Source organism: Python bivittatus, unplaced genomic scaffold (assembly GCF_059951505.1).
Source record: "Python bivittatus isolate LINGU-HERP-01145 unplaced genomic scaffold, Pbiv_v1 ctg000020_np1212, whole genome shotgun sequence".
Taxonomy (NCBI): Eukaryota; Metazoa; Chordata; class Lepidosauria; order Squamata; family Pythonidae; genus Python; species Python bivittatus.
The window spans coordinates 78,974,381-79,035,328 of NW_028277030.1; the positions used below are offsets into that span (position 1 = coordinate 78,974,381).

The following is a 60,948-nucleotide window of genomic DNA, read 5'->3' on the forward strand; positions in this document are numbered from 1 at the left end:
ATATATATCCTTGACATAGATATGCATTTATTAATATGTGTATCTAAATGTAGCCATATGTAAATGGTTGTTCACATAAATGAATTTTAAGCACGTTAGGGCTTTTTTAAAGCAAAAACTACAATGCAAAATTTGAAAAAGGCAATTACATTCCACCCCCAGCTAAGTGGTAACACCTAGCCAACTGAGTGATTTTAAAAAGCTAGCCATGGTTTGGCCTGGTTAACATTTGGATGGGAGACCCTCAGGAAATAACACAGCTGTGGGCTAGACTGGGAAGTAACATCAAGCAAAACATCATAGAAGAGGAGAATCCTCTTCTATACTGACACCAAGAAAATTAAATGGTTGTATCCATGAAGTCTCCAAGAAACCTGAAGAGGAGATTCTACTTTTAACTGCTTTTCTTTTAACCACATCATTTCAAACTGAGTTTACAAAAATCAGATTCTTCAAGCATCCTTACAAATGCTTGAAGTCTACAGTTCTCCCTCAAATTTATCTGTTTTCAGATGGCACAAACCATTCACATAATCTTTTCTCCACATGGTGATGGTAAAAGTCCGAACACTTTCCTAATGGGAATAGGTTTTCACAAAACAAATATAGCAAGAAGGCTTAATTTTAAGTTATGTAAAAGAAATTCCTTCTTTATAAAGAATTATGCAGTTGTGTTTGTGAGGGGGTGGAGGGACAATAACAGTGAAAGAAATTGCCATGAATCACTTAAATTCTTTTTTTTTTTTTAATTTCCATAGGATCTATTGATTGCACACTTAAGTTCTCTCATCCTGCATGGTACTGGGAGAACCTACTGAAAATCTGTGTTTTCATCTTTGCCTTCATCATGCCCATCTTAATCATAACCGTCTGCTATGGACTGATGATTTTACGTCTGAAGAGTGTCCGAATGCTCTCTGGCTCCAAGGAAAAGGACAGAAATCTTCGGAGGATCACCAGGATGGTCCTTGTGGTCGTGGCTGTCTTCATTGTCTGCTGGACTCCAATCCATATTTATGTTATCATTAAAGCCTTGATCCATATTCCAGAAACTACTTTCCAGACCATCTCCTGGCACTTCTGCATTGCCTTAGGATACACAAATAGTTGTCTCAATCCCATCCTTTATGCCTTTCTAGATGAGAACTTCAAAAGATGTTTCAGAGAGTTCTGTATCCCAACAGCTGCAACCATTGAACAGCAAAACTCCACCCGCATCCGTCAGCACACCCGTGAGCATCCCTCTAGCGCCCATACATTGGAAAGGACTAACCAGCAGGTATGACTAGAAGTGGAGATGTCATCCCTGGATGCAGGAATTCCTCCTGGAGATGACATGAATTCTGAAGTCACCGTCTTGACTGAAATATAGTTTCTGCAAGTTTTATAAAATTCTTCTGATTGATTTTCCCTGGCTGAGGTGATACACAAGGTGGAAAGACTGATCCATATACACTAGCAAGATTGTGTCAGTCCTAGTATGATTCTGGAGAGCTAGAGGACTCCCCAGGTTGCATCGTGCATGGCTAGGCTCAGTCTGGATATCATTGCATTATATATTCAATAAGCTGAAAACCGAAAGAGATGCTTTCATTATTTTTATTCACTGAATGTGTGCTACTTCAGGCATTCTAGAACTTTGTATATTTAGAACTTCTTACAGCAGATCAGAGCATTGGCCATGTGACCTAGAACAAATGTCCCTAACTGGCCGCTGGCCTCACAGCCACTTCTCCAACCTTTCATAATCCTGCAATCCCTAGAGACTTCCTGCCAACATATATAGACAAGTTAGCATCACCACAATTCATACACCAAGCATAGACTGATTATTCTTTTTCCCACCAACATTTTGTGACTGTTGCCTACAGGATTGCTAGCATGTAATTTAGCCCAGAACTAACTATACAATTAATTATTGTTGCTGTATATATCCCAGGGGTATGCTGATTATAAGAAATCCACCTTGAGGAGGTGTTTTGCCTCACCGGAGGTTTGTTGCGCCAATTCAGTCAAAAGATCTGCCTTGCAAATCAAGTGGGCATGGCTGGCTTGCTCTGTGAAGAAAAGTGGGGTTGCTTCAAAGGAATGCTTCAGTGGAGTGAGGTACTCTTCAGTGATACGCACAACCCTATTGCAATATATGCATACAGTGGAGAAGTATTTTTCTGAGGAGCCCTGAATTCACAACAAGCCCACTCTCTTTTGTCTTCTGTCCATATGAATAATACCCAAACTAATTCATTATTCCTCTGGAAGTTAAGAAAAGCTGTTGTACTTTCAAAATTGTTTTCATTTGGAAGAGTCACTCAATAGTATTACTTTATACACACACAATACACAGTAACACACACACACACACACATTGTTTAAGAATTGTTCCAATGAATCTGTTTCTAAATTCGTAATACAGTAACAGTCTGTTTCATTCCTTGATGGTGATTATCTTCCTCTTCTCCTTAGAATGATTTCTCATCTTTCTATTCCATCACAGGAAGCAGAAATGGAGCCATATCAAATATTCACTGTGTAGATATGCGGGAATGTAACCAAGGTGGAAATGATATGCTTTGATAACTACAGAGGTATGATAACTACAGTGATAGCTCAGCATGCATTTTGGGTGGGTAGAAGCAACTGAATCCAAAAAAATTGAAGGCATCTCTAAACTTTTGAGGGCAGATTTGAGATTTCAGAGTTGAGCGTCCAATCTTTCTGTCTGAGATCTGCTCTGAGTTATCATTTGGAGACAACAGTGATTTTTCTCCATATTACGTAGAAAACTTATAATGGAAAGAAAGGCAAAACTATGGTTCTCAACAATCTCCCCTCAATTCTTCTGTTTTGAATGCCTGAGAGAAAAAAACTATCCTGGGCATAATGAAGAGCAATATCTCAGTTCATGATCAAAAGAACTAACACAGGTAGCAAGCTTTAGAAAGATATAATTCAGAATATTGTTCTAATTGTCTCTCCCATTCCAAAAATGGAAATCCACAGGCTAATAAGGAGCTGGTAAATTCACCATCATTTTATTTATCAAATCTGATCTTAATAATTGTCAGATTTGATAATGAAAATTATGATATCATATATTATTCTTTAAGACCAGTACACACCTTGGATTTACCTACTTTGGGCCAACCAACATAATGAATGATTCAATTGTCTATAATTTGCTAAGCAAATTAAACCATGGCTACTGTTACAGTCTCTATAACCACTCCTGTATTTTTGTCTTTAAATTAGTAATTTTGTCATCCCACATTATATTTTGATGCAGTTCAAGAAATAAGCATAGTGTACCTAATCAAAGCAAATATCAATATATTAGATTGCTATCCTTGATTGCTATTGTGTAGTGTTCAACACACTCACACATACAGCAGTTGGACCTACATTTCAAATCATAATGTCTTCTGAATGCATTTAATAATAATATACCTATTAGTAGTATGTCTATTGTTAATGTGTTTTAATATTATTTTCTGACATTAATCATACATAGACTTCTCCCATAAGAAGAGATAACCATACATACATACACACACACACACACACACACACACACACACACATATATATATATATATATATATACACACACATATACATATATACACATAATCATACTTAAACATATATATAATATATATCTATAAATTAACATGCCATTTTACGGATTACTGTTATATTCTGTCCTCAAGCCGGGGGATTCAAGGCAGGATAGAATATAAAAGTAATCAGTAAACGGCACGTTAATTTATAGAAATATATTATGTTTCTCCCCACTCCCAATTTTATTCTCACAGATAAACTAAAAGGCATTAGAGTGACTTGCCGAAGCTCAAAGATGGCTTCTAACCTTTTTGTTTTCTTGGCATGTTTTATTTCTATACCCTAACACTCTCTAAACCTAATGAAAGGCTCAGGCCTAAGTTCTTTAACAATTCACAAAAAATGCTCCTTGTGAGTGTTCCTGCCATTAAGCTTCTAACAAAGACTGTTAAGAAGATTTTACTGGGAGGAGAAGGCACTTTGGGGTTGTTCATTGATTGCTAAATGGTGCTGATCCTTTCTCTTTGTCTTCCTAACAGAGAGTGGGAATAATCAATTAAAGTTGATCTCTTTATTATGCAAAAAAGATCCCCACAGAAAACAAAAATCGCAATATTTTGTTTCTTTATTTGAGAAATCGTGTTAGGAAAGTGGGAAACAATGAGTTTAAAGAAAAAAGTATGTGCATCTCTGAAACTGGTCATTAGTTCATCTGTGACAAAATAGAGTTTACAAAAAGGTACCTCTCCAGGGCACTGAAACAGGATGAACTAAATCTCCAGTGTTCTAACCTGTAGAAAAGGCTCCAATAATAAACTTTATCAGAATGCTCAAGAGTTTGGACTCTGGACACGCCAGCTGTCCTTAAGAAATTACATCCTTCAGATGTAATGTCATTATATTTGTGCCGACCTTCAGGAATAGACTGAATGAAAGCACAGCAAGGGCAGGTCCCAATTCACACCTTTCATGTCAGTTGAGGAATCTCTCCCCAGTCAGTCTAAAATCAAATCAAATCAGAAATTGAAAAAAAAAGTTGGGGCAAATTTCAGTGATGTATTTCTGCGAAGAGAGAAGAGGACGCCATTTACCCCTCCTTTCTGTAGTTTCCTATAAGCCCTCAAAATCTGTTTGGATAGAATGCCTAATTCTCTGGGGTGGATTTAGACAGGGTATGAGGTCAGAAGAAAGAAGGCATTCAAGGAAAAGTTTCACTGCATGAACAGACATCATGCAATTGTGTTCCATCCATTTGGAAATGTTCTGTAGTATCTCCAAAGTTTAGGCGATACGATGATTTTAAATGACATTACTGGAAATACTCAGTATACAAGGATTGTATGCAGGCAAGTGCAATAACTTTTCACCAATGGCCCAAAGCAGAAAGAAAATATAGAAGCAGGCTTCTACCGACGTGTTTATAGAAACCATTTGAAACTTGACGTATAGTATCATTTGTGTCTGTTAATATATGTTTCTTAAAGATTTCTCTCTAATCAATATAGCATGTTTTGATTGTATGGGACTAAGGTCAGATATAAACTAGTGACATTGTGCTCAAGTCAGTGTAGGACTGCCAGTACACAAGATGAGGATTTGTCTGACATCACGTTTTGGGTATACAGTCTCATTATTGCTGTTGATATTTATTGTGGAGAATCTTGAAAATGTTTGCAAGTACAGTGGAATCTTGGCGAGAGAACTCTCTAGGTCAGTGTTGTCCGAGGGCTGGCTGGGGAATTCTGCGAGCTGAAGTCCACTCATCTTAAAGTGGCCAAGTTTGGACAACACTGCTCTAGGTAAACGCTAACCAATTTCCAAAGATTCTTCTGTGTATCACCAGGCATACATGAAACTCCTGAACTTCAAAAGCTTTGCAAGAGAATTTGTCAGAAAAGAAATAAAAGTTTGAAACCATTGCTGGAGAGCTCTCAAAGGCTCTTGAACATGAGGGGAGCAGATGGGTGAGGGGTCAAGTGAGGTTGGTAAGCATGATTCTAAGAAGCAGAGCTGGTGTGATGGAGGTAATAAAGATTGGTGTTCTACTGATAACTCTTCGAAAGCTAAGAAGCAAATATTTTCATATCAGTTTATCTCTGGAGATGTCATAATTTAGTCTTGGAACTGGAATAATGGAATATTCTTTCTGGAATAATAATGGGTTCACTACAACACTATCTGCACCTCTGCTCCTCTTTTGAATTTTTTTTTTTTTAAGTTCCAAAACTGTATCCCTATGCTTTGTAATTCCATTCCAAAAAAACCTATGTGCTTTCCCTGTCCGGACTATTTTCTTAGTTGCACACTTCACAGAGAACATGATGATACTCCCAAATTTGGCCAAAGATTCAATAGTTGGCTGATCCAGTTCGATTGTGTTGAGATATAGGAGAGTAGGAAAACTAGGAAGTTATAGAAGAGTGTGAGAGTGAGGGAGTTGTATAAGGGTTTTGTGGAAAATATGATAAACAACAAAAACTTTTCTGAAAGACTGGAAACCCTATATGGACTTTTTGCTGAAAAAAGAAGGAAATGAAATGACGATTTATGGATCTGAAGATTAAGAAAGATGTAGATTAAATGAGGGGCTGAAGGGACTTGTATAATATCTAAGAGGAAGGAGGGGCAATAAGATCGTAATCATCTGTTGAAAAGAAAGTTGGAAGTCATTCATATATTTCTATTTAGTTTTTTTTCTTTTCCCTTTTTTCTTGCACTCTTTCTTCTCTCTTTCTTTTCTTTTTTCCTTTTGATTTGTCTTTTACTCTATGAGGAAAATTCTTAATAACTATAAATTTTAAAAAAAGTTTTGTGGAAATATGAGTTTTGGGGAATTAGAAGGAAGCAGAAGGAAATACACAGAAGTTTGGGAGGTGACCCTGAACATATGAGAACAGCAGAGACTTTTTTTAAAAAGCATGACTATTTGAGGGTAGTGGAGCTAGTGAAGCAATTATATCCCTTGCTGCTAATTCATACTGGGCAACCTAGAATACCCCATACATTTACACTACAATGCCTAACAGCTATAGTCAACATGGCCATTGATGAGAAATTTTGAAACTGTAATCCAAAAGTCTTTAAAAGCACCAGGCTGCCTACTCTTGTCTGAGTACATTTGATTTCACAAAGAATCTTGAAGCAAGAAGATAACTTTCCCATGGCTACCTAAAACTTAAGGTTAGGTTTCTTACCAAGCCATCCTTTATACCATGCACTATCAGCTTTTATTGGTGCTAACAAAGTTTACATTGGAATTGGCTCGGTATCATCAGCTTTTGAAGTTTTGAAGTTTTCAAGAAATATTTCTATCTTCTCAGAATAGTTTCACTCACTGAGAAAATAATAGCAAATAATGTTAAGCATCATTTGCAAGTGATCCAAATGGTGAAATCAGCTTATTTATCACTGTATTTGTTTCCTTTGAACTTCTGGAAACCTCACCATTGCCATGACAACCTCCTCCCCTGGCTGACTTGCGGCTGGGCTACTTGCAGGACCATGTGGGGTCCTTGGGGTTCTCTGAGCTTGGTTCACTGAAGATGTTACATGGCCGGGTAATGAAACGTTTGCAAGAAAACAACCAAGCTCAGAGAACCCCAAGGACTCCACAGTCCAACCCTGAGCTACACATATTCGTTTCTATCACAGGACCATCTCTCCACAGTTTTATCTACCTGTCTATTAGATCTGGCAGAAGAGGCATGCTTTGGGTTCCATCTATTATGGAGTATCATCTGGCAGGATCCAGGAAGAGGGTCTTTTCTGTCATGGCACCCACCCTCTGGAACATCATTCCCCCAGAGATTAGATTTGCCCTGACCCTGCTGGCCTTTTGTAAGGCCTTGAAGACCTGTTTTGTTACTAAGCCAGAGGTCCTGGGTCTATGGTTGAGGCTGTATCATGGTTGTGCTAATTGCTGTTGGCTGTTCTTGTTTTTAATCTCGGCTGCTATATGTTGTTTATTATTTTGTTTTAAAAAATTCATCTTGATTTTAATCATTATTACCCATCCAATAAACAAATAAAATCACCCAAAGCAGCACCACTTTAAGGCTATGTAAACACCAGAGGAATATGCAGGAAACTGTTCTTATTCTCTGTTGCCAATTTCACTCTAAATCAAAAGCTAGTCTTTGACATCCAGCAGGTTCATTTGCTTTCATGGCAAATTTCTATTGCATATTTTGCAAGAAAATATTTTATTTATATTTTTCTTTTATTTATTTATAAAATAGAGGCATATTTTATCAGGATTCTAAAATATAGTCACCAAAAATATATCTATAGGATGAATTTGGGATTAGAGAGTTGTATTTTAACCCAGACCCAAACCACATACAATAAAAACAAGCTAATTCTACTCCCACTTCACCCTTAAAATAATGTGTAGTATGGAAAATGAATATATGATATGGCCCTATCAGTATATTAAGCGCATTTGTATACAGGAGTTCGAAACAAATCCCTTTAGGTGTAGGCAATTGTAAAGAATGTTTTGCTAATGAAAATATTCTTAGCACCTAATTCTCTGTGGGGAAAAAAATACAAGCTAGCTGCAATAATAAGATAGGTCAATGCTATCTCTGAGATATTGAAAAAAGTCATTCATTCACTGATAATCCTCATCAACTGAAGATTACCCTTTCATAACTAATGAAGGTTCTATCTCCTTTTTCTGTGCCACCTTGAGCACCAAACAAAACTCTTTTGTTACACAAGGAAAAATAATGTGAACCATCTTCCCCAGCCAGGTACAATCCCAATACTTCTAGAGGTACCAGATTATGGAATATTCTTTTCAGATAGATGACATGTGAACAATAGTCTTGCATTTTGTATCAAAAAAGGCTAGCGATAGCCAGTTCTGTAAATACTATTGTCAATATCTGTACAATGCTAACGTTTGGGCAATGAAATATATGGCAATGCTTCATTTTTTAAAGAAACATATTCATCCAATCTGATTTTATCCCATGTATTCAAATAACATATTTTCTGTTTAAAAATCTGCATATGTTGAATAATAGAATAAGACTACATGTATATGTTATGACTCTTCTAAAATTGTGAGTGTAAATGTGTGTACATATGTGAGTGTAATTGTATCTGTAAAGTAGTGAAGTATTTCTATGTATACCTTAGGAAAAAATATTCAGGCAGCATGAAATTAAATGATTTGTTTCAAAAGTAAAATATAGCTCTATGAGTATGGTGTGTATATATATAATATATATCATACAAGGTGTAATACACAATTTCCTACTTCATTGCAAATGTTCTCATTTGTCTCTGCGTGATTGCCACTAGAAAGTATACTCAAGTCCAAATAACAATCATCTCTGGAATAAGCAAGAGTAATAATCATATAGATAATTTGTAGTTAAATAATATGTTATTCTTGTTTGGTATCTGCTGCAATTAAATGGTCAAAACATACATAGGAAGCCAAAAAAAAAAAGGTTTTTTTCTGCATTATAAAGAAAATCATACCCATTGCTTCCTTTTTAAAATTACTAGCACTGCATTTTCACTGCTGGTTTGTGAAAGAAAAAGTTTTCTTGAGTGAAAATGTGAGTCAAATAAATGAGATCAATTTATAAAAACTCATGTATTTATGCATGGAGAGCTGTGTAAACATTTACATGAAAAAGTGCCTTATTTTTGTCTTGCATCTCAAGTCTCTTTCTGAAATCATGTTTTTACCAGCTTCAACAATTAGCAAACTACTTTTCTGTTAATTTATCACTGATGTAATAGGTATCAGTCATATTCCCACCATCATTGGCCACCTGGCCAGCATCTGAAAGCAACTGACTCTACCCCAACCCTCATCTCAGGGGCATATTTGCTAGTCTCTGCATCAATTATATACTAAATTTTCATTTTTCAAGAGTCAGATGCAGATGGAATGGGAAAAATAGGCACTGAATTCCAACACATCTGGAGACACCAGGTTCAAGATGTTTAGGCGGTACAGTATTTCTATGCAAAGTCAGGCAATGCTACGTTTCTGTGGATTTCTCTGTATGGTGAACTCCTGAACCGAAGGAGACAGTTTTCTTAAAAAGTTCATTCAGGACTTGCATTGACCCTAATCACTTAGAATGGATTTTCCTGGACAGAAACATGTCAGAACAGGGTTTCCTGGGCACAACTACATTTTGTATCCTTTGATATTCTTTGGTGTATCGCACTGGATTTGTCCTTCTTGAGTCTTGACTCCTTGCTTTTCTCATGACTCCTAGTCCATGCCAAACTGTCCACCTTGACCTGGCCCTGACATTGTAACATAATGGATGGGCAACTTAAAATAGCAATAACAATAGTGATAAATCTCTGAGGGTGCATACGAAGCAATGTCACTGATTTCATGAGGTAGGTGTGGCCCTTTTTTTGCTCTTTGGGGGAGGATTAGGATTTTAAGGGGCAAAAAAGCAGAGGATTAAAGGTTTCCCCTTAAGCTCCTCAAAATAGGGGAAAAAATTCTCCAGTGGGAGGCTGCAGGAGTTGGGGGGGAGTTAATATCTGCATGGCTTAAGGCACTCATTTCGCCCCTTAAATTTCCAATCTTGAGAAAACCAAAAATTGTGTCTCTGTCCATTTTGGGGGTGCAGTGGAGCTCTGGAAAGCCCTTGAGAGTGCAAAAAGGGCTGCTGGTTCATATGGTCTCTGGGTCATCCCCTTCCATACAAACAAGCCATTCCAATGAAGTGCCTCTCTGTGGAGAACGGTGGGGTAAAGCGGAGGGCAAAATGCCCCATTCTCAGAACATAGCAAGACAGAGCATCAGCCTGCCAGCCTGCCAGCTCCTTTCCTAGTTTATAGTACTAGAGAAGAAAACAAATCCCTTAATGGATGTGAAATGTTAATGACGTTGCCTGAGTATGAAAAATTGTGGTCTGACTGTTGCATATACTTATGGACTTGAACTTATGGCTTTAAGCAAAGGGTAGAATGTTTTTGTACTGAGGCAAAATCCAGAATTTTTATTTTTCCTTTTCCCAGTTGTTTCCAGCCGATTTTCTTTTGTTTCTTGAATTCCTTTTTTCTTTTTCTTTTCCTTTTAGTGGATACAGTCTCATTTTCTTGGCACCTTTAAGCAGAGTGCCTTACAACTAAATAAAACTCTTTTTTTGATAAAATATTTTGTATTTTTTAATCTTTTATATTTTCACAAAGTATCTGTGTCCCTCTCCTTTGGTGTGTGATGATAGATGATGAGATAGATAGATGATAGATAAGTAGGTAGATAAGAGAGAGAGACCTCAAATTGTATGCAAATACAACTAAATTATGGTTTTGGCATCTTCAAGTGACCAAATAATATATCATTTTTTAAAAAATGAATGCTGTATGAAAAATACTGTAATCGGGCCTTGTAATACCCTGAAAAGTCACAAGGTTGCACTCATGTACCAGTTTCATCAGTTTCAGAACACTTACATGTGGCAGAACCTTATATGTGGGTTATATGTGGCTTAGTTTCAAATAAATAAATAAGATTCTTTCCTTGTGCAACCTGAGAAGTCGACAGATGAGGTGGTGATGGTAGGAAATACCATTTTTCCCTCTGCACAAAGAATTTGCCTGAGTATTTTTTTAAACATGGGAATTTATTTTTTCCACCATAGATATTATATTGTTCATCCAAAATAGTGATGAATCCAGGCTACATTGAGGCTATGATAAGAAATAAAAAGAGCTTCACCTTTATTAATTGTGTAATTTTGAGGCTGTAATCCCATAATCCCATATAGATACACATGATCAATCTTTTAGCAAACCCTAGTTTCAAAGAAAATATTATTATGTGACCTGGCTTTAGGAACTCCAAAAATTTTGGCTGCATTTGCACATAGGAAGTTAAACTAGCTGAGTCCATTCTTTTGAGGACTTGGATGCAGTGGCTTGAAGTTATCACCGTCATCAAGATCATGCCACATGTAAGTGTTCTGAACCTGTATCATCATGATTTGGTGCTCAATTTTAAAATGCCTCAACATTGCACTTTACCTCTGATATGCAGCACAGCAAAAGTAGAAGCCACGAGTAACTTTTCTTCCAGGATATTGTTGGGAGAATGTTGGGACCCAGGAGACAGGCCATCATTGGGTCCTGTTATATGCAGAGGGGATGGATAGATCCCACCCTACATGTTAAACAGCTGCATAAATTCTTTTCTGCATAAGTCTTGCAATTCTGACTGTTCAATCTGTGCATTGGTTTGGGGCAGACTTCAAGCATTCCCTTAATTTTCAACTTGGCCACAAGGCTTAACTTGGCAATTGTGTGCCAGTAACACACTTTCTGGGTTGCTGCTGCTGATGGGATTGAACACAATCCTGACAAATCAAATCAACTCACTCAACTCTCAGCATTCTGAATATGGGCATAAGGTTGGCCAATGCACAACAACTATTTATGTATGTATGAATGTATTTATGTAGTTTCCTTTCTCTCTCTCAGAGCAGGTTAATGCCACAAAAACAGAAACCACAGAATCTCTTTCCTTTTGTTAGAAAGTTCACCCCTCCTAGAAAGGAAGTTCACCCCTTCCTATGCTAAAAGGAAAATATAAGAGTTTAAAAAAAAAACATTCAAAACAATAGATTTCTCATGCTTTATGTAGGTAGGTAAGTAGGTATGTACATATTTCAATTTTTATGGCCACCCACTCACACATGACTCTAAGAGACTTACCAGGAATTTTGGCAGGCACCAGGTTAGAGAAGGCAACTGTCTATTTTCCTACTTGGTTGGTTTGTTTAAATTTATTAGCCACCCAACTCCCAGATTCCTCATCAATTATTTATATTACATCTTTTGTGGGCAATTCTTCTAAGAGTGCTGCCTTCTATCTTGAAAATAAACCATGCCACTGCCTGTCTCAGGATATGACTGGGCTGACCCACACTATTTATTTACAGATTTTGTATCAGGGTATTATTCTGCTCATGGCAAGACTGCAGTCTGGATGATATCATCTCACTCATTCAGGAAAGAGGAAGAAACATTCCACCATGGAACAGTGACAGTGAGTTCAAAACAGGCAAGTATTTGTGCAAATTAAATGTGGGGGCTTGGCGGGGGAGTGATGGTAGGATTTCCACTAAAATTACTTAGTTTCAAACCAAACACTGAAACTGGTAAATACATAGCTGCATGTTCTAATTTTCCAAAAGCAGTAGGAAACTTTCACCAGATGAAAATGCTACCTTCCCTTGATCAATGGCCAATTCATTAGTTAGCTACTTGTGAACATCTAAAATTAGGACTAATTTCAAACAAAGAACTAGGATCAGAAAGGGAATTGCAGAACGCAAGAACAGTGGTGTGTGCTCAATGCCCAATTCTGTGGACTTTTACAGGGACTTCTTGAAAGAAGAAAAAGCAATCCTGGAGTGCTAGGCTTGGTTTACATGAACTGTTGACTTGTTTCTATTTGATCCAGCTAATAAATGTACTACAGATGTATGTATGCATACAAATTGGAAAGGATTCAAAATTCAGAAGAATTGTCAGTGACCCGTGACCAAGACATGACTACCATATATTTTGGGATTTGCCTATATCTAAGCTGTTTTCCTGGCAACAATACAGAAAGTTCAGCACATATTTGTCATCTCACACAACATCATCCCAAAGTCATTTCACCAATAAATAGCAGCTGTAAAAATCTAAACTAGAAATGAAGAAAATTTGTCATTGCCTATCTGTGGGCTGTTCTTTTGACTTCCAAATCTGGTTTATAGCATTTGAATTTCCTCATGATCTCCCATCCAAGGACCAGCTAGGTCTGGTTTGGCTTCACTTTTTGAGATCAGCCAAGTGTGGCTAGATGAGATTGGAAAAAAATCTACATTTTTACCAAAAGCAGAGGAAAAACTTCTATCTGTGTTTTGTTTTGGTTTTCATTTATAATGAGGTTTATGCTCCATAAAACATTAAGGAAAGATGGGCCCATAGATTTTGCACAATGAATTTATTTGCTCATAAAAAACAATTCAAACACAACTTCTCGGATATGATAAATGGATTTTTTTTCATAAATCTGAAGATATTGTGACTGCAACTGTGTACTTTGAATAGATCATGAGAAGGCTATGTAGAGTAGAGACACCAACCTTCTTTTTATTTATTTCCTCTGTGTCTAAAAACAGTTCATCAGCAGAAACAATTAACACATTGACAAACTGACAAAATAGTGCATTTTGTATAATTCTTACCCTGGTAGTTTTTCTCCAGCCTAAAAATGTTCAGCTTCTCTCTCAACCAAATTTAAAATAGCCCAAGTCTTCTCATGTACATACCCTAATATTCAGAACACTGAGGAATATCTTTCCTAAAATATTATTCTTATTGCAAAGTAGGCTGACTTTACAAAACAGAATCCCAATTCTCATCCACCAGATAAACATTCTTCTGAGAACTGTACCAAGAGTTGCACCATGATGTGATCACTAGGTGATGTTTTTCCTGACTTCATGGAATAGGGAAAGGGGAAGTAATGCTCTGGAGAACAAACTCTGTGTTCCAGGGCCAGATTAAGGCCAACTGATGCTCTAAGAACAGCCCCACAATGCCCCTCAGCCCTTCCATTGTGTAACTGACAAGACATCAAGACTCAATAAGTGCTGAAAACTAAAGTGGAGTGTGGCAATGAAAGAGTTAAGGGCACGATAGCTAGGGGGGGAAACTGTGTTACCCCCTTCCCTTAGTGCTCTAAGCAGGTGCTTATTTTGCTTTCTGATTAATCCCGGGTTGCTGTGTTCCACTGAAGGAAGTATCAGTTATCAATGGAAGCAAAAACCTGAAGATGTGGTAGTTTAAACAGAATGAACTGAAGAAATCAGTGATGGAAAGTACTGTATAGTTCACTGTTTTCAAATAGTATTTCCAATGAAAGATGACTGTGTGGTCACTTCTGATTCTGTGCTGTCTCCATCGACCGTATTCACAGTGTCTGGCGGCTGATAGATATCTTGAATCAAAATGGAGTTTGTATGCTTCCACTCTCTATATTTCTTTGCTGTCAGCTCATGATCCTCCAGCAACTGGTTTATCATGGCCAAGTCATGTTCTTTGCACTAGTCAACACAAGAAGAAAAAGCAAGTTATTAGAACTTGACACTGGGATAGACAATTAACAATCTCGAGCCGCCTGGTCTTCTCATTAAGTATGAGAAATAGTTTTTCTTTTTTAAAAAATTACTAGTAAGTTCCCATTTCTAAAAAAGTAATCATTTCAATAGGAAAAATATTTTTCAACAGTTGCTAAACATCCCATTGATCATAATGGTTGCATTTGCACTATATGAATAATAGACTGCATTACAAATTAATGAAATGGGCTGGGTTTGTACAACAAGCTAAGCTACACAAACATACACACCCACACACACACGCACAAGTCCCTAACCAAGACTAACATTAATTACATGTAGCCCATCATGTGAATGCAGCCATTAGCTGTTTTCACTAGCCTGGTGAAGCTGTTTGTGTGAATACACCCAGAAGGCCTTTCTCCATATCCAAAATATCTAGAACATCTCTCCTCCATCAACCTTTACCTTTAAGGTACTATTCAGAGCTCGAATTTTGTGAAGTTTCTCATTTACAGAGGGGTTTTTGCTCCTTTTGATAAAGGATTTTCTCAACTCTTTCTTAGTAGAAGGTCGCCGGTCCCCAATGGGAGATAAACTTGCTTGCTCTAAGGACTTGTAGAGTTTCTCCATTTCATCTACAGAACATTTGGTACGGTCTACATGGAAGACAGAAGACATGATGTTGGTGATAGATTACAGGTGAGCTAGGTTTTGTAAGTAAAGCATGTTAGCTGAATGAGAGAATGCTACTTCTGGCGGTCTGGAGGAAATGAGAAAAAACAATATATGAACTATTTTGACATTCTCATCTATCGGTTGCTATGCTGACATATGAAGGATACAGAAAGCAGGGCCCTGGCTCCACATGTGATGGCCAAAATGTACACATAGAAGTTAACAGCTATGGTGCATTATTATAGAAATGACTGGAGCAGCTACTTTATAAGGAACATTTTCTCCATCTAGCAGTATAACTGAGCATATGAGTCTATCAGGTAAACTATTTTATTTTTAATAGCAATGTTATAATACTGTGGTGCACCTCAAACATTTGTCATTGAAAACTTCCTAATACGTGTACTTCATTTCATAGCGTTATTCAAGTATAACATCCCATCAACTGTACTTGGATGAAGGCTAAATTTAGGTTACGACTTTAGACCAATGCTGAAGAAAATACCTTGGACTGTAGCAGAAAAGTCTGTTACTAGAGCCAATATGTAATTTTGCCATTTCTTTCTGACTCACCACCTCATTAAATATGGCTCAGTTTGTTGTAGGAAAAATTGAATGTGCAAGCTATAGTCCATTAACCAAGAGCCAGTCTCTTTCTATGGCAAATTTTATCTCATCAGTTTGAATGATGATAGGTGGAAAAACATGTAGAATTTCTATCAATGACACTAATTTGAACTTTTGCTGAACATCTGTCCAAAACCAGCAGTTCCCACTGTCTTCACTGAAGTAAACTAAAGTTTTTTAGGTCTTACTCTCTCATATAATCACCTTAATTTCTTTCAAAGTTCTCTAGAGTCCTCCAAAAGGGAGTAGAAGACATTGATATATTAAAACCTCCTTTTAGACTGGAATTCTTATGAAGATTTCACCAAAAGAAGTGAATATGTGTAGCTCAGGGTTGACAAGAAGGAAAAACAGGAGTCATTTACAACATACAGTGTAAAGACAGTAACAACCACTATGTAGGACAGACAGGCAGAAGGCTAGCAGAGCACATCCGTGAACACCAACTAGCAGTCAGAAGACATGATGAAAACTCCTTAATCTCACAACACATGGACAGACTTAACCATAGTTTCAACTGGGAAACTGTCAGCATCTTAGACCAAGCTAAATCCAAAAATGCAAGGGAATTCCTGGAAGCTTGGAATTCAGACAAAATAGACATCAACAGGCACACAGAGATAAACAACACCTACACACTATTCAAAAGAGACAATAGACAGGAAAACAAAAGACCAGAACATCTCCTCACCAGCAATCATCACCCAGATAAGCAGAGATTAACACCAAGATTACCACCAGACATACAAGCAGTAAACAATACCTTAATCAAGGAACTACCAGAAGGAAAAAACAAAACAAAACAAAACCCCACCAACACTGGCAGGGCATGCCACAGTATATAAACAGAGAGCAAACCCCATCCCATTCTAGCACTGAAGATGTTACCTACCCGGGTAATGAAACGTTTGCAAGAAAACAACCAAGCTCAGAGAACCCCAAGGACGCCACGATTTCACCAAAATCTAGTGAAATCAAGGTGACTCTGATCTCTGTACTTTGGAATGCTTTTCTTCCTGAAATTCAAGCAGCCACTTCCCTCCTGGCACTGTGTAAACTATTAAAACAACATGACTCCAACAAGCTTTTAACCAGGACTAAGGGTTTCTAGTGACCCTTTGAGGATTTCTAGGCACCTGGTGACTTTGGACCAATTTCATTTATCCCCACTTTTTCCTTTTGGCCTTCAGTAAATGCTTTTGCCACTCCAGTGACACTCCAGTAGGAAAATGTTTTGTCCAGAATTACATTTATTTATTTATTTATTTAGTTTAACGAAAGGCCAGGATGATATCCCACTTGGCTAGAGGAACCTTCCTTCAAAGGACCACTCCCATCCTTCTGCATTTCAAGTGTGCCTAGAAGCTTTGGTCTCTCTTGTTTGAGTCCAGCGATTTCTGAAAACCAGGAGTCAGAACTGCCTAAAGTCGCTCCCTACCAAGCATAGCTATCTCCAAATGAGTCAGTAAAATAGAGAAATTATTTGTCACAGAATGCATTTAACCTGACTTGCCTATAGCCATTGCCTACAAAGGTCCATAAATATCTCAGGAAAGAGGATGTTATTGCTATCATAGACAAACTGTAACAATATAAATAAAGTCCCATTCTGTTGTAGCTGGGTTTCATTTTCTACAGTTTCCTCTTTATTATTATTAGCTTTTTAGCCTCCTGGTAAAATCAAACCTATGGGACCCCCATCAAATGAAAGAAAAATGGCAGCAACTAGTCTTTGGATTAGAAGGGAACCTCTGTTTATTGTTTCACACTGAAACAACATGCAACAGGGCATTGTGATTATTTTTACCTTGTGCTACTGCTTTGCTATTATTTTCTTCTTTTAATAAAGACAACTAGTCAATCTCGGCAGACTGATTTACCCTCTTTCTCTCTGGTCATTTTTCTAATAATTTTTTCCCCCACAGTGGGAATGATAGAGGCCCCATAAATGTTTGCATGGATTAAAAAGCAGTTTGCAGGGTGAATTTTAAGACAGAAAATGGCCATTCAATAGTGTGTGAAACTCCTATTTCAGACAATAGCATTTCATTCGATACTTCTTGAAAGGCTTCTAAAAATCATTTCACACCTTCTACTTTCAGAAGAAAAAATGCAAATGCCTCTATTCTGTAAGAAACTAGTTAAAGCTTCCCAACAGAATAAATACCTATCAGGATTTTGTTATCTCTTGTTTAGAAATACAGTAAACCCCCAGTTTAAACAGACTATTCAGAAGGAAGAAGTGTACATTAACATGAATGTCCATTAAATCCATGGTTGATGTAAATTGTCTGTACTGTTTTGGATACAATGCAATTATTCATTATTTTGACTTGATGTCTAGGGGAAAAGTCTTTCTATTATATTTGAAGTTTGCTAAGCCAAGTTATTTTTAAATCAAGGATGTGGTGTGTATAGAAAATATTATATTGTGGTAAGAATTGCAATGAATTTGGCATCTTAAAGACTTGTTAAACTGACCGTAGAAATGCAGCTGTGTGGCAGAAGCAGCATCTGGCCTGACTCAATCAAGTTTATTTACATAGACTGGAGATATAAGTAATATATGTATGTGATTAATCTAAATAAAAAAACACACACACCCCCGCAAAATTTCTAAAATTTACCATCACTCAGGAGATGTATTAATAAACAGAATCTAGGACTACACAGTAGCTTTCTTCCCATCTCTCCCCCAATTAAAATAATCAGTCTGGGCAACCGAAGTAGTTTTGGTGTTTTATCTTGGTCGGAAATGAAAGTGAAATGGACCATGATCATTGGCTTCTTCCAAACATATCTGTACATCCAACTACAGATGTGCTTGGAAAAAGTGAGCAATCAAGATCTATTTCAGTTTAGTTTCAGGTCTAAATAAAAGTTGAATCCTCGAAACTCAAGGAGAACACCTTCTTTCCAGATAATGGGCATAACTCTTTACTTAAATCAGAAGCCAAAGGATTCAAATCTTGGCTGGATTGCAATATATGTGAAGTCTATTTTTCAAAATGATCGGAAAAATCTATTCATATAAAATACAGTTACCTGGATTTTGAACATACAAGAGTACTAGACTCTATTTCATTAGAGTTCAGACAATTCTATTGGATGCCTGCCTGCTTCTAACCAGAGAAGAGTTTTTCAGCTGTGATGACTCAGATATTAAATCAACTCCTGGGAAGCTTTGCCCAACACTTTCCTTCAAGCAAAATAATGTGTATTCTTGGAAATGTTTATTTTTATTTCAGCATCTAACTCGTCTTCCTTCCTGCATGGAATGTTAAGCATTTCTAATTCTCACCAATACTTTCTCTTTTATCTGCCAACTGTTTTAGTGTGTTTTCACCCTATGATATTTTATTTTTGTAAACCAATTTTGATTTAACAAATGGATTAAAAGAGAAAGTGGGAGAGATACTAGAATAATGCATACAGTTGCTTTATGCTTTACTCACCTTTACTTAGAGTTGTTGATGCTATTGTTCCAGATACAGCTAAGTTATTATTGGCATTACCTACTGAAGATTTATCTTCATTCAGTGAAATCTGAACATTTTCCTTGGATTCGATGGTACCGCTTTCCACTGTTTCATTACAGTCTGTCAACAGGCAATCAGTATCTGCAGAGTCACCAGAGGCAGCTGGAGGTTGATAGTCCACGTCTCCTTGAGCAGAAGAGCTGTTAATGAAGTCAAGCCATGACTGTCTCTCTGAATGCAATAGGTTGCACAGTGAGGAAGAAGAAGACCCTTGGGATTTCATCGTACTGCTGTCTGGGGAAGACAAGGAATGTGGTACTTCACTTAATACATGTGGTGTTGAGGAAAGCTCTTGTTGGGCCTGTTTTCCAGAATAAATAAAAAGAAATAAAAGAGAAAAGATCATTATTGCCAAGAATCAACAAGTTCATTATCATACAGCTCCTTGTGGAGCTAGTTGGCTGGAACTTTGGACTATTCTCATTTCTGAGGGACTGGTTCTCATCTTTGAGGGCCTTGAGGGTCCTTCTGGAGATAGCTGTAGTCTGTTGTCTCAACTGGGCTACCCCCCTGCAGCAGTTTTGAGACAGAAAACACATGAAAACTACAATGTAAATCCTGGACTAGGCTTAACACATTTTAAAAACAAAGAAAAATAAAACCTCATCCCTAGAAAATGAACAAAAACATCCAGCCTCACTTACATGTCTGATATGGCTCCATGCACTTTGACCCAGAAAGACCTTCATTTTCCTGCTCCCTTGTTAAGAGTGAGCCCTATCCATGACTGCCATTGCTTTACACTTTGTTGACCTTCATTATTAGAGGGTATACTGAAGTTTGGGTCCAGAGTTTCCACAGGAAGTGCTCTGCTCATGGGAAACATGATTTTTATTGGTACATCTTTCCCATGCAAAATCTGTTCTGAAGGCTGGAGGATCTCTCAGAATGGTGTGGGAATGGTGGTTGGGTAAAAGGAGAACCAGGCAAGAATCACATCTTCCTCTGGTAGGAAGGTCTTCTGAAGTACAGACTTTTTCCATCATAAAATGGAAATATGTGTTTAATTAGATGTACTTTTCTCTATGACCACTTTGCATATACAAGCATACATGTGTGTATGTATGCACACATATATATGTGTGCATGTATGTGCATGTGAATATGCACATGCACCTGTGGTCTGCCAGAGAATTGAATTGGATGGGAGGCAGTTGGAAATGATTATCTTACTAAAACAGCAGAAAAACTTATCTTACTAAAACAGCAGAAAAATATTAGAAGAAAATACTGGTGATAGTGTGGCCCTCTCTTCTAATAACATAATACCTTATTTGATATTTGCAAACTTGACAGAACTGAAACCTGTACGAGCCAGGCGTCTCTTCACCCCCCAGCCAAAAGACATTAATTATATGTAAAATACCTCACTAGTGAATATTTAGAAGTCGTAGTTTGGGGATATCAGCTATAAACTGAGCTGTCGGACTAAGATGAAACCATTATTCAGGATAAACACTGAGGCTACTCAAATCATTTTAATCCTCAAAGCTTTCAGTAGAGTCTGTATGCCATAGGTCTGCAGTCTCAGATACATTAGGTTTATTTTTAAAAAGCCATTGAGATTTCAAACAACATTTCTCTCTCGCTGGAACTAGAATAATCATGTGCAGAGTCCAGAAGATGATCTTTTGAAAGGCTTGTTCTCTAACTCAGGAATAAGAACCCTAGCTGTCTGCAGTGCTTTGGGTAAGTTCTTTATACTAATGGTAGCTAAATTATTCTTTGCTCAGGGCCTCTTTCTTCTGTCACGTACCCCCATAAACTGGCTGGAGAATTCAGGGAGTTAAAGTCCACACATCTTAAATGAGGTTGAGTAACACTGCCATACCCAATACTGCAACAGGGTCTTAATGAAGAGATTCAGGCCCATTCCCCAAGTCTTTGCACGTTCATTTTGGATGCTAAAGGGCTGGATGTCTTCTCCAGAAGAAGCACAACCCAAACAGATTTATTGTATTTCCTTGGTAGCTGGCGAATGGTAGAAACTGCCTCCTCCAGCCTCCTGGTTCCCAGCATCTCTTGTCTCCTCTTCAAATGAAGATGCCATTTTTCTGTTACTTTCCTGCTACTCTGAGGGGTGGGCTGTATCATATCCCAGTCCCTAATGTGACCGTCTGTTTTTGTCTTTTTCTTCCCCAAGGAAAGAAAACATGATGAAGGAAGAGCAGGGAAAGAGAGCTGCCCTTGCTAATGGCTCTCTTAAATACTCCTCCATGGACCAGCTGAAAAGAAGATCAGCAGGAGCGGGGACACTCAAGCACAACAGAAAAACATCAACGCTCCATGTTACTGGAGTGGGGGAAGCAAAGCAAAATCAGAAGCTTTGTGAAAGAGAATTCAGTGTGGTGTGAGGCTTACATTCTGGAGCGGACATGGGAGAGTGAAGGCCTTAGGACATGGGCATTGCAGTCCAGGAAATCCATTATGTGCACCTGGCCTTTTCTTTCTTTCTTTCTCTTTCTTTCTTTCTTTCTTTCTTTCTTTCTTTCTTTCTTTCTTTCTTTCTTTCTTTCTTTTAATTCTTTGATAAATAAATCAAACAGATGTAAGGCAAGAGGACTACGGTGTGCCTGTGTGAAGGCCCTTTAAACCTTTCCACTCAATTCCTTGCAAGGGTTTTTTAAAAAGTCAACAGGGCAGCCCTGACTTGTGACCAAAGCTCCACCTTTTCTTATGTACAGTGCTTCGATTGCACCATCATGAGCACCATCTTGACTTTTTAATGCATTTTAATATTATAAACTGCCTGGAGGAGGACTGCATGACAGGTGGTATAAAATGTTTTAAATAAATGATTCTGTAAAAGAAAAAGAAAAAACCCTAGTGATTTGCTTTACATTTATTTTGTCACATGACTGATTTTAAATGGAATAAACAATTCACAACTCTTTCTACAGATTGCTTATCTTCTAAACTGTACAGGGTGACATTTGGACAAGCCATTTAGCAAATGGAAGCAAGTTAATTACTATAATTCATACCAAATCAGACAGCAGCAACTGATCTGAATATGGAGGGGGTGGTGTTTCTGCATTTATTTCTGGATCTTCATGCTCACTTTCACTATAGCATTCTGAAACAAGATTGTAACCATTAAAAGTGTGGCAGACATTCTATTTAATCCCCTGTAAAATAAAGCATATTTTCATGGTGACTTTAACTGAAAGCAGAACATACTGGTTTCTGGCCCATTCATGCAGAAAGGGAAATCTGAATGCAAACTACAGATATATATAAATATAAATATAAATATAAATATAAATATAAATATAAATATAAATATAAATATAAATATAAATATAAATATATAGCCTTTCCTAAACAGCAACTTCTTGGGATTTTTTTTCCCTTCCCACCTTAGGAAAGGAAAGGAGAGGAGAGGAGAGGAGAGAAGAGGAGAAGAGAAGAGAAGAGAAGAGAAGAGAAGAGAAGAGAAGAGAAGAGAAGAGAAGAGAAGAGAAGAGAAGAGAAGAGAAGAGAAGAGAGGAGAGGAGAGAAAAGAAAAGAAAAGAAAAGAAAAGAAAAGAAAAGAAAAGAAAAGAAAAGAAAAGAAAAGAAAAGAAAAGAAAAGAAAAGAAAAGAAAAGAAAAGAAAAGTTGTCTACATGTATGAAACCTCCTGTTGCAAGAAACAGGAAAAGGGGTATGTTACTGTTCAGGAAGGCAGTACAAAAGTCACTGTACTGGAGCAAATGAAATCCTTGAGTATATTACCTTTCTAAAGAGAGGGCTGGTAATCACCAGAAACATTCGGATTACATCTCTCAGAATCCTTAGTATGATTTAGCATTGCTGGCTAGGAATTCTGGGAGTTGTAGTTTCAATCTCTTTGGAAGATAACCATTGAAGAAAAGTCCTCTCCAGTAGAACTGAAAAAAAAACCTTGGCCAACTGATTACTGGCAAAGTAAATGGTAGGCCTAAAGTGGTGTTTCTCAACCTTGGCAACTTTAAGATATGTGGACTTCAACTCCCAGAATTCCCCAACCAGCCATGCTTAGTAAATTATACTAAGGATTCTGAGAGATGTAATCCCAATGTTTCTGGTGATTACCAGCCCTCTCTTTAGAAAGGTAATATACATGCTGGCTGGGGAATTCTGGGAGTTGAAGTCCACATATTTTAAAGTTGCCAAGGTTGAGAAACACTGGCCTAGAGGATTATAACTAGATATCCCAAAAGATAAGCATGAAGTAATCAATCTAAATCACATTTTCTGATCCAGTCTGATCATATGTTCAGTGTAGACTGGACTAGATTTTGGACTGAACAATATATAAACCCTAGTAAATAGAAGAAGGAAAGGACTTTCAACATTTATATCATTGGCAAAATCACACAGCTTAGCTAGACTTGAATTACTGATAATCTATATTATACGATCATGATCAAATTAATGATAATCTGATTCCATCCCACTTTCTTTTTGTTCATTCTACATTTGGATTCCTCTTTCAAATGATTTCTTTCCTACTCAACTTGGTCACTTCTTAAAGAATCTAAGGCATATCATTTTTTCAGTTCCACTTTTATTATGGCTTGCTGGTTTTAACTTCCTCCTCTGCTCTTGCTTTGTTAGATCAGATCATTAATATTATGGTTTACACAAGAAATATGAAAAAACAGTTATGGATATTTAAGGGTAGCCATGAAAGGGGTCAAAAAGTCAAGATGGTGGCTTTGACCATATCATTGAAGCCCTGTCCCTTTTTACACATGTTACTTGTGTCACACGCATAAAAAGAGTTGGGCCTTCAATTGCACAATCATAGATGCCACCTTGGTTTATTTACACCCCATCCTGGTGCACATTGGAAGACAATAAGCCTTTTAAAAATACCATATATAGTGCAACAAAAGATTAGCATCATTTCATCAAAGTCCGAAATCAAACTGCATCCATGCTTTAAATTAAATGAGGTTAATGGTTTTTGCGGCCATCTTCGCAAAATTCCACAAAAAACGAAGTTTAATAGGAATGGCATAAATATCTTTTGTATTCTTCGAGTCAGCTGCATGATTGCAATGATCCATTAAAATCATTGGGAAAATCAAGCAATCAGGAATGAGTAGGCTTATGCAGAGAGTAATATTTTTCTTTATGTTTTATGTTCTGTTAACAGATACCTTATTAATTTGTTTATTTATTTTATACTTTATACAGAATTGATTTGCATCTCTCCTTTGCATAGTTTGATCACTTGGAGATTCTTTTACAAATAAATTATGATTAACAATTATTTTTGTCTATAATAAAGATTCTGATTACATGCAAGAATGGTATAGACCTGCTTTCACCAACTTGGTGCTGCTCAAAGATTTTCCCAAGCTAGCTAGTGATTATGGATAATGGGAGCTGGAATCCACATAACGGGGGGAGACCAATCAAGGAAGACACTTAGAGCATGAGTCCCTTCCTCGTGTTGCAATATTAGGCCTTTCTTACTCTGCCTAACAACCCACAATAATCCAGAGACTGATTAATTTCTTCTCTGGCCAAAACTCCTATTGAAGATTACTGCTTGCATTCTGTAGCAGCAAAAGCCAACAGGCTGGAACAAATTGAATTTATCAGGCCATCAGTGATACTTATACCTATCAAGAACACACCCAGAGGTATGTCATTCATTTTCATCATTTGTTTCAGATCCAGCAGGGAAGTGACATTTTGCTAGGCACTGATAAGCTAAGGCTAAGACAAGCCCATCAATTCGACCGAACTAGTTACTTTTGTTTCCTTTACTGAAATGGGGGTGGGGGTGGTCCTGTATTAATTCTACTACAACTCAAAAAAAGACAGACAGAAGAATGACCAAACAAAAGGCAAATCCCCAACCCCTTTTCCAGCTCTCTTTTGGCCACCATAAAGGAGACATTTCTGACTGTGACAGAAATACTGTTATTAGAAAAGGAGTAACCGGATAGATGTGTTCTCACAACGTATTTAACTAGGTCACTGGCAAACCTGTGAATGCTCTGCAGAACGCGCAAGGCTTCGTCAGTTTTAAAGTTGCTCCGATTGGTTAGTGGATGGTGCAATGTATTGTGTGAACCCAGAACATTAATTCAGTCGTTAGATTAAATGTGTTACGAGTAAGCAGTTGGTAAGTACAAATAGCTATGTTTGTACAGTTGCAGACTATTCTTAAATCACATTGTCAGGTTCTTCAATCTCTGGACTACTGCTTGGGGGAGAAAAAGGCTTTGTATAGATTTATTATCTCGGGGACCCTATGGCTCCAATTCAAGCATCCCTCATCATAAGGCATATTGGCTAGGGTTCTTGAGAGGTTTAATTCAGCAGTAGTTTGTAGCCACAAGACACCCAATGTTTTGTGTGTCATCTGCCCAGATTGGTTAAACTGGCACAACAGCAAACCCTAAGCCTTTTCACTGCTGAATCTGTTCTGCGCTATTTGCAAAATCCTCACCCTATGATTTAAAAAGGGACACTGCACTCATATAACGCTTAGTGTATTTGCCCATAAAATTACAGTCTGATGCATTTCACCTTAAATGAGTATTTTGTGCTTGCTTGATCCTAACGTATGAATTTTTGTACGCATTTGAATCTAAAATGTGCACCTTATACGTGTTTTTTGAGCTGACATCACAGTGTGAGACCTGAAAGATAACCACTACATTCTTTGTGTCGGTACAGGAAATAGAAATCCATTCAGATTGGTTAAGAATGCACACCAAACCAAGTCTTCCCATATCCCAAAACTAAGCTTACTGAGAAAACCCCTCCCTATTGTGCAAAATGTTATTTTGGAAATTGTTGCAATGCTATCTACAGGTCATAAGTGTAACCTAGATTAAACCCTTCCCAAAAGAGTCATCCTGGTCTAATCAAATATTTAAACTCCCTATTATTTTTATCCAAATAAAAGTCTTCAGGTACAAAAACACAAAGAGATTCATCGTAAAAAGTTGACATTTAAACCTACCTTCTTCATTCTTTTTATTAGCCTGTTTGTCTAGGACTGCCATGCCTAATTTATTTAGCCATCTGAAATTTAAAATGGACATACATTTGAATGGAATGTCATATCTAGTCTGTCTTAAAACAGATGTAAACTAATATGCATTAACTTAAACTGATAATTTACCAAACACTGTATTAAAGCAAACTGTATCAAACCTGCCAAGCAGATAGAGATCTTCATTCAAATGGAAATAATTGAAGATATTTACCACAGCTGTATATCTCAAAACAAACCTTCAAGTATAGGTTACATTCAATGTCTTATTTGCCTTCATGCACAGATAGCTGTTTTCAGCATATAGCATTCTATTAGCAGGAATCTTCTGCCGGCTGCATGCTATACAATAGGATAAAGGCAAAGATGGCCTTCAGTCAAGCACAACTCCTGGTGGCTTCAGAGATATAATTGTGCAGTTTTCCTAACAACAGGTTTCCCACAGCCTTCTTTCGGGACATTATTGAAATCCCCAGCCTAGGCTGCAGCCCTAGATTCCCTGGCCGTCCGGAATCCAGATACTACCCAAGCCCCACCCAGCTCTGCACCCAAGCTGTGCTTCCTGACAATGCTCTCCAGCTGCTGCCACCTATGGAGACAGATGATGAAAATTCAGAGGCAAAGGATACTGTATAAAGGGAGTAATGCAGTGATAGCCCTTCTAGCTTGCACCCCGATGCAATCTAACTGGTCCCAACTCCTCCCTGAAGCCTTGTCTCTTGGGACAGGTGAGGGGCAAGAAAAGGAGGCCTCACTGGAACATTAAGGAGTGGGTGATAGCTCTCCATCACTAGCCCCATATCCAATTAGGCTGTCAAAATGGCTCATTCTTCACAACTCAGACGTTTCCTGAACTGAATGGAGGACAGAGAGGTGAAGTTTAACCTTCCCTGTTTGCAATTTCCTGCATGCGTATTACTCAGAAACTATTGAGCCCATAGCAAAGATGGAGTTGAATACGTTTGCATGGATCAGTGGATGAGAAGGAGAAAGAGGAGTAATGAATGTCCTTATTGATTTTACATTCAGCCATGAAGATACGTGATCAGGAAGTTATGGAGTCCAATGGCAGAAAAAAGGTGAACATCTTTTGGACTCACATCTTTGACAACAGTCTACATAGAAATAATAATCAAACAACAGTTCAATCAATCAGCTGAAAAAGACAGAAGTTGGGCATTTCTTTTTACTTACATATTCATTTCCTCCACATTTTCTGCTGCAAAATAGAATGTCTTGATATGTGGATGGGTGATCTTCATAGCACTTCCAAAACAAAATATATATGGAAAAATATTAGACTTTCTAAAAGTGAGGCTGAATGAAAGAATCAGAAGCATTTCAATGCAGTGAAATATCCCTGATACCTAGTTCCATGAGGTATTCCAGAAGACTATCATGATCATGGGGGGAAAATGACCAGTTAATCCAAGGGAGTTAAGAAGAACGGCTTTCAAGATGACTCAGGCAATCTCAGTCTCATATCTCAGCTTAAACCCATACTGTGTCAAGAGTTGAAAACAACCACTAAACTAGGAAAAGCTTATGTATAAGCTCTAATAAATGCAGTGAAAGACAAAACTTTGGGAAGTCTATCATGCTGCAATATAAAGTGTCATCCTTTTCCCCTGTATGCAGAATACTGTAAAGCAATTTCATGGATTTGCAGTTCTATTTAAGTAATGTTCAGTCCCAACTTCTGCTTTATTCTTCATAATGTATTTTATTAGTTTGAAATTTAGCTGTGTTGCAGTCCAGTGGAGGTACAGCTGCTGCCTCCATGCCCTGCTGGAGAGTTGTAGAGAAACATCTTTGGAAATAAGCTGTTTTGTTGGATTAGAAGAAGCACTGATGTGGTCCATCAATGAGCTTACTCTGATTTTGAACTGTACATTCAAAATAATTGGCAACTTTCCCAAAGACTGAGACAGAATGATAGACTTACTATTTTTTCTTGCATTCTGTTGCTTGATCCACTGTGAAGTTCGGAAGGCTGAGGAATCCTTCTGCTTTCTCTGCCTAGGGGGAAAAACCCACAAAACATTAATATATGCCATGTTATTGATCAAAATTGGACATTGGAATTCAATTGGACATTGAATTTCATATCTCTGTTGACATTATAGAAAGGATATTTTTAGCTCTCCGTGAGCTAAATTGTAAGGATGGTTTAGGCAATAGAAAGGATGTTTTAACTACTTGAGCTTAATTGTAAACCATAGTATAATGTGAGGAACTGTTCCCAGCATCATGTAACAAATAGGGGAAGAAATATACAGGGCCTTTGCTCCCTGCATTCTTATGCTCAGATGTTTAGCAGTTATTTCACTGGACCAGACAGTGGTTTATTTTCTCTCACTAGCTCATAGGATTCTGGACAGCTGTAAAATCCAAACTAACTGTGTACTCTGGTTATAAAACTGCAGTAATTCAGATCAATTATGTGTAAATAAAACATATGTAGACAAGCAAAGAAATATGAAGTCACCATGGTGGTCGATAACCACATCATTCAATAGCTGAGTTTCTGGATGTAAGACAGTGAATGCCATCCCTATCATCAGAGAGCTGTTAAGTCATCTGCTTCTAAGATATTTCAGGTGATGGTATTATTGGTGGTTGATATACCACTGGGCCTGTATCTTTCTAGTGGAAGATGCAGAAATAATTCTCATTCCCCAACTTTCCATCACAGTATGCCATAAAACTCATGCCCCAGAAATAAAACTACTGGATTTTTGTATTTATGAAACTTACATTTCTCACATACTGTAGATGGCACCAAAGAAAGAAGCCTGCAAGGTTTTAGAAATATCAGTTCATTGATTTTTATTGTCCTCAAATGCAAATAGAGTATGAGTCAGCTGCCCATTCCTCAGCCAAAAACACTGGCAAACAAAAGTTAAGAAAAACTGGTTCAGGGGATTCTAGTGAACTAAACACAGTTTAATGCCTCTTGTGCAGTCTCTTGAACTGTCACTATTGTCAGTTAGAGAAGTAAGGAAGGATGGATATGGAACAAGCACTGGTAGAAACAGAAGACGAACAAGTAGCATTTGTCATAATACAGATTCAGTAAAACCTTTTTAATGTCCCCCCCCCCCCGCCCTATGAGAATGATTAGCAGGGAGCTAACATAACATGCAATCCCCCAAAGCAGTACTGTTGGAGACTCTTGGTAAACCACAGTAAATTTACTGGGGTTAGAAAGTAGATCCATCAGTAACAAAACTATCTCCCTCCTTGCCTAATTGTGGAGTTTTTCCTGATATAAAGAGCTTTGGAGGAGATGCCTCCGTTGCAGATACACTGTCTTTGGCTGCACAATCTGGTTCACCAGATCAGCGAAACACCTATCAGATGTGTAAAATAAAAAGATAAATAAAAGCTATCCCTGTCTCCATTACTTTACAAATTCTAAATCACTAACGATACTTTAGGAGCATTCAGATTCATGACTGTGGTTTTTTGAAAAGAATCTCTTAAATTTGGGTTTCCTGGCTCTCTGGAAAAGGCTGTAATGCTGGGAAAGGTGGAAGGAAAGAGAAGAAGAGGACGACGCAGCAGCAAGGTGGACTGACCCAGTTACAGTGGCGATGAGTGCACCATTGGGAGACCTGAAAGACCAGGTTAGGGATAGATCGTCACGGAGAAAATGTGGTCACTAGGAGTTGAAAACAACTTGATAGCACATAATCAATCTATCAGTCAGTCTCCAAATCCATCTGAATCTGCACAATTCATTTCAGGATTCACTGAAATCCAAAGTAGACCCCTACTTGCTAACAACCCGTGTGGTCCAATGAGAATTGGCCCTCATTTAATTGGACAAATATGCTTGCAAAGGGCAAAATGTAGGCTGAATTAATTTAAAAGCCTAACTAATATTTATATTCTCTGGAAGCTTACTGATGCATTAGGAGACACACTGCACCAATCTGCTGTTGCTAAGTTACATTTTCCCAGAATCTCTGGGCAACAAAAGATATTGTTCAAAGATAAACAGCATTCTTCCTTCATAAAAGTATAACTTCCCTTCCTGCAGAAGCATGAAATGTGCATGGCAGGCTAGGCACTGGAAGGATGAACAATGTTTCTGGGAATAAAGTATCTGCCTCCACAAACAGATCAGTGCCTAAAATTTCTGTTTATAACCTAAGCCATGCATTTGAATAAGTGAAGTGAGGATAAGACTGCCCCGAGCCCTCCACAAAATAGTGAAGGTCAGCAACTACCATGTTCCTAAAACCCCAGAAAATAGCTGGTGCTGGGAATTACAACTTCTGCTTGCAGAGAAAGCTTTTGATCTTCAAAACTGAAGCTCATCAGTAGGCAGTCATTTCAAGAGGCAGTCATTTCAAGACATAAAAAGCAGCCTTGCAGTGTTTATATGCAGGCCCACTCTTTCCAACAGAAGTTACCTGGAGTTTACAGGGAAGCTCCAAGAAATATAACCTTGCTTTGTTCAGGGCCAGCAAATGCTGCTCAGATGCGTACCCCCATTTGAACACAAAAGTTGTATCTGGCCAGCGTGACTAGGATACAGTGCACAGCCTTCCTCAACCAAGGTAGTTTGGGCTCTAGCTGTCATCCTCTCTGATAATTAAACACAATGGAATCTAACACCTCTGCATGGCACTGGGTTCAGGAAAGCACTCTCATTATTGGAGCTATCTTCATTGGTCAAGACTTATCGGAAGCATTAGAGCATTTCACCTGACAGTGGTACAAAGGAAGTGAGCGTGTGCACAGTCCACTGTCTTTGTTTGGCAGTTAACTGACTGTTTCCATCTGGAAGTGAAACCTGAATCTTAACTTCTGTTCAAAGTACTACAAATATTTTCTTTGCTCCTGAGGTCTGGGGTTTTCCACTGACAGGCAACCATGGAGAAACACTTTCCTTCTTACCAATAATAAACCTCTCTCCCGTGTACATAAGAGATCATCATAGGATTATAAGTTTATTTAACTTCATGTCCTTGTTTTATGCTAGGTTTAGAGAGCCTGAGGTCAGCCACATGACAGAAGAAACCCACTGTTTTTCACTGTGTGATGATAAGGTGAGAGAGAAGGAGGTTCTGCACATGTGACTTAGCCTTAAGCACCTGGAGCACCACATGTTTCAACTTATAAGAGCGTTTCTTAGCTAAGGTGGCTGATCTTTCATTTGTACTTTATCCAAGGAAAACCACTTGTGGAGTGGTAATATAAAAAGAGCAAGGCTTCATTTGTGGATCTGACCAACTAGAAAATTTATATTTGCACAGTTCTGCCTAGCTTTCATGGTCAGCCAAAATTCAGTTGTCAAGATTTCTCTTTTCTTCATTATTCAGTAAGGATAACTGCTGGTTAAGACTGCCTTTACTGCAGTATTAGTCTGGTCATCCACAACACCTCCTGGGAGAAATGTTAAATAATCCATTCTTCAGTTCCAAACTTTTTGAGATTGGAGAGAAGACACAATGGTGCTCAAAGGTTGCTGGGGTGCTCAGAATGCCTCTGTGGTACACTGTCAAAGGAATCAGCCACAATGAATTCTCCACAGCTAAAGGGACAATATGACATACATAAATATCCATCACATTCCCTTTTAAGATAAGTAATATTATGCAGAGTACAGGAAAAGGATAAGAAATAATAAGAGAAAGAAAGAAAGAAAGAAAGAAAGAAAGAAAGAAAGAAAGAAAGAAAGAAAGAAAGAAAGAAAGAAAGAAAGAAAGAAAGTTTGACCAATCAGCATTATTCATTGTAACTCTCCATACCTTTTCATCGCTCCAAACAGTCCTTGTTACTACCACATCCATATATCACTTCAAGGACTGCCTTTTGTCCTTCAAATTTGTCACCTTTGTATCATCTCCATCTGACCACAACTTTCTCCATTTCCCCTCTTCTCAACCCACTTCATTTCCTTCATGTATCAGTCCAGTCCTTGTTCATTCTCTCTGTATGACCAACCCACTTCAATGTACAGTACCTCTTTTATACATTGGTAAGTCATTTTATATTTAGTCCATATAAAGTGCCCATTCATCTTGAATTTTCTTCATGGTTTACCACAGACACTTCCCGTGGCATTCAGTTTACTTTTATATTTCTCTTGACATACCCAACTCTTCTTTTTGAGTAACAAGTTGGGCAAAATCATGCACTTATACACAGACATTTTCCTTTGACAATAATAATTTCTCAGAACAGACTACATATTATCCACTACTTTTCTACTACCATTTGCACATCTTAACATTTCTGCATCAATTTTTCCCTCTTTAATAAACCATCTGCCACAGTACACAAATTTATCTTTCTATTCCATTTAGGTATAAGTTGCAATCATTCACCCAATTTTTCTTGTCAAACACAAGTACCTTTGCCTTTGATTTATTAATTTTCAGATCCATCTTTCTTTTTGCATCATACAATCTAATACTCATTGCAAATCCTTCAAGTTTTCAACCAGCAGAATGGTGTTACCTTCATATAAAAATGTATGTACAGTCATGTCCCTAACCAAAACATCTGTAATATCACCAAAGCACCCTTGATATGCTTATCCATAAATCCCTTAAATGATTAAGGGGACATACCCTGCTCAGTATTGAAGCTAAACATTCTGTTTATCCTCATCCATAGTTTAGTTCCATCATATTCTGCTCTTATCACATTCTGGAACTAACCTGCAATGCTATATTAACACAAAATATTCTATACTTTCAGCCTATTAATCGTATCATATATTTTACAAATTGCCTTGAGTTGTGAAGAGTAGGGCAGTATAGAAATACGCATAAGTATACATAAGTAAAAAAGTAAATAATAAATCATACCCTGGTCTAATCAACAAATGTATAATAAACTTTCTCAAATTCATGCATTTCTCATTCAGTAGCAATCACTGATCTATTCTATTGCTGTACAAAACATTCTGGAGCCCCATGCAACCGTAGGATGCATCCCTGTATCTGTACATTCAACATACAGCAGAACACTAGAGTTCTCATCATTCTTGCCACAGGACAGTGAAGATGTAAGAAAAGCCATGCTAGACCACAGAAAAGGCGTCCAGCATTCTTTTCCCACAATGGCCCAGGAGATACCAGTGGGGACTCCTCAGGAGGAACACAAAATCAGTGTCATCCCATCATTCATATGAGATGTGAAGAATCTGTAGCCCTCTAGATATTGATGGGCAACAACTTCCAGTAATTAGAAATAATAGCAGGGGCTACAGGATCAGTAACATGGGGGAGGTGAGGGAACTATATGTTAGTATATGGCCATTAGAATAGTAGCCATAGCCTTATTGTTGATAAAGTATGTCATGGCAAAGGTGGCAAATCAAATCCCAAAGGATTGTAAGGAATAAAACCAGCATCTTAAACTGTGGCCCAAAAAGAGCAAGATACTTTCAGAAGTCCTAAGACTTGCTATAGTCTGAATCCTAATGGCAAACCCTAAGTAGATTATAATACACTCATTCACTCTAGCTTTTCCATAGGAAGAGCTGCTAAACTACTCACCCCTAGTAAAAATGTGCTTCTTTCCAAGAATAACATAGGAATCAACTAAAGTGAGTATTTGATCATTAATGAAGAGCATGATTCCATTTCTAACAAGCAAATCACACTAATGGATTTCCCCATTAATACCTCCAACCTTCTTAGGATCAAGCTTAAATTTATTGTTGTTAATTTTGTCTATGCAATGTATTTTCATTCTTCTTTTCAGGAAAACCTCAGAGATAGCAGTGAACCAAAATTGAAACTGTTTACTTAAAACAACATGATTAAAACAAAGGCAAAAGGAGGCCAGTAATAAAACCTAATTCAGCTTTTCATACCTTCAAACCTACTCAGGAAATCTACAACACTGGTGTTTTCTACACATTCCTTTCCAAATCCCTTGATGCTCACTACCCATGCTATCATTTAATAGGACACCACTAAAAATATTGTGATATCCCCAGACAGGGATTGAGTAGTATTCTCTTAGAACAAACTTCTTATTCTAGGAGAACCTTCTTAGTTCCTAAAGCTGATAGTGGCTCAAAAAGATACTGATGTTGGGTTTATTTTAAAAAATGTCAAAACAACATTGGCACCCTGATTATCTGCCTCCCAGCTGTTTCAGCATGCTAATTGGATTAGAATCCAGAGACTGAAACTGACCCATATTTCTAGTATCACCAAAAGTACTTGGAGTTTTCCTTTGTCCTAAATGTAACCATCACAGTTTCTACTTCAAAAATGGGAAAAGGGGAATTGGAGACTGGACTGGTCCAAGATGAGCTTCTTTAACCAAAGAAAATCAATATAGCTTCCTTTCAAGGACATTAGCAAGTCCTTCCTTGAAAGAAACTTCACATCTTTGATTGGCCTATTCCAACTTAATTAGTTGTGCGCTATTAATCATAAAGTGCAAGAGGCAATCGCAGATGAATAGGTAGGCAGGTTGTCCATATCCTTAAAGAACAGTGAGCTTTATTTGAGGAACATTGGTGAAAGGAAGCCAATGCCATTTCTGACATGGCCGATTTAACATCTAATAGATTGATTCAGAGGGTCCACAGGGAAGCTTAAAAAAGTCAGTATGGCAGACATGACCACACAACCAAAGCCTCTGGTTGTGCTTGCCATCTTAATTTTTTGAGCTGCCATGGATGGCCTTGAATTGACTGGCCCTAAAAAGTAATTTTCAAATAGATCACATATTGGTGAAATGGTGCTTTGTCCTACTTATTGTGGGCCCACATTATAAGCATCCCATTATTTTGTTTTATTTTTAAGATTTTTTTTATCCTGCCTTTATTATTTTTATAAATAACTCAAGGCAGCAAACATACCTAGTACTCCTTCCTCCTCCTATTTGCCCCACGACCACAATCCTGTGAGCTGAGTTGGGCTGAGAGAGAGACTGGCCCAAAGTCACCCAGCCGGCTTTCATGCCTAAGGCAGCACGAGAACTCATCATCTCCTGCATTCTAGCCTGGTGTCTTAACCACTAGACCAGACTGGCTCTCTTAATTTCTTTAATTTCTTGATTTCTTTAATTTCTTGATTTCTTAATCAGAAATCCCATTAACTAGTTTTTTTAAAACAGTATGCCCAATTACTCTTACAAATGCAGCATTGGTGAAAAAGAAATAGCCACGTTGAAGTGCAAGTCCCATAATCTCCAAACAGGGTAGTGACTGCAAATTGTATGTATTGTAATCCAATCCATCTGGATGGCCACTATAGTAGGGAAGGCTTATAAAGACCAGTTGGCATAACAACAACAACAACAACAACCACAGAAACAACTTATGTTATGTTTTGCTGACACTAATTTATCAATGTAACTTCCTCAAAAATGAAGGACAAGCTCAAATTATTTAGAAAATGCCATCTTGGAACGATACTGCCAATGAAGCAGTACTCCTGTGAATCGTACATTGGTGTAAGAAGAATGAGACATAAACGCTTATATCTGGTAAAAATAGATTGCTAGGATTGTTCATCTATACGTGCACTTGCATCAGGCTAGTGAGAACAAGTAGGCAGAAAGAGCACACACAGCTTTCATGTCCTGACTGATTTAATCACATTTGTATAGCTGCCCATCCCATCCCACATAGTGGCTCTAGGCAGCATACATATAATAATCTGAATGTACAAAGACCATTAAAACAGCCAGTTTGAATTAAAACAATAAAAACAACATAAAAACAAAGAAAAAACAAAATGGTGACAAAATAGTCCAAGAGTGCTTTCCATTAACTGTCATACAGCCATCTAGCAGGTTCCACTCTATCATGGGATCTCCAAGCTTGTTGACAAAGCCACATTTTAAGGGCCTTCTGGAAGGCCAACCGGGTTGGGGCCAGCCTCATAGAGGTGTAGAGAGGGAATAAGTAGGAACTATAGGCCTTCTGATATACTCCAGTCAAAACATCTTCACTTTCCTACCTTACAAACTGAAAAAAGGGAACATGGATAGGACTGACTGCAAAGAACTAAGGTGCAAAAGAAATTCATTCTTCTTTTTCTACAAGCCCCAAACTTCTGTCTGGCTGTTGGATGACATGAGATGCAGTTTACTTCCATATTTTTCATCAGAAACAGAAAATACCATTAAACCTATCAGAAGTGTCCTTCCCACCATTGTTGAACTGCCTCATACATTACACCCAAATGCAACAGACATATACTTTGTTAAATTTTAGGCAGGATTTCATCCTCGGGAAGGAAGATTTTATTTTGATTTGTTTATAGAAATGAGGAGATTGACATTCTTACCACTTGATTGCTGTACCAGTATAAAGACGAAGCCTTCAGAACACACCAAAACTTTTTCCATTTGTTGCCAATAAAGCCTCCTTTTTCCTTTTTTTTATACAGCCAGCCCTGACAATCAGCCAGTCCGAGATCCTTACACGAGATCCTTCGGCGACTCATGGTGTAAAAACCTGTGAAATTAGAAGCAAGTGTCACTTTTTGCAAAACAAAATAAGCAGAATACTGTTTTTCCTTTTAAAGGTATCCCAGGATTTTCACAGTATGAATAGTTCACAAAGTTAAATTAGTGAAAGTAAAGCTTTTACAAAATCCCTCGGAATGAGAAATATATTTCCAGTGAAAATCAGCTACTAGTTATTACTCTTAGAGATATCTCCAGGAAGCATTAATATATGGCTAAAACATCCTTCAAAGCTAATTTGCCTCCAAATTATTTGTCACAGCAAATAAGCCATTTGTCTTGTTCCCCCCCCCACACACACACATATACACCATTATTGACATACCAAAGCAGTTTAGTTCAAATGAAGAGCATGTCATTGTTTTCCACTCTCAGCCAAAGCAGAAATCGAACAGAATAAGATACAGCAGCTGCCGCCACCACAAAGACCCTCTGTTTTGTATGAGCAAGATATCAGTGTAAACAAAAAGAGGAACAAAGCCATTCAGTACCTTGATTTTTCTTCCTTGTCTTCTGACGCAAAGGAATCTGCAAGGCACGCAGAAAGGAAAGAAAAGAGGAAATTTCAATTTGTGTTGTAACATTTGCAGAAAACAGAGGAGGAAGAAGAGATGGAGGTAGAGCTTGCCGTAGAACGCAATCGTTCAAACAGGCTCGCCACACAGCTAATGGGAAAGCCAGGAGCTGAAGCATAAAATGCTGTAATTAAAATTGATTCATGTGGAGCTCCTGGAGAAAAAGTACTGCACTCTTCTCTCTCTTTCGGTACAGCTTCCTGTTTCACACCTGCAGCAAGCTAGTCTGTGTGAGGGTAGCTAGATATGGGAACACAAACCAAAAGCAACTATCTGAAAATGAAGCTTGGCAGCTTTAGATTGGCCCCTGATATTCAAAGGGTGAAAACAAACATAATGAAAATGCATGTCTAAGACTCAATGGATGAAAACCTGTATACCCCACATGGCATAACTACCACTGATGTTTGCATCATTCAGCAGCCATCCCCATAGCAGAACTTTGCAAACAGCAAAGAATCAGGGGAAGGAGAGGCTCGACCTATATTTTTGTCAGTAGTTCATACCACAACATAGCCAAGTTAATGCTAGTAAAATCAGTGAGACTTAAATATTGAGGTTCAACCAGCAAACATCACACAGTGAGTTCTCCCTTGAGGCCTAGCAGTTAAACATATGAATCATCTCTAGTGGAAGTACTGTGGTAACAGTGAGTATGTTTTTGTAGTTCTTGAACTAGAATGATCTTTCACTTATCGGTGCGTCACACAGCTGGCCATTCACATATTTCATGGAAGTATGCAAGTCTGTAAGTTCTTTGTTCAATCCTTGCTATAAATGGTGCCCTGCTTCACTTTAGTATCTCAATTCACCACAGCAAGTTCACTTTGCCCTAGTTATGAGTCATTTTTTAAAAGGTCCACATCGGTATGTATTTTTTGCAAGTCATTTCTCCATAACATAATGCATTTTATATTGGCAATTTCCCTTAATATATGCACTGTGTGTTTTAACTTGGGAAAGAGTGGATATTGGCATTCTTTGTCTCTGGTTTGTTGTTGTTGTTGTTCAGTCGTTAAGTCGTGTCCGACTCTTTGTGACCCCATGAACCATATTGCGCCAGGCCTTCCTGTCCTTCACTGCCTCCCTGAGTTTGCTCAGTTTCATGCTCATTGCTTCAGTGATGCTATCTAACCATCTCATCCTCTGCCGTCCTCTTCTCCTTTTGCCTTCAGTCTTTCCCAGCATCAGGGTCTTTTCCAAAGAGTCCTCTCTTCGCATTAGGTGACCAAAGTATCTGAGCTTGAGCTTCATTATCAATCCTTCCAATGAGCAATCAGGGTTGATTTCCTTTAAGATTGACTGGTTTGACCTCCTAGCAGTCCAGGGGACTCTTAAGAGTCTTCTCCAGCACCACAGTTCAAAGGCATCAATTCTTCGGCGCTCAGCCTTCTTTATGGTCCAGCTCTCACAGCCATACATTATTACTCTGGTTAAGGTCCTGAAAATTCAGTAACATTGATAAAAATCCACAGGAACAAATTTATCATCAATCCTTACATAAAATAATACAGTGTAAGTAAAATGTGAGGAATGATCATGGAAAAAGTAAGGCAAAACTGTCTTTGCAAAGATAAGGGCTTCAGAAAAGATCATATAGTTGTAATTCAGTTGGGTTTGATATCCGGTGATCTTCCTATTAGAGCAGGAAAAGCAACCTTTAATCTTGGACTGTCTTCCAAGAATAATTTGCTTTCCTCCCCTGTTGTCCATTCTAAGTTTCCTCCCACATCATTCATTCATACCCAAACCACCATTTCCCATTCCTATGTGTGTGCTACAGCAGCTCTCACTTAGCTGTTGTGCCTGTAAATTCTGCTGAGTCCCCAGAGCTATTTGCCAGCTTTGTCTCTTTAGTCTGCAACTGCTGTTCCATATTACAACATGCATTCTTCTCTGAAGCACCAATCCACACAACCAAGCATCTTCACATGCTGAACCTGCCCTGTAAGTAACCTGTCACTGCAGCTTGCTAGAAATGTGGGCCTACTTGAAAGCTTAGTGGCAAATGCAGTCAGGAGTGCCTTTGACCAGCTCAGGGTGATGTGCCACTGTTCTTGATGAGGTGAGATCTGGCTATGGTGACACATGTCTTAGTTGCCTCTAGATTCAGTTATTGGAATGTGCTCTGCCTTGGGCTTCCTTTACACCTTTGGGAAATGAAATTGGTTCAGAACACAACAGAAAGGGTGGAAGTCAGGACCATATTACCTGATCCAGCAAGGCTGAAATGATTACTTTTTTTTTTTCTGGGCACAATTATTGATAATGAGATTTAAATCCCTAAAAGATGAGGACTGGGATAATTTCCTTATATATTATCCTGACCACAGCTTAAGATCTGATAGAGAGGCCATGCTTGGTGTCATAATTAGTGGGGAAAAGAGAAGGACCTTCTCACTGGTCACATCTAAATTACGGAGCTCCTGTCTCAGACACAAATGACACTCTCTCTGGTTATCTGATTTTGCTGCCCTGATTAAGCTCTCAAGTACTATAAATTTTACTTGAGTATTAAAACAGAAAGGCAATATCAACACCTTGCAGACAGCAATTAGCATGTTTCATAAGTAAGTTCAAAGTTCAGCTGCAGTAAGCAAGACAGAAGCATCAGTGGCTTTGAGACAGGTCTGCCTGAACTGAAGCCTAAGAAGAAGACTTTAGAATCCATGCAGGTAAGTATGTTAAACTTGAATGTATTGTTTTCACTAGCTGGACCCTAATGTCCACTTCTGAGACCTTTCTTCAGGGGTCCCTACCTAGGGAGGCAAGATGAGCGGCCACAAGGGAAGAACTTGTTCCGTAGTGATTCCTCCCCACACCACGCAGTCTGTGAACTGGCCTCCCAGAGACGCTTGTTGGACACCTTTCTGATATCAGCTGAAGATCTTTTTAATCTACAAGGCCTTTTAAGAAACCTTATTAAGCATATCAACTATTATTTTCCTGGTGGTTTTATTATTATTTCATCTAATATTGTTATTACTGTTGTTTTTGTTTTATATTGATTTGTTTTACTTTCCTTTCTTTCTTTTTTTTACAAACTTGTACATTATTCAGGGAACTGTAATCAACCAACCAACAAATAAATAAAACCTGAGCAGAAATACATAGACTTTCTGAAAGTGTAATCTTTCCTTAGAATCAAAGTGCTAGAATGGAGGCAGGAAAATTATTTCTCCTAGGATGCAGGTACAGGGCCAGTCCATGGCATTTCAAATGATGAATGGACTACAGTCAAAAAATTTGGGCAATCTTTTTGGCTTTGGGTGCACATGGGTGATCCATCTCATGGACAGGGCCAAAATGTTTCAATCCTTTGTTGTATTTTGTGGGGATTTTAAGGGGCAAAATGGGTGTCTTAAAAAATTTAAGCCACTCATTTTGCTCCTGAAAAGTGTCCCAAAAGAAGAAAAAACATTTGGGTTTTTCAGTGAATCTTAGGTGTCCATTTTGTCCCTTAACTTCTCCAAAACGTGGGGAGTTGGAAACACATATGGAGTGCTGGGGGTTGCATAAGGTCCATGAGCCACAGGTTACTCACTTGACTTTACTGAATGGGAGATTAGAAACTGATCTAAATCATGTTTAGAATGTTTCAGCTGTGGATTGATCTGTCCCCTACCTTAGGGAAATGTCACATCATCTCTTTCTCAAATACTATGTTGAAAGCACAACGCTGCCTCATCATCATCCTGCTGATGAGCAAACAACACACAGCACTGTCATAGAAGCAGCATGGATGTCAACAAGGACAAAAATCTGAAACATCATAACCATAAATTGTTATTTCACCCAGTTTTAGTTGCCCCATGCAAATATATTTGAATTTAGCCTGACCTATGTGAATTCTTTTTTAAAAACTATTTATAGAATATTGAGGTCATACGTTCAGTGATTTCTTAAAACGTACAATATAATTTAAAGTGAGCAATTGAACTTATTAACCTGGGGGAGATCATTGTTACAGAAATGTATAATATATCAGCAACTAAAAGTGAATTGGTGCCAAAAAAGTGCATCTGAGGCCAAAAACAAAACAAAACAAAACCCTACTTCATTGATGCCAAATGTAATCCCTTTGGAAGACTCCAAAGTTGGCTGCAATCCCTGAGAATATTGTTTTGCCCTTCTCATGGATAGAATAAAAAGTTGAACTCCCCCTGACAATTTCAATGCACAGAGCCTAATACGGAAGAAGGACTCTTTTAGACATACGCCTCGTCCATTGGCTTCAAAAGCATACAGATAGACAGCAAATGTAGCTCCTTCAGAAATAATGTAACATGGGTTCTAGATAGACCAGCTAAGACTTCAATATCAGAATTTTATGCTAGCTGAAAATTCCAGGTCACTTTCAACAAGTAGAATACATTTCAGTAATCCAACCTACAAGAATAATTATTACTGTAGCCAGACTATATGTAGTCTATAAATGATACAGCAGATGAACTGAACCAAAGTTAATAAAAGTTGACTGAACCTAATGACTTCTAGTGATAGATCAATGAGGACCATCAGAGGCATGCTGCTTTTTTACAGGGAGTATGACTCAATCCAAAGCAGGGACCACATCAACTTCTCAGATGTGTAAATCCCTAATCTTCACCTTGACATAATCCAACTTCAGACTACTGTCCCTCATTCATCCCATTATCAAGTCTATGGTTCAATATTTCCTTAGCCTCACCTGACTGTGACAAAGAAAAGTAAATCTGGGTATCACCTGCATACAAATAGCAGCTGACTTTATATATCCAACTGATCTTACCCAATACCTTCAAATAGACTGTTACATGAATCAGAAATGACAGAATGAAGTGGAAATTCAAGTCTTGTATGCTATGGATTTAAGCAGAATTCCCACAGTACTACTTTTTAAAATTGACCTTGCAGGTAATAGTGAAGCTGCTATGACACTGAGTCCAGACACTTTGAACCCAGATTAATATACACAGTGTTGATATATTTCATGTCCCTCTCCCTCTGTTTGGAGAGACAATCATAAAGGTAATGAAAGCCATGCTAGTGGGAAATTACTCATCTAAACTAAAAAAAAAAAGCCTAGGTTATGGTTTTCCTCCAGTTGGACCGACATCTGCTTCTCAGGTACCTGGTCCCAAAAGAGACTATTCATGACTGTACAACACTTATTACACTATTACAGGTGTCAAAGGGGCTGTGACCTTTTTCTTGTCTTCACCCAAAGTGTATGTTCCTGTACTTCCCAATCAATGTATTTCAATTTGGTATAAATAAAGGATGAAGATGCAGAGGTTTAGCTGAATTCTTGCCTCCATCCTTTAGCCACACCAGCTGAATTCGGTCTCAAAGAAAATATGATGCTGTGGATTAGGGATCTACGCAAAAGTTCAACTTAGAAATTCCATTTGAAGGTGATTTACTCAAATCTCTGAATCAAAATGATCTTCCAAAGTGAACTGGAAATCAGAACAAATTGTCAAATTGAATTAGATGCATTGAAATCAATTCAACAACTTGAAAGCATTTTCCACATTTGCAAAAGCCATTTTCCCTAAACAGATTCAGAAAATTGAAGTGATTTGATTTTTTCTTCCTGAACATTTTCCCTGAAACTGTATCAGTGGTAATCTCTAGGTCAAAACAACTATGAATAACTTTATTCCTCAATGTCTAGCAAAATCGCCACACCAAGCCCTCAAGGATTGCAACCACTCTTTAGGAACACAATGCTCATGACAAAGTCTTCCTTTTATCCCCTAACCATAGTCAGGTCCTAGTAATTTTCTTATCCATTGAGGAATGAGTATTTTCCATCTCCCCTCAACACAAGCCTTACTATTTGAATCATTGTGGCTGATTATAGATTATGTAAAACAATAAAATTAATTATTATTATATTATATTATATTATATTATATTATATTATATTATATTATATTATATTATATTATATTATATTATATTATATTATATTATATTATATTATATTATATTATATTATTACATATTATTAATTATTATTATATATTATGTAAAATTATAAAAAACTGATTATGTACAAGGGACTGAAGGAATGCACACCCACATTCTTTGAGAGGAAAGAAACTTAGAAAGGGAGAAATATTTCATAGTCCGGTGAGTTATGAAAACCAAGGAGAGGCATCATGGAATGGACCATCTAGAATTCTAAACAGAATAATTATATATTCCAACATCTTGTTGCAAGGAAGGCTTGTTACAGTAAATTAATGCTGGAAAGGCTGGGAAGAAAGAAATATACACTTATACAGCCCAACACTTTTTTTTCCAAGTGGATTTGAGAAAACCCATCCAGAAATGAAGCTTCTAACCTGCCTTATCTGTATTAGAACAATTGGTTTATATATCTTTCTAATTTCAGCATGATTTTTTTCAGCAATATAATGCAACGATGCATCTAGTTACCTGAAGAGCAAGACCCACATTGCATCAAGTCATTGCAAAGAAGTCTGTGGATACCAGATTGACAACCATAATTTCTAAGAGACAAGAAGAATTGAAGTTCTTTTGGGGATGAATACTGAATTCAAAAAGGTGTCATTAGACCACATCTTGTTTCAAAACTGCAAATAAAGAGGTGACCTATGCAGCCATTTCAGAATAAAAATCATCAGACATTCATTCTTACCTATTTCTCTGCATAGATACCTATCACATCAGGGAGAAAACATCCAGTTAACCATTCACCCATAGATGTTGACATTTTATAGCAGTGAGGAGTGTGTGTGTGCGTGTGTGTGTCAAAAAAGGCAAAATGGCAGCTGTGTGAGATTGAAGCCCAACTCTTTTTTACATGTATGACACATAATGCACATTAAAATGGGCTTTAGTCACATGGAGACAGCCACCATCTTGATTTTTTTTTTTTTTTTACCTTCCTGCAAACACTGCTGGTGGTTTTAGAAGGAGAATGCCCCCACTATTAGGAAGTCAACAACTGTACCATGCCATTTTTCCATATATAATAAAACTACTGTATCTCTTTTGGCATTCAAAGGTGCCAAATGTTGGCTGCAAATACCCTCATCATAAGGTCAGACCTTGGAGTGTCATCCATGATGCATTTTTTGTACTGTACCTAAGCATCATTAGGCAGGGGCACCTTGGAAAAACCCTCATCTGAAAAAAAATCAGATTTTTTACAACTCACATCGTTCTTGCCCAAGTCTGTATCCCCTTTAGGTTTTTGTGAGCTTACTGGATGATTCAGTGGGCAAAAAGAACACAGAAAAGCTTTTATAGTCTCATCAAGTAACTTTCTCTCCAAATGAATAATATTAATTTCTTTTCTCTCACTAATATTAACATTGTGTACTCACGGTAGCTCTGCCATCAGTTGCCATACAAAGTATTGAAATAGATGGAGAAGCTGGAAAATAAAGGACACAATTACATTTTAAATACTAAAAACATGCTTGTAATTAGCAATCCTGCATACTGGACATACTGGAGTATTGCTAGTTACACTGTGTTGTACCCCATGCAACACAGCTCAAACAGCAGGGAATACACCCAATCCTCTGAGACAAGGGTTCAAGACTGAGCCAAGAACCAAAAAAGTCTTTTGACAAACAGCCCAAAGAAAGGCCCCAGAGAGGAAAGAAAGCGGCTCCTTTCATACATCGCATTAAACTTGAATTCTTTAAATCATAGTTTGTTGAGCAATTTAGAAATGACCTAGTTCATACACAATGCTAAGCCCAAGGGGGTTCATACACGTTAGCTAAAAATGAGTAACCTCCATCCACTGGCTCTAGAAACTTCCGGTAATTGACTACACAAGGCATGGCTTGGGGATGCAGGATACGGGGGCTGAATCCCATGAGGAGAAAAAGACAAGTGGGTAAATACTTGAAGGGGAAAAAGTCCTCCGGGGATTCACACCTACATCGCCAGACTTACAAGGCAGCTCCCTGATTGTTCAGACAGGAATCAAATATTGCATGAGACGCTCTCCTCTCTTCTTCACCCAACACTCTGACTTACAGGCCAAAGGGCCAGGGTTGCAAAGTAGAAATCCCTTTGATGTGTGGGGCACAGCTGCAGGAATATTTGTTCTGAGCATAATTTTTGCTCTGCGGGCAATAACAATGAATAGAGTACATGTCCATTGTGCTTAAAACAGGGTCACAACGCACGCACCAGTGCACACTAGGATGTTAGAAAGCTTGTGTGTCTTTGTTTCATTGATAGCTCTGCAAAGGCGGGCTCCAATGCCTAAACTTTAGAAATTAACTCTCTGATTGCCACCATCACCCTGGATGAAGAAATGTCTTTGTTTTTAATTTTCTTCTTCTTTAAATAGTCTCCCGTTCTCCCACGGGCCTGAAAGGAGGCATACAAAAACTGATGTGGCATCTATGTAGCCACGCCTTCCACCCACCAACACAACCAGACTTTGAACTATTCCCACTGGTAAATTATGGTATTAATGGCTAAAGCACATCTTCTCAGAAGCCTCAATTGCTCAGAGGTGCTTCATAAAATAACTCAGCATTGCTTAGCCTCTAAAGACTCAGCTGTTTGCAGAGAAGCTGCTTCCTTTCTCCAAGTCTTCCTGGAATGACCATGTGACTTTGCAAGGTCAAGCAGTCAAATGACCATTTCTAGGCAGAGAAGATGACTCCTGTCTGCAAAGAGATCACTGCTGTGGTAGGCATACCAGGGTTTTAAAAAGGTTTAAAAAGGTGGAAAGATCCCTTGTCTACCTTGTGCCGTTTAGTAATTAAGTGAAACTCTGCCCCAGTGCAAGTTGTTGTTGTTTTCCTGAAAAAGGAGAAAAGGTGTCTGGACTTCATTTCTGTTAGTATACATCCTTCTGTGGATGTGTTAGGAGGAAAATAGCCAATTTTGCTTTCGGTAGTGTTCAGTCTATTACTTGTGACTGTATTAGATCACTGTCAGTCAGTAAGTTCATCAAAGCAGGGAGTCCCATCATTTTAGGGGAGCCAGGCATGCATAAGATGCCTTGGGGAAGGTAACGTCGTGCCCTCTAGGTGACTGGGATTACATAAACCCAGCTATCATGGCCAGTGTCAGCTACTATGGCAGTGACTGTCCAGAATGTGCAGAATGCATCCCGTTGCTTGCCCTGGCTTGAAATATTCCTTTCCTTTATTTATCTAATTATTATCTGGGATAAAGGACAATGTTTCTATGTTTCTTTGTGCATCATTGGAGAGATTCTCTGATCATTGCTCTTTGGCTATAATAATAACGAATTTCTAAAACTGTACAACACAACAAAAGACTCTTCAAACGGTAAGGAAGTTTTTTTTTTAATATGATTTTTATTGAAACGTTTAAAAGGTAAAAGCTAATGCAAACTAATATAAAGTAAGGAAGAAAAAAGAAAAAGAATGGAAGCAAAGAGAAAGCAAGAAGTACAAGAAAAGGAAAAGACGTTGAAAAAAAATAGAACAGAAAGAAAAAGATACAAAGAAGTGGCTTCCGATATTCTTAACAGCAGTTTTAAGTACAAAAACAGCAAGGAAGGTTTGAGCCTTATTTAGACTGCAGCAGTGCCTGGACTTCCAGCACCTCCATACATTCAGACAAGTGAAATCTCCAGCTGCCCACCCAGATTGTACAAAAGCCGTTGCTTTCAGAGTAATCTGAAAATACCACATTGCAAAATCCAAGTATGACTTTTCAGGTAAGAACTGAAATGAGGACTTTTCCTTATCTCTGTTTTGTTTCAGCTTTTAACTTTGGTTTCAGCTCTTGTAAGATCAGCTAGAAATTATTCTACCTTTCAGTCAGATGAAAAACCTACTGGAACGTTTTCATTGCTCAGATGTATTCTGTTTTGAAGGAGTCATATACTATATTTGGCCCTGACGCACCAACTCTGTTGCTTTTTAATCTGATTTTTAAAAAGAAATATTGGAAAAGTGTTTCTCTTGCAGAAAAGGTGCCATTATGTGACAAATACTAGCATTTTCTCACTTCAGAATGAAAACCTTGATGTCAGGGTTGTTTGATAATCTTACAGCAAAGAAAAGGACTATCAACTTTTAAAATCAGGAATTATATGAAAGAGGGTACCTTAGCCCACACAAGCCAACTGTCTCCTTAGAAAGGCAATGAATGCATCCAACAGGATGCAGAACTGAAGCCATGTTCCTTTTTTTATTTGGTTATATGTATCAAAAATCAAACATGAAAATTAGGCCTATATTTCTCTGGAATCTGGCAATGCATGCCTGAGTGACAGAGGTGACAATTCAGAGATCTCTTTAGGCACTGAATTAGACGTTGGGAATACGGCTGCATCCAAATACAGTAATAGCTTGCTAGGGATTTTGGGAGGGTAATTTCCTATGTTATACACTTGAGAACTGCCACCCGATCAGGCTGGTTTTTGCAAATCTTCACAGTCAGTAAGGTTTATAGCAAGCACGGATGGAACCAACATTCTCCAAGTAGAAAAGTTCCTTCTACTATTTTACAATATTTATGTTCTTTTCGTTGCATCCCTGTGAATATGCCGCAGAATAGCTATTATATAGTGTATTTTGGGAGCATCATTCAAATTCTTTGGCTCCTGCCCTCAGGTAATCATACATAGCTTCAAGAAAGAATCAAGATTCAGATTTTCAACTGACACTAATTTTGCAAAGAGAAAGTAAAAAATGGGTTCCATTTGTGGTTAGTTCTCTGTTGAGTCTAAATAAGGATGCGTGACTCATTTAAATAAGATCTATGTCAGGAATTTCTAGATAACGTATCATTCTGACTCATCAATTGTTATTCAGTTTTGTTTCTTGTTTTTGTTTTTGCAAAGAAATCCACAGGTACTGTTTTCCATAACTTTTCCTAATCAACACCCTTTCCTTGAAAAGCATTTTTAAATGTATTCGTACTAAGCTTTCTCAAATATATATTCCTTTGATACATGTTTCCAACTATAACATTTGTACACGTTCTGGGTTGGAGAATAACAAATATTTGTATTGTTATTTATCTGTCCTGCAAAGAATTCCATTTTGGCAGATAATGTTACTTCTAGGTCAAAGAAATACATGTTGGATTTCTGTATACAGCAAAGCTGACAAGAAGCAATCTTGTATTGGTATTGATGACAGAAATGCAGTATTATTATGAGATGAGGAGGAGTCAATTATCTGTGATGTTATAGGATTTATTGAATAGGTGCCAGAACGGACATGTATCACTAGAGTGTGATTGATATCCAATTTCCCTGCTGGCTTGAAAAGGAAGTAAAAGTTGCTCTTTCAGTGCAGAGAAAGTACAAAATTCCAGAATTAGAAAAAACTTCCTTGAATGGAGAGGGAGACTCCTAATCAGAGCAGCATAAAAATCAGAGTCAATAGTGAAAAATAAATCAAATTAATAGATAGCTTACCTGCAACAAAATGAGATATGCTTTTGTTATTGCACTCTAAAATGCTTATTTGGTAAAACCCTGGAAATTTTTAGAGGAGAAGGAGAGAGTAAAAGAATGTAGCAATCGCTGTGGAACAATCAGAAATAATAATCCTGGAAAGGAAATAGCTTCTATAATGTGCTTCCTGTTAATTGTGTGAATCAGCATCACAATGAAAGATTGTTGCATACGTGCTCAAGCAATCCCTTGGCTAAATGAAGAGAGTTAAGTTTGGGAGGTACTGGTCAGACCACAGGATTTATTCCCATGAACTGAAAATGAAATGTCTACATTTGATAGGTAAAATGTACTGTAAATACAGAGGGAGGAATTCTCTATTAAGTGAAAGGGAGAAATGATTATCTAAGAAAAAGTATTGAATTCATATATTTAACAAGTGGATTAAATATATGCATTGCTTTTAAAATATCAGTTTGATCTCATTTATTTTCTGATTTATTTGTTCCTTCTGTCTGATACAAAAGATGATAAGTCAAGCCCATTTTCTACGATTTATTATAACTGACCAGTTGATCAATTTGTAAATACTTTTTTTTTCCAGATGTAATATGTGAAGATGACAAGCACATATGAAATTGCTGTCTATTTATTTTATTATGCCTTTAGTAGGCAGGTTGTTGGTTGATATCCAAGAAGATAAATGGATGTGCTTCATTAATTGGAATAACTGTTAGGACCCCCTGATCTTTTTCTGTTTCTTGAGGAGTAATTAAGCAGTGATCAATTAAAAATAAAAAAACACAGGAACAAAGCAAGGAAACAGAAACTAGACAAAAGACCATAACAAAATCATGCATAATTAGATAATATATATTAGTACACTTGCAACCTTAAGCAGAAGTGCAAAACATCAGTATTTCTGTCTTGAAAAAGTAATATAGAGAGAAGCAATCTATAAAAGATGACCTCATTAATATCAGTAAAAATAAGACAACATTTGCATAAAACAATGTTTAATTTAAAAATTCTTCAGGATTTTTGTGCTAAGTTTGTGTTGCATGATTTTTGTACTCTACCCTGCTGCTGAAAAGATGTATTTAGTTTTACAATATTTTGATACAGTCAATCTGACACATAACAATAAATACCTAATTAACTTCTTGTGCTATATCATTGTATAAAACTTGAGGAAAATGAACAATAAAAGCCTACTAGAACTGATTAGCAAAAGTCCTTGTATACTTTTTAAAAGTTCCTCATTCCTCATTCCTTTATTTAAAATTTTAAATAAAATTGAGAGTGCCCCCAGAGACAGTAATATGTACCAATTTGAAATTTTGCCAATACAAACTAGAAAGACTTTGAATGGGAAGAGCACCATGCATGTTTTGTTTTTATGGTTAATTCTTGAAAACTTGCCAAAACAATTGAAACTTGTAATCAATTTTTCTGCAAAGCACGTTAAGCAGAGCTAGATCTCCCATCAATATGCAAGTTCTCTCTCTCTCTCTCTCTCTCTCCCCCCCTTAACTGGTCGTATTTAACCATGGTAAATGGGGTAATCAAGGAACAGGAGAACAGGAGACAGAGACAAACATTTCTAAGGTACATTTTATACAAAGATTTGTGACAGTTGTTGCAGATGTCTTAGTGAAGAAGCCATACCGGGCTGCACTTTCCCTTTGAGTTCGGTAGAATATCACTCCTAGCTTGAAGCGAAGAACATAGAAGTAACGAGGGGCATGCTTGGAGAAAATGAAACGCCTCTGCTCAAGGCTAGAGGCAAACAGTGAGAAAAACAATCCACAACTTGAAGCAGAACCCAAGCGAGATTGAGATATGCCCCTTGATGTGTAGAATTGCTTTTGTGCAATCTGACAGATGAGTGCTATGTTTGCATATTTATCATATGCATATTATTATAATGTATAATATAATATAATATTATTTATTTATTTATTCAATGTATATAGCCGCCCGTCTCAGACCAGTGACTCTGGGTGGCTAACAATAATAAAAAACAAACAAAACAACACAGAAAAATAAGTATAAATACAGCCAAGGGATCTTTAAAAACTGTCGGTGTCAGCACCACCAGGAAATGGGGCCCTTTGTACACTCGGGGCCCCAGGCCCAGGCATAAAGCCAGGTCTTCAAGGCCTTCCGAAAAGCCAAAATGGTCGTGGTCATCCTAATCTCAGGAGGGAGGATGTTCCAGAGGGCAGGTGCCACAGCAGAAAAGTCACATCTCCTGGTCCCTGCCAGCCGACATTCCTTGGCTGACGGGACCCAGAGCATGCCCATCCTGCTGGACCGGATTGGACAGGTAGAAACCAATGATCATAAAGCGAATCAAAGCTTCTAGTGCAAAGTACAAAATTCAGGTTGCTGGAACTTCTCCCAGTCAGCCAAACGGATGTCACAAAACATAAGCAACAAGCCCAGATAAATACAACTGTGATCGACAACCATCCAAAAACATACGCGTATGTACAGCCTTAGTTTTAAAAGCAAAGGATCAATAGTGAAAGTTCTGACAGCAAATACTATGCTTATTTGCACTTGTTTTGATTGCAGTAATAAAAACCTTTATTCTGAACCTTAATTATTCTGTTAGCATTTCCTCTACATTTCACCATGAAAATAAGCACCATCTGAGTCTAATGGGCAGGCTAACACCAGAAGGAAAAAGTTTCTTTCCTTAGATTCAATATATGCATTGAAGGCAGCAATTCAGAAATAATCCCCATTTCAAACAGGCTGACTTATTTAAATCTCTCTCCTTGAAATCAGTGGGAATGTAAAATGTTTAATTTTTCTCTAGGCTATGCCCTATCTTCTCACTGTTTATCTGCACTGCAGAACTAAAGGAAAAGAGGAAGTCACACTGATCTTTGAAAAAAGGAAAACAGCAACGCAGCTGAGTAAATGCCTGTTCTCTATCATTAATTCCAAACAATTATTTTACAGTTGAGGTAAACACCAGAGTGGCATTTGAGTTTTAAAAGGAGCAAATTACACATACCGGAGAGCTAGGGATTCTAAAGAACCTGCCAGGGGTTCCACCTTCTTTACTTTCTCAAAGGAGACAGGAAACTCTTCTTACTCAAATGTTCTGCAATGAAATATTACACAAGAGGAAGCTGGAGGAAAGGTCTTGAGTAGGCAAACCAAAGGCAATAAGTTGGTTGGTATAACAACCGTAGGAAGCCATTTGACCAACAGGCGTATTGCCCCAAATGAAGACATAGCATGGAGTTTTTCGCATTCCTGGTTGGTTTTGCGCATGTCACTAAACAGTCTATGAAATGAATGCGAGAATAACTTATGCAACTGATTCTCAATGACACATCAGTGGTGAGAAACTAAGACAAAATAGATTTCCATATAAGATTGGCAGCCAGTTGTATTAGCCAGTTATTTGTCTAGAATTAGAACAGCCATCTTCCACCCCGCCCCTCAGAATAATTTATTTGTGAGGGAATATTTAAAAATTACCCAGAGAGGCTTGTCAGTATTTGAAGTGTCAAGACATTTTGTACAAAGGAGAGATAAAAACAAACTGCCCTTAGTGGAGTTGGGGGATCTCTAGCACTCCAGTTGTTGTGATGTTGGAGTTGTAAACCAACAACTGGGTTTCCAGGCCTACAGGCCTTTGGGCCTCAGTACTACTTCCAAAGCAGCAGTTGCGATGTTGTTAAATGTCTTAGAGGTAAGTAACTTGTTCGCTGCACTAGAGTGATTCAAGGATCGAATCTGTCAGTTGTGTGTAGAATCAAAGGAGGAGCAGAGATCTTCCTAATGGCACTAGGTTTATGCTGTGCCTTCAAAGTACATTCCCATTTCTTGCTTATGTGCTGTTTTACCCACAGTACTTTTGTGTTCGCTAGTGAATGCAGGTTGGTTAAGATCACAGTCCAACCCGCAGAGTTTAATACATGTTCTTCATTATGTGACCTAAAGGAGGTTGTTGCTTATGCTACTTCACTTAGACTGACAGAGATGGACGTGTTAATATTACCCCCTAAGTTTCAGAAGAAGCACTTCAGACTTGAACAAGCACAGCACTTCGGTGTTATCCATTAAAACACACGTGATGCTTTTCAGGATTCACTGTGAGCCAGAAAAAAACAGTTGCAGCTACTTTTAAGATCACCTCGATTTCAAACCTGTTAAGAAAACTACAGCTTATTTTCAGGCTCACAGAATCACCTTTGTGCACTACACCATTATTTATACTGAATTTAGTGAGTCCTCTTAACAGTTGAGAAATGTGATTGTAGCACTCTCTGTGCTAGAGCTAGGCGTACATTCTGGTCTTTTATTTTTAATGACATTGCTTTTACAATGAGCTCAAGGAAGAAGTGTTATCTTATTTATCACTTTGCTAGACTTGTGAGAAATTGCTTCTGTGAATCAAATCTAGTCCTTTTTGGTTCAAATTTAGTGGCTTAACTCATTTACTGCATGAAGGATATAGTCTTAGAAAAACAATTTGATAATCAGTTCTTTAACTGAACAATTATTCCAAAAACCACATGCACAAGTTGCAGGTTCTCATACTTATTTATCTAGATATTGGACTAAAAGTAATCAGGACAGCAACTCCATAGCCCAAGGCCAGTGACCAGCAGCAACAGAAATTTTGGCCTCCCATCTGGAGAACCTAAGGCTGGGAATCTTTGGTTCACCAAACCATACACGAGCAGATGTAAGTTGAGCATGCAAACTCTTTTCTTGTGTATCCAAAAGGAATTATTAAGCTTTTCTTGTTTTAACTGACCTCAGTTTCATATGTCATCTAAAAGCAAAACAATTATTTAACAATAGCTAGTTAAATAAGTCAGCTTCAAAATTCATTGAGACATACTAAGCTGCAAACAAACCACATCATGGCTTAGTAAGATATTCGATATTAGTTTTTAAAAAACTTAACTATAACTAATCTTAATCACAGTATCGAGTTCTAGAAAATCTGGCATGCTGCAGATAACAAACAGAAAGGTTCAGATCTGCTTAGCCCCAAAACTCATAAACCTCAGATGAAAGGAAAGCAAACACAGAAACGTTTCTGGAAATTGCAGTGCTGGAAAATTGTCAATCAACCCTGCTAGCTGAGCAGCAGAAAGATGCTTCATTAACCTGACCTGAATCAATAAGAGGCCTTCATTTCACTGGACCTCATGGTTACCATGCAAGACCAAAAAGAAGGTGGGTCTTCTTTAAGGAGCTGCTTACAGGTATACAGCCAACCCCACTCCATTCGAGCACTGAAGATGTTACCTAGCCAGGTAATGAAACGTTTGCAAGAAAACAACCAAGCTCAGAGAACCCCAAGGACTATACAGCCATGCCAAATCCAAAGCATTTTTCCCACTTTGGATCCAAATACTGCACAGCATATAAGTCTTTCCTGGAGAAAGATCCATACTACTTTTTCTTTTCCTGGAGAATTTTTGAAGCTTTTCTTCAGCTGAGTTTTTCCTGTTTCTGTACATTCTATTAAACCAAGAATGGGCAAAATGTAGCAGTCCAGGCACTGTTGACCTCCAGTTTCCATTCACTTGGGCTGGTAGCAAGAAGTGACATATGGTGGATCACATGCTAGTAATCATTGTGCTAGCATATCACAGTTTGGGTTTTAATACGCAATATGACCAGTAAGCACCCACATTTACAAATTGATAAAAGCAACAATCTGCGTTTTGTCTGATGTATTCCACAATAATTTCAGTTTTCCAACATACAGTGGTACCTCAGTTCACGAACTTAATTCATTCCACAATTCTGGTTGCGAACCGAATTGGTTGCAAACCGAATCAAATTTCCCCATAAGATTCAATGTAAATAAGGTTAATCTGTTCTGACCCCTACGGACATGGTCGCCAACCGAATTGGTCGCCAACCAAATCAAATTTTCCCATAAGGTTCAACGTAAATAAGAATCTGTTCTGAACCATATGTGTTTTTTTTAACCACAAAAATATGAAACCAAGTACAGTACAGTACAGTATGAAGAGAGAGAACACTAACCTTGCTTGAGGCGACACCAAAAAGCTTCACAGCAAGTGTCTGTCTGCGACCTCAATCTTGCCTAGAGGAAGCCACGACCATGTGTCAGAGCAGGGAAGATGGCCACGGGTCGGGTTCATCACCCGATGTGGAGTTCGCAAACAGAAGCAAAAATTTGCAAATGCTGCTGTTCGCAAACTGAATTGTTCGTGAACAGAAGAGTTCATGAACTGAGGTATTACTGTATTTGTTCCTTCTTTTTTTGAAAAAGTATAATTAATTTCAGATTGAGTCCCATCCTGGTGGCTTCACTACATCATTCTTGTAGTGTCCTTGTCAAGAACATGGAATTGATGTGTTATGGCTTCCTTCCAGAATGTTCTTTCAACTTCCCAGCCTAGCCTACAACTCTGATGTCTTATTATGACTTCTTCAGCAAGTATATCCTGTTTAGATCAGCCAGGGTTGGCTGGGCACTACTAAAGATGGATGAGAATGATATAATTACCTAAAATATGGCATTTTTTAAAAAAAGGCAATGTGACATATATTGTGCTAAATCAATACTTGAGATTTAACTTTGAGAGGTGATGCAGAAGATGATGCTGAATGGTGAAGGATAGCTCTTTTTAAATACATTTAAAAAGACAGTAAGGGAAGAGGAAAGGAAAGGCATTGCTTATATGCTGAACAGCCTTTCCAGTCTGGGGCCTCTGGATGTCATGAATCATAAATGCTCACCACCCAACGGGCATGTTACTTGGGAATGATGAACACTGTAGTCTTAAATCTATGGAAGACACCAAGTAGGAAAGATTCTTCTGAAGCAAAATCAATAGACAGATGAAGAGGGAAAAAAATCAAGGGATTAGCCTCTATGCTACTCTTTGCTGCCCACATTTACATCTCTTATTGTGACAAATTTTTGCTCAGCTGCCTAAGATGTATGTATAAATATATGAAAATAGTACAAATGGTCCAATTTCCAGTAACCTTATCCAAGGAAACCAAAATCCTGGCTAAACCTTCAAATTCCTGGTGTTCTCAGGGATATAAGCTCCTAACAATACCTTTTTCAGCTGAAAACACAGCCAGAATTCCTTTAGTGTGGCTTTATTGTGTCCATATAAACCGGCAAAGTTTCTCTTGTTCCCCCAACAGTTTGCCACTGGCAAGTGCTTACAGCCCTAGAGAGCCAGAATAAATGTTTTCCCACTCCTGAATGGACATGTTCTCCGCCCCTCCTTTTGCTGACAGAAAATTGTACAGCATGAAATTGGTTGTCCTCATTGCCGATCTCTATCCCGCTTCAACGGATTCTATCTGAAGTCATGTCAGGCAGTTCACTCCCCCCCCCCCCCAGCCACAGACTTTACATACCTTGAGGCTGCCCTGGGACAGTGTCACGATAAGGAGGAAAACAGTTGTTTAACACCGATATGGCTAAGCACGACTTAAGCCTGTTTTGCCGATAGGCTGGAGGACAAGACGAAGGCAACATCATGGAGGCGAGTGGGGCAGAAGAAAGGTATAACTCATTGCCACGCCATGTTTGTGCTGTGGTTAGATGCAAGTGGGGAAAAGCCCTCTCTTCTGCTGTTCTCAGACCCACACACCGTGGACTTGATGAATGACTCAGCCAGACCCTTTGATCACAGAGAAACCTCCCCGGTGGAACGATTCAGGCAGCATGTTGCCCCCTCTTCTGACTTCCTCTCCAAGCCACCCGGTCACCCCCACCTACTGCTGGGATACAAATAGAAACTAAAGCCTCCCACCAACTTTAAAAAGTTGCCTGCTTCAAACGTGGGCAGTTTCAGACTTAAACAGGTTGTCCTGTTTCAAACTCACTTTTTCCACCCGAAGATTATTAATGGCTGAAACAGAGGTAACCCTTGAGATCAGGGAACAGAGCTAACTTTTTCCCTCCTTGCTCCTAAAGGCATTCACAGGGGATGTCCCTGCCCGCCCTGTAAATAAGCGAGGAGAGAGCAGGTCATAAGTTTCACAGGAGATGCAGGAAATGTTCAGTCCTCTCACCCATTGTCCTGATGAGTTATCCGTGCATAATTAACACACTCTAGGGAATTCATCCAATTGCTTGAATGTATTGTGACAATGGATGGTTCACACAGTACACAATGCTAAAATGTACTTGGCTAGTTTGGGATTCAGTCCCTTGTGTGAACACAGCAGTTGAACTGGGTACTGCTAGCCTTAGTGAGGAAAAGCACAGTTACCCACTCTCATGGGATAAGTAGACTTCAGGTTAATGGTATCTACTATTCTTTTACTTTTCATTCTCTACCCAGTGGGAGGTTTTTCAGACACTTAAAGTGTACAGTGCTGTTTCTTGAAAATTGGGCACAAAGTGTACAGTTACAAATTTTGTTTTCTCTATTTTTTTTTAAAACAGCAGTGCAACCTCTAAATATAGCATTCAGATACATTTCAGGATGGGACTTTATAGATTTTGAACTTTTCCAAATTTAGCTTTTAACCCTTGCTTTTAACCCTTGTCACTCTATCTCCATTTCTATAAGTGGCAATGTTATAAAATTCCAAAAATTTTAGACACGACAGTACAAATTCTATTAATTATTGCCTCCCTCAGGACTAATCTATTACTTTTATTTCCTAATTCACAAACTACAGAGTTGCAGTTGTTAACTCTATCCCTATTTTATTATCAATTTCTGATAGAGATTTACTCACACATTTTTCTACTTTTTGCTATTTTTCTCTTTAGTAATGAGAGGCATATCAACAGATTTTTCTCTGTGGCTGGGATGGTACATATTGTTATGCCACTGAGGACACTTTACAAACTATATGACTAAGTCATAAAGTACCTGAGCTAGTATAAATCTTAAGTCACACCATGACAGTGCTTACATACATTGTTTGAAATTCTGAGCCTACACTAAAGAATATATAAATACTTATTTAAAGATTTCCTTGCCCAATTGTGAACTGGACACTGTGTTTTTAGAGTTTACACTACCTTTCTGTTTCTATATTAAATTCTCCAGAGCAAAAATAAAACATTTCCTTTTTATATTACTTTCATCTGTCAAATCTCACATTAGTATTCCTAATTATTCAGCTATTACTTTTTTTAAAAAAAGGTATGAATTGGATTTTAAGTATTTCATCTATATTTTATAGCCCTGAAAATATCAGCAGAGGACCACGGTTATTTTTTAATGTCTGTCTGCTAGTTGTATGGACCTATTCATGAGATGTTATTAGAAGAGGAAGAAGAAGAAGAGCAGGGGGGGGGGAAGAGAAGGGACAATTACACACTATGGACCCCCACAGTGATATTGATAGATTATACCTGCCCCGCAGAAATGGAGGCAGCAGTTTACTTCAAGTCAAACAAACTGTTGAAGAAGAAAAGCATGTAAAAGACAGTCGAACAAGCACTGATGCAAGTTAAAAATTGGAACTTGCTGAATGCACAGGAAACAAAATGTAAATAATTTAATAAAAACATGAACAGAATGCTGGCAAGGAAAAGCATTACACGGTCAATTTCTACAAAAGACCAAGGGGAAAATGGATAAAGAGAAAGCCTGGCAATGGCTTATGACTGGAACATTAAAAAAAAAAAAGAAACCAAAGGCTTGATTTCAGCTGCTCAAGAGCAAGCTATTTGAACTAATACAATCAACTGAAAAATCATCAAATGAGTCAAAGTTCAGATTGTGCAAAGAAGCAGAAGAAACAGTAGATCATATACTCAGCTCATGCAAGAAGATCTCACAAACTGATTATAAACAATGACCTAAGTTGCCAAAATGATTCACTGGAACATCTGTAAAAATTATCATGTGCCAGCAATGAACAATTGGTGGGAACATATAGTTGAAAAAAGTAGTTGAAAATGAGCAGGTTAAAATATTGTGGGATTTCCAAGTACAAACTAATAAAGTCTTGGCGCATAATACCACCAGATTTAACTGTGGTTGAAAAGAAGGAAGTGTGGATAATTGAAGTGCCAATACCAGGGCATAGTAGAATACAAGACAAAGAATTGGAGAAGATCACAAAGTATCAAGATCTGAAAATTGGTTGAAAAATTATGGCATAAACTGCCCATGGTGGTCCTAATGGTTATCGGCACACTGGGTCCCATACCAGACAAACTTTGGATGGCACTTAGAAAATCTGTGCATTGACAAAATTTCCATCTGTCGATTACAAAAGCCCACACTGCTCAGATCCACACATATTCTATGTCGATAGATTACAACATCCTAGGTTCTTGGGAAGAATTTAATGCGAATGAAGGCCAACACCAGCTAAAGAACTGGCAGCTGTGATTTCATGTTGTTGTGGATGTAATAATAATAATAATAATAGTAGTAGTAGTAGTAGTAGTAGTAGTAGTAGTACACATTGGCATTGACAAAATCACCATCAGTCAATTGCAAAAGGCAGCTTTACTTGGAACAGCTTCCATCCTGCGACAATACCTTTAACACCATCAAACAACAACATCTGCCTATCCCAGGTCCTTGGGAAGGACTGGATAGATGGACAAAAATGCCAAATCCCGTCTAAACATCTGGCTGACTGTGCAACCAATCATAATATAAATATTGCTTTTGGTTATTCCTACATCGTCCACGAGGTGGCAGTGTCTACTTTCTGCAATCCAATAGCTTTCATGGTTAGCTAAGAGAGCTGACAATATTCTTCCGACTGAGTATAAGCAGTAGTGATGTACAGAAAACAAAACCACATGCCAGGAATAGTACTGTCAGGCTGGTTATTAGCCATATGATGCTGAATGCTGAAACACTGGAAACATTTTAGATTGGTAAACTAGTAATCTCAATTCAACCAAAGTTTGAAAGGGGAAGATTTCGGCAGGTAGAGAATCAGAGGGAAAAGTGAAACGCTTTTGCTGGATCAACCCAAGTATCTGTAATTTTGACCCAGCATCTGTCTGACCTTGTCTGGACTCAGTAGCTAAGCAGGGCCAGCTTGGTTAGTGCGTGGATGGGAAACCACCAGAAACTATCAGAGCTATAGGCTAATCTGGGAAGCAGAAAAGCATCTCAGAAGAAGGCGGTGGCAAAGCATTTCTATACTTAATCAAGCAAAAGGTTATTCTTTGATTTGATTGATTTGATTTGATTTATATGCACATATCTATGGAGTTGGAAGGAAAGAGAAGAAGAGAACAACCAGCAGCAAGATGGATGGACTCAGTTACGGTGGTGATGGGTACACCATTGGAAGACCTGAAGGACTAGGTTAGGGCAGTTCATCATGGAGAAAATCTATCTATGTGGTCACTAAGATTTAACGCACTGATTTAACGGCACATGATCAATCAATCAATCATCTATAAAATCATCAGGAGCTGAGGACAGCTTGAAGGAAACTTTACCTTTTGTCCAGTTGGTGGGCTTTCTGCTCTGAAGGAATCAGTTGTGTCACTGTTCTACTTACAAACTCTGTGGCCAATTTAATTCAAATGACATCTCCACAGATCCAGTGGCCTTTAAGAGAAAAATGTACAGAAGCCACCTCTATCACAGTATTCAAAGACAGATTAAGAATTCTGTCCATTCTTCCCTTCCACCTCCCTCTGTTGACTTATTTTCTTTGGAGGGGATTGATTCAAAGGAAGATGATTTCCATTTTTTTTTTTTTAAATACAAAATTAAGATATAAAGACACAGGACAAACTCACTATATGAGTCTATAAAGACTCATATAGACAAACTAAGTTTCAAGCAGTCTTCCTCAACCTGATGCTTTGCAGATGTGTTAGACTGAAATCTCTATAATCTATCCAGTGTGGCTGACAGTTCTGAGTGGTGAGGTCCAACATATTTCCAGAGCCAAAGGATGAAAAGGCTGCAACAGGGAAATCTTTCCCATCTAATTAATCACGATATATTCAACCTTTAATGACTTGCTGGGCTGTGAAGAACTGAACCAAAAAGTACATGCCTATTATTTTTATTTCTAGGCCATGAGTTCTAGTCCTCCCATAGGCATGAAAGTTGGCTGGGTGA

At 38.0% G+C, this 60,948-nt stretch overlaps 2 protein-coding genes across 4 annotated transcripts in view; one reads left to right on the forward strand and one right to left on the reverse strand.

Annotated features, from left to right (window-relative positions):
* OPRM1 (opioid receptor mu 1) overlaps nucleotides 1-1,285 on the forward strand; it is a 16,884-nt gene extending 15,599 nt beyond the window's left edge. The window contains exon 3 of the mRNA XM_007430703.2: nucleotides 759-1,285. Coding sequence (XP_007430765.2) covers nucleotides 759-1,285 — 527 coding nt within the window. The remainder of the gene's footprint in view (nucleotides 1-758) is intronic.
* A 12,250-nt stretch (nucleotides 1,286-13,535) lies between these two features.
* On the reverse strand, nucleotides 13,536-51,988 carry IPCEF1 (interaction protein for cytohesin exchange factors 1). 3 transcript variants are annotated; one of them, XM_088142275.1, is made up of 11 exons: nucleotides 51,924-51,988; nucleotides 44,868-44,917; nucleotides 37,441-37,477; nucleotides 36,769-36,938; nucleotides 28,437-28,510; nucleotides 27,686-27,757; nucleotides 26,459-26,520; nucleotides 22,492-22,583; nucleotides 19,424-19,808; nucleotides 15,132-15,322; nucleotides 13,536-14,648 (listed from the first exon to the last, which is right to left on the reverse strand). In XM_088142275.1, exons 2-11 carry the CDS (start codon nucleotides 44,889-44,891, stop codon nucleotides 14,445-14,447), a joined length of 1,311 nt encoding a protein of 436 aa, XP_087998401.1. In that variant the 5' UTR covers nucleotides 44,892-44,917; nucleotides 51,924-51,988; the 3' UTR covers nucleotides 13,536-14,444. The 3 variants fall into 3 exon arrangements, with proteins under 3 accessions (XP_087998401.1, XP_025024004.2, XP_025024003.1); XM_025168236.2 differs by lacking the exons at nucleotides 44,868-44,917; nucleotides 51,924-51,988 and having other exon boundaries at nucleotides 37,441-37,953; XM_025168235.2 differs by lacking the exons at nucleotides 37,441-37,477; nucleotides 44,868-44,917; nucleotides 51,924-51,988 and adding an exon at nucleotides 37,275-37,401.
* Nucleotides 51,989-60,948: the final 8,960 nt, after the last annotated feature.

Bases quoted from the DNA above. Each gene is read 5' to 3' on its own strand.
- IPCEF1 (XM_025168236.2), bottom strand. From the start codon at position 37,642: ATGCTTCAGCTCCTGGCTTTCCCATTAGCTGTGTGGCGAGCCTGTTTG. The intron at 36,939-37,440 runs GTACTGAATGGC...CTAATTTCACAG, and splicing joins GACAAGGAAGAAAAATCAAG to GTTTTTACACCATGAGTCGC. The intron at 27,758-28,436 runs GTAAGTCTATCA...TTGTTTTGGAAG, and splicing joins ACAGAATGCAAGAAAAAATA to TGCTATGAAGATCACCCATC.